The sequence below is a fragment of the Mesocricetus auratus genome, unplaced genomic scaffold (genome assembly GCF_017639785.1).
Source record: "Mesocricetus auratus isolate SY011 unplaced genomic scaffold, BCM_Maur_2.0 Super-Scaffold_100008, whole genome shotgun sequence".
Classification (NCBI taxonomy): Eukaryota; Metazoa; Chordata; class Mammalia; order Rodentia; family Cricetidae; genus Mesocricetus; species Mesocricetus auratus.
The window spans coordinates 10,841,408-10,913,496 of NW_024429192.1; the positions used below are offsets into that span (position 1 = coordinate 10,841,408).

Sequence of the window (72,089 nt, forward strand, 5' to 3'; positions counted from 1 at the left end):
GTGGGTCTGAGAAGTCACAAAGGTCACAAGGTCAAAGAGGTAACAGCAAACTAAGTACTAGTTTTGATGCCATTGCAATGGATGAGGCTTTTACATAAAGAAAGATGCTGGGATGATTTTAGAAGAGAAAGAGAATTATCTGATTCGTATTTCTCTCCCTCTTTCCTCGCTCTTGCTTTCTCTCCCTCTCCCCTTCTTTCCCCTCTTTCCTGCTGCTCCAGTCTCCAGAGGCCGGTCTCTCCTTTCCCTTTCCCCTTTTTATGATCCCTTTCCCTAATTAAAAAAAAACTCTGTTTGAACCCTGTCCCATGTCATCTTTCTCTTGCACACCACTTTTCTTAAACTACAACACTAGGATACCACATATGATGGCCAAGGGTGCCGAGAAGTCAAGGCACAGCATCCTGCTGACTGTAAAACCTCCATCTTTTAGAAATGTGTGGAAGGAGGCTAGAGAACAGAGATTCCTATTCCTGGAGCCAAATAGCTGCCTATTAGCATTTGGGAATCTATTCTGATCAGAAATAGCACATTGCATTTCGTATACATTATTCCAAAGTAAACTTACATTTCAGTATTACATAGCAACAAGTTGTCAAATGAATGAGTCTGTACACTAGCAGAATATTCTTTTTCATTGTTTTTTTTGTCTTGTCTTAGGAAATCAATTGATGGTAGAGTTGCATCACTGGATAGGATTTGCTTAAACTTTAAGGAACATCTTGTTTGACTACTAAACTACTGAACAACCCACAAACATATATATCCTCACTTTATGCACTAAAGAAAACAAAAGCTAAAATTCTGTGGCAGATCTCAGCAAACTCAATGTCTTAGTGTTTATGGAGCCCAACTTTCAACCCAGATGTCTCATCACCAGAGTTCAGGAATATAGTGGCCAAGTGAAGCCCCCCTCATGAGTGTACTATAAAAAACCCTCCTGAATTGGCAAAATCATAACACAATGGTAATTCAAGCACTATCAATGACAACCATGTCTTCATATATCTAAAAGTACTTGTATGTCAAATGATTAACCTGGTCAGTTTTCTGTAAGGTGAGGAGATTCCTTGTACTTACACACAAACTTAATAAAATGTAACATACTAATTTTGCAAAGAAAAAACCCACAGCATTTTAATTAGCACTACTACAGTTAAGCCCCAAAGCTTCTTAACGTTGCATGGAGTAATTTATATATCTATCTTCTCTCTCATCATAACTCACAGTTGGCTTTCAAGATAGAATGCCACACTTAAACAACCCTCCTGCCAAAGTCTTGAAAAGAATATTGTGATGCATGCACAGTATTCCCCTGTTTTTATTTCAATAGGCATGTGGGAATCTACCAAATATTTTCTTTAAGAAAGACGCTTTTGATATGCAACCGTTTCCCTCAACATATTAGATTCTTGATTTAATGCCTAGAGTAGTAACCCGGAGAGGAAAATAAAAAGCAGAGAGAAAGTTGGTTCATTCTAATGCAGAGTTAAGCATGTCAAAGTAGCACTAGCTTTACAAGACATAAAAAATGATTGTAAAACTCATTCTGTCATTCTCTTAAAATGTGCAACTCAGCAATATCTTTTTAAATTTCTCAAATATAGCATGTTATGGAGTTTTAGTATCACACAGAAGAAATTACATCATCTAATCCTTCCTCTCAGATTCTTACTTCCATACTTACGAATTCAAAGTTCCCAACTTTCAAAACTGAATTATTTTCAAATGCAGCTGTCAAAGATTATGTGCAAACTCCTGTAAAGTCAGCTTATATTGGTGCATGTTGGCAACCTGAATTGACAGAAATAATATAACACATTTGGGGATTTACAGTGTAAAACATACTCTGGATTCTAGAGTTGCACACAGGCAAAATAAATTTCTAAACTCTAGTTTGCTGAAGCTGTAGCTGTTTAATGATGCTATATACAAGTTATATTTGTTTTCCAAATCAAATGCAAAAGTATAATGAGGACTAAAGGAACTTTTAATGATGAGACTCCACTGTCAAAACAAATCACGTGTGTTTTAAGCAGATGTAATGAGTAAGGCAAGTGAGCATGTACAAATCATATAACATCATTGGAATGCCTGGATCATGAGATCTTCATGGAACCACATGTTCAGTGTGTTCAACAACATGGTAGCATAGTAAAGATCACAGAGGTAACACGTAAAGTTAGGAAATGTCACAATCAGAAAGAACAGAATAATAAGTCCCTTCAGGAGGACATATGGGAAAGGAAAGCCTTAATTTCTCAGCCCCTAGAAAGAGATGTTGACTGGAAATGCAGTACGAGTAACTGAATTATGAATTAGATAACACTCCATGGCTTTCTATAAACTACAGGAAAATCAATTTGGAGCTTCCGCTAAATAATGAGCAATAGAGACTTGAATATTGGTAAATGTTTTTAAAGATGCACTGAGTTAGTAATTATAGACATATTTACCAAGATAAGATTTAGCTATTATTTCAGTCATTTTTGTCTCCATTATATGAATTTATAAGCTATTTGAGGCATGAGGAGAAACTTGAGTGTGCAAACATAAGGAACTTTGGCATCTAAAATCCAAGTTTGATGGCTCTTGAGGTGGGAGACAGAAAAACTGAATAAATGACCTTCCTCAGCAGGTGCATGAGAAAAAATATTGAGCACATATATATATTGAGAGTAATTGTTGACATGATGTATTCTTAGTGCCTTGTCAGAAAAGCAAAGCACAAAGCACATATAAATATGCATAAAATGTTTACTGACTAATGGCATTCTAAAGGAAGTAATATGTCGTCTTTTCTTATAGAAATAATCTTATTTTTCTTCTTAAAATTATAAACATATATTAAAGCTAATTAATTACACCAACTTTTTAGTGTAAGCATATAAGTACCTGAACTATTACAGAGTTATTTTACTGGATAATGACAGGTTCTGAGAAGACTGAAATAAAATGACTCAGTTGTATGCTAGCTCCTAAGTTTTGTTCCTGACATTATCATGGATATTATAAATCTACTCATCTGTTATCTTTTGTTAGAAGTTTTGCTCAGTCCCTTGACTTATCATATAACATAGAAACTCAATATAATCTTGAGGTAGAGTTTCTCTCATCTAGTAAATTATTCCATGGCAGAGAAAAAATTCAAGTAATAATCATTACCATATCTCTGGGGAAAACAGGAAGATTGACACCATGGACTCAGCTCGAAGGAAATTGATTTATACAAACTAAAATAACTCTTTTCAAACATCCATCTTTTATGTTGTATTATTTAGCAAGCCATTACAGTAGCACCACAAGTCTGACCTTGTAAATATCTGAATTCAGACCACGCACTAACAGTACCACGTGACCAGGACTTAACTTGTCACTGTGGGAATGGATAGCTCCTTAAGTGGCACCTGGTGTCACTCAAAAATTCTGGTCTGTAGTTTGTTTTTCAGCATATTGAAATGTTGTGTTCATTAAAACACAAATGAAGGATATGATGCTAATTTTAGGAAACTTTAATTTAGAAGTAGTGTTCCTTCTGGTATGCTGTAAGATTATATTAAATTAAGGCGCAATTAAAACCAGAAAGGCCATTAAAATAATAAGAAAGAAACCTGAGAAAGTCTGAAATCATAAAACTAATTTGAAGCTTCATAGAAAATAACTTCCTTATAATTCTTGAGGCGAGAGAAATATGTTTTTAGAATAAATCCCATGGTTTGGTACAGATGAAGACCAAGTGGATTTAAGATATGGCAATATTCAGAACAGCCACTCTTTACTTATGTCTAAAATAAGAAAGACAGAATACAAACACATGTTCCCCCAGATAGTGATGAGTGGTGGGTTATATGAACAATAGCTGGCCAGATGCTTTAGTGTACAGGGAGACTTAAGAGATGCAGAAAATATTCTGAGATATATCAGTAGGCCACATGAGAAATCTAAATGGAATATAAGTAATATAGGAATAAATATAGATATAACAATATGCATAATAATGCAGATACACAATTTTAATGGCATATATGTACATATATATTATCATGAATGATCTATGTTATTTAACAACAAAATACTCAAAGATCTCTCCTGTGTGCAAGATTCATATATTATGCCTTGATACCCTGTGAATAACTGAAAAAGGGGGCCGTATTTGATAATTTCTTTTCAGTTTGATGGCTGATCATTTCCTTGCAATATACATGATTTAAAATTATTTCCCCTTAGTTTCTTAATCTGAGATCATCTTTTATGAATCCTGACCTAAGACTCAAAGAAAAGTAGAAGCTCAAGGAAAGAAAACTATGTTGTCTACTTTCCATCACTCATGTTTTGATATCAATATACTTCACAAACAAGTATTTGGGAAATAATCTCATCAGGCAGGCAGGTAAGTGTGAGATTGTGAATGAAGAATTTTCTGGTCTTAAGAATGCTCTCTGTGCGGGTGGCTCCTGTAGTGGTGGATGGATGTTGTCTTGGAGACAGACTGATCAGATAGAAAATCTGACCTGTCCTTCTTTTCCTCTTTGAAGAATTTCTTAATCTCTGTGCTTGTTTTTAATCTGTGAAATTCAATCCAAGTCTTCGCCTGTCCTATAGATATCCCCAGAGAAACCACAGAATCAGACTCTGCTCCTCGTCTTTGTGGTAATGGCAGCTAAGAATCCAAGTTTCAAAGACAACGTGTGACCAGTGAGTGTTAATTATCAATCTAAAGGGATCTAGAATCATCTGGGAAATGAGCCTTGTGGAATGCTTTGTGGAGATTGTCTTGATTGCATTAACTGAGGCAGAAATGTCTTCCCACAGTGGGTGGCACCCTCACTGACTGGGATGCTGGACTATGTAATGGGAGACAGGTAGCCGAGCAACCAACAGCACTGCTTCCTATTCCTGACTGTGGATATGATGAGACTAACTGCTTCAGCTTTCTGCCACCTTGGTTCACAGTGTGATGGACCTTACGCTTGAACTCTGACCTAGAATACACGCTTCGCCTTAAGCCATTTCCATCGGATTTTTTCTCACTGCAAAAAGCAAAGAAACTAAGGCATTCTAAATTTCACTGGCAGTGCAACCTTTTGACTGTCTCTCCTATGCCATTTGTTTTATCTCATTTGTTAACACATCTAACCAATAGTATAGATACAAGATGCTCTGAGAATGTGGAACTTCTGAAAAATGAATTCTTATTTTTTAATTAATGTATTTTAATTGATTTTTATTTAAATTAAAAACAATCTATTCTACATACCAACCCTAGTTCCCTCTCCTTCCTGTCCTCCCACTCCCCCCATCATCTCCACATTCCACTCCCCAATCCACTCCTCAGGGAGAGTGAGGCCTCCCATGGGGGATCAACAAAGTCTGTGACATCATTTGGGCCAGTACCAAGGCCCTCCCATGTGTATCTAGGCTGAGAGAGTATCCCTCCATAGGGAATGACCTCCAAAAAGCCCATTCATGCACTAGGGATAAACAATGCTTCCACTGCCAGAGGCCCCATAGACTGCCCAAGCACCCCAACTGTAACCCATGTTCAGGGGGCCTGGTTTGGTCTTAGGCATTCATTTAGGTGTAAGTATTTCCTGACTAAAATATTGATATAGTTATATAAAGAAAAAACAGGCTAGTGAGATGGCACAGTGGACAGCGCAGTTGTCTTACAAGAGTAAGGACCACCATTCAGATCCCCCTGCCACCTGGAAGGCAGAAACAGTAGTTGCCCAAGCAAGGTGAATGAGTTCCAGGTTCACTTGAGAGATCCTGCCTTTGTGGGTGTATATGTACCCACATAATATGAACATGTGTAAACACTCATCCATATGTTACATTCACATACTTGCACATACACAAAAGAAAAGTACTATGTATTTGAAATTCAACTTTAATTAAACACTCTATATTTTTTACCTGAAAAATTTCTGCCCCTTTTGCAAACTGTGTCAAAGATTTATTTGAAAATTGCTGCATATTATTTTTAAAGTTTTATATATATACGTATATAATTTATGCTGTAGCTATAAATTTTGTTAGGAAAACTAAACTGGATAAGAATGAATCTAAATTATACAAAAATTAAAGTTCCATTTATTTACTGAAATCTAGCAAATAGGGTATTCTGCTCCCCACCAATGAAAATAGTTCGAAATATTAACCAAACCAGAACATTTTAAATTGACCTTTCAAAAATAATTGATGGTGGAAACTGATTTTATTTTCCCTGAGTCCATGTGCTGCCTTAGCCAAATTATTTTATTTGATGTCTGACTGATATTTCTCACATGGGAGCATGATAGGGTTTGATAGCAGAGTGTGTGTGCCAAGCATTCAACAACAGGGAGACAATTCTGCCAAGGAAATAACATTTCTCACAGTCCTGTAGAACTTGCACCAATTTTCTCCAAAATGACTCCATTTTGAAAGCTTATATACATGCGTAGCTATAATAAATAGGAATTACTCCTGTAGATCTTCAGGTACACAATTAAGTTATTGGAAGAACTTGTTGGAAATTGATGCTATAAACAGAAAATCTGTTTATCCCACAGCAACTGCCTTGGAGAGGAGAGGCAGAAGTTAAGTAGTCTTGGAAGGCACTGCCCTCCAAGACAAGGAGGAAATCACATGAATGCTATATTTCTTGGGTGTGTTCACACAGCCTCAATAAAATGCTTTATTCAAGTTATTTTGGCAGCACTCACACTACAGCAAAACACAAGTGTAGGCCCAAGTGAGTGGGTAGTTTTGGAATACTGTATTGAAGTCAAAAAATGTATTATATTGGGGTCATAGAAATGGAAAGACTCAGACATGCAAAGCTTCCTGAGAACTCAAGATAATTTTTAATTTTATGAATTATACTTTCCATGAAAAATATTCTTGGGTTCTCCAAAGCTTTTGAGTGGTTAGCTCCAACTATGGGTAAATGTGACTGAAGGATAATAATTTATGTCTCTATAGAAAACAAAAGTGCGTGTAAATGATTTGAAAACATCCTCGTAAACATCAGAGTAAGTTAGACTCTTTTTAAAATCACTTAACATTGAATTCTATATTAAGTAAAAGCAGTCATTAAAAAAGAAAGGGTGTAGATTTGGAGGGTGGAGAGGTGGGGGGATCTGGGAGGAGTTAAGGGAGGGGGAAACAATCTCAACATATATTATGAAAAAAACATAGTTTTAATTAAAAAATTAAAAATGAGTGCACTTGCTTGTTCACACATTCAGACAGAGAGAGACACAGACACAAAACACCTATCCATGCCAAAGCATCATGAAAATTGTCAGGACTCAGGTTCAGTGTCACCAGACCCTGAGCTGAAGTACCAGGAGTCAAAGTCATAATTACTCACGAGCTTTAGAGTGCAAAAAGAGGCACAGACAGAGATGAGCTGAAGATCTCAGTGGGAAATGTTTGATATTTGCAAAGAAAGCGGCAGACCCACAAATAATTCAAGAGCGAGCAGGGGCAGAGACAGGAAGGAAAGAGTGAGTCCCATGCTTTCCTGAGAGGCTGGTCTTCTATCTGTGTATACTAGTTTCTTCTCCACTCCCATGAAGCAAAGCCATGTAAAACACAGAGGTCAGCCTGATCTACAGAGCAAGTTCCAGGGCATCCTTCTAAACTACACAGAGAAACCCTGTCTTAAAAAAATAAAAGTATCTTGATTTATACTTTCCTCTTTTTTATTACTACAAAACTTCAGAAATTTTTTATTGTGTCATAGCATGCTTTATAGAGCACCATGAATCCATATTCTTGAACCATGCACGTTAGATTTTCTACAAAGTAAACTTTCATTTATTACTTTTGATGTTAAGAGTTTTACCTTTGTAAACAAATGGATGAACCTTTTTTGCATGTCAGTCTAGGATGTTCTTTGTGTCTAAGGCATTATAATGACAAACAATTGGTCGCTATTAATGGCAGAAACAACAAGATAAAGTCAGTAGGTGCCTCCATTTCCAATAATGTTTGTCTGTCTGGTCATATGTTTTAAAGTCACTTAACGTTTCCCTTAGAAAAGATATGAATAAGAGGAAAATTAAAAATGGCCTGCAATTGCCCTCATTGGAATGTCCGTACTTTTGACAGTAATCTTTGGAGCTGATATTCCCTTTGGTCACTTGTCAAATGGGACGCACATGTTTCAAATTAGTATTAGGACATTTAAAGAGGCACAGGGTTCACTCTGTTCATTTCCTACCTTCCTTCTTCCTTCCTACCTTCTTTTCATCCTGCCTTTCATCCTTCCTTCCCCCTCCCTCTTCTTTCTTCCTTCCTTTCTTCCTTCTTCCTTCCTTCCTTTCATCCTTCCTTCCTTTCCTATACCACCCTTGTTTCACTAGTTTCCCTGTTTTGTAGCTCCTAATGACCTCTTAATCCCCTCCCTCTATGACTAAAGCTGATGGATCGATCCCTCAGGAAATAAAGACTTACTGTAAAATCAGTGCTGGAATTAGAACTCCCCAGGGGCCTAAGGAAAGATCACATTTGCACACAGAATGAATAGTGTCAGATTCCATGTCTATTACAAAGATTGATATTAAAATGAAAGAACATGGAAAGTATGAAGGAGGAGATACATGGCCAAATAATAAGGTGAGATTTCGTTCCCAAATTCCTTTGCTTTATGTCAAGAGAAGAACTTGATAATTTCGTCCCAAATTCCTTTGATTTTTGTCAAGAGAAGAACTTGATACAATCTACTTTACCTGTGACTAGAGACTTAAATGTATTTTAAATGAAAAATGCTTCAGTAAAAAGAAAGTATAGGGTGGAGAATGGTTACATATCAGTACTGTGAGCTCTAGGGAGTCAGAGCAGAATTTGGCACTGCAACTTGCTTCATTTAACACACTAAAAAACAACACCAGCTGGGGGTCTCCAAATACCAATAAATATACTAAGATCAAATTCAGTAGTTGAAAATTCTGAACTCAGAGGAATCAAATTGTTCAATGATTGTACCATGAAGGGAGTGCCATTAACATGAAATAACAGTACAAAGAAGCAAGAGGTGTGTGAGTTTTACAGAAATTACGATCCAAATCCAAAATTTACATAGTTTCATTTACAAAGGTAAGGCCAATTCAGTCATTTATGTTAAATCAGTATCCATGAACACATGTACATTTCTTGACTAATGAGATTTTTATCATAGTTTGTCAAATTTGGCCTTCAAAGCTGCTTAAAATGGAAAAATGCTGTATAATTTCAAAGACTTGGCAATCGTGAAATAACACCACTCCACACTTCTCTTCAAAGCCCATTCCAGAAGTCGTTAAAACAAATTAGGCCTGAGCACCCTACTCCTGTACTTTACTTTAAAACTTGCTCTAAAATTTACCAATGAAACACTGAACAGGTCGTACACGACAAAGATTTTAGTCATTTCAGATTCAGGTGCTGAATGCCAAGACTATTCCTAGAGAGCCTCTGCTCTTCCGATTACACTGGAAAGTTTTTCCTATAGCATCAGAGGACGGGGGCAGCAGCTGCAACAGCTCTGGCAGCTGCAACAACTGTGTAGAGAAACTCACCAGAAAGACAATGCAAAGGCAAACAGTTAAACATCAACAATCTCTCTCTTTGGGACATATCATATCTAGGGCACCACCAGAAGCTGCCATCCAAATTTAGGGTAGGTCTTCCCATTCCAATTAACCTAATCAGAAAACCCCTCAGAGGCCTGTCACTCACAGAGATTTGTCTCGTGTGCAATTCTAGATACTGTCCAGTAGACAATAAAATTAATCATCACTGCTACTCTGTGGTTGTTCTCTTCAACACTAGCAGTGTATTTTAGCAGGTCACATTCAAGATTAACGCTGATGAAGAACTGAACCTGTGTTAAATGCAGTCTGTCAGGTTCATGAGCTCCATGGAGACTCATTCCAGTATCCACAGCATCGATTTCAAATGCAGTAACTCCACACTTGACAATACTGTAAGTTGAACAACACTGTTTTTGTACTACAGGGACACTGGTTTCTAATGAATCGTAGTGACACTGCAAAAGCTCATACACAGTAAGAGTAGACTCATTAAAACCCAAGTTGATTCCTACACATTTTCTAAGTCTTTCATTTCTTTTTTTTCCTCAATATATGTTTTTATTTAAATTAGAAATGTGAATGTTTCACATGTCAGTCCCAGCTACCTCTCCCACCCCTCCTTCCTTGTCCCTCCCCACAACCACTTCCTTCAAATTCGTCTTTCTCAGTTTTGGAAGGATACATCACCTTTATCAATAAATATGTTAATGTTGCAGAAAGTATCCTTACTTACACTATTTTGCCACATGTAAATTGGGACAGTTGAAACGTAGAACACAGAAATACTCTTTTCAAGGTACATATCGTATCTGTAATCATGTCCTTGGAGTTCATTGACTACAAGGTTAGCTGGATTGATAAGATTCCATTTCAGTGAGAGATGATGCTCAAAACAGAAGGTGAAAAGCAATTAAGGAAAATGCCCTCAAAATATCGGCCTCCAGACCATACAAATATGCACACACACACACACACACACACACACACACACACACACACACACACACACATAATGTATTTGCAACACAAATGTAAATGAATACACAAAAGTCTGTGATTTGTCAATTTTTTGCAGCAAAATTATTGGGAACTAATTGCTCCCCCAAACGAATAGTCAGCATCCTCATTGTTCTAAGCTGCTCTGGAAGATCTCAAATACATAGAAGTGAGATCATCACAGAGAAAGAAGGAAATAAATGGATTACTGTATCCAGAGCATTTCTAAATTTCCTTAGAAAAACACATCAAAAATACAGCTTTCAACTCCAGAGCTTTGGTCACTCATCTTTCTTTGTCTCTTTCCTAGACTGTGAAACTCACTTTGCCCAAAGTTACAAATCCCAATTTGTTTCTAAGTTAGTTCCTGAGGGTGACGTGGCCAAAACAAAGTTGTAAAGGGCTATGTTCATCTTCTCCACCCAGGGAGGAGTCCTTCTTTAGCCTTCACCATGACTGGTCACAGGAAGAGAGGCTGAGTTTCCGTTCCTTTCTTTCCTGTTTCCAGTTTGCAGTTTTGTATTGTTTTGTTTTGTTTTGGGGGCAGGGTGGGGTGGTAGCATTCATCATTACCCAGACTGAAGAGATGACAAGAGAGCGTATGGTCTGTCCTGAGCATTCACTGTGAAGTAAGAGTGGTTTTCTTCTGACTGAAACAAAATAACATCCTGATAATTTCCTTCAGCTCTTTGTCCGTCCTGTAAAATATTTTACAAATGGTTCATAGCTGCTACCCTGAAACTTTTGCCAAAACAATTTAATATTCCATGGTGATTGATCGATGTCTATATACAAATTGTTTCTACTTAACCATGGATCAAATAGTAAGTTTGTGTGCAGAGTGTGAATACCAATTGGATCAAAAATCTCTCCAATGAACAAGAAAGGCTGTCCTACATGCTTGCTACTGAGTCACTCACAGTTCGATAAGTTTATGTCATAAACTAACACAGCTAAACGTTATACCATACTGAGAATAATCAAACATTTTTCTATTCACAGGATACTAAAACTTCTGAATTTTATCTGTAAATGTGTACAAACAAATTGTTGCATTTTTTATTTCAGGATGACCCCGTGTTTGCAGAATATACAATTGTCACCATCAGTGGCAAAACCCATTGCTTTAAAATCATGCTGAAGTTAGTTTTAGTTCTATCAGTTTTATCTGCATGCTGTTTGGTCCACACATCAACCTATAATGTATAATGCTGCACCTTGTTTAAGGATAAACTAAATTTCTAAATTTTTATGAATCTACTTCTTCAGTGACTAGCTAACTATGAGTGTTAATTCACAACTTACAGTGTATGTAAAAAGATGTATAAAATTATTGCCACATTGAGGCTTACAATGAGCTGTGTTTAACTCCGTTATTTTTGTGTGATTTTTACTCTCTTCTTTGAGTTTCATGCATGTACATAGTGCATTCTGACTACTCTCATGCCCACCCTTTCTTAGTCATGCCCCCCACACACACTTACCCCTCTCCTCCATAAAAGTTTCTTCATCACCCATGTCTTTTTGTCTGGTCTTCTGACCCACGGAGTTCAACCAGGATGCTCTGTGTGACTGCATTTCACACTATCCATTGGAACCTAATGGACTCACCTCTGACAACACACTGAAGTCCATGACTGCATCTTCCCCAATATCCACCAATAGTCAGTTGCTCAGCAGGTGGGGTATTGCCCTCCTCATTCCTTGACTAAATGATAAAAATCCCAGTCTTGTGCAGGTCTGTTGCAGGAAACCACAATTAATTCAACTGTTTAATCTTTTTAATATTGAAAAATTTAGAAAGCCCATAAAGGTATTTTTATCATTACACTTTCTGGTTGGTTTTTTTAGTTTATTAATGAGGCTTATTTTTTTTTCTCCAAAATGAAGTGAAGGTGGTATTTCCATGATATTGATTTTTTTGCCTCAGTAACTATTAAAAAGTCTGTATTTGAACAGAATATGTTTATGTTAGAATTATTAAGAAATGCTAAGCTGATTGTGTTTCAAATACCTTAACACCACGATTTTCAATAATTCAAAACAGAACCTACGCCTTGTGAAAGGTATAGAATTTATTTATGAGCTGGGTGTTGGTGGCTCATGCCTTTAATACCAGCACTCGGGAGGCTGAGGCAGGCAGATCTCTGTGAGTTCGAGGACATCCTCTTCTACAGAGCGAGTTCCAGGAGAGCCTCAAAGCAATACAGAGAAGCCCTGTCTCGAAAAACAAACAAAAAAAAGAAATTATTTATGAGCACATATTTTTTTATTAAATGTCCATGGAGCGTCTGCATTGGTCATTGTAGTTACAGCTTTCCTCAAGTGAAGGGTTGAGGATGAATTAAGATCACCTACAGGAGCTCCTAAGCTTTTGGATGGGCTTCCCTGAATCACATCCATTATGAAAGATTTAACCATGCACTATCCGAAATGAGGAGATCAAGGTCTTCTAAGACATCAATAGTGGGTCAAGTTACTGCCAAATATTACTGAGTGCTCATCAGTCAGGCAGAAATAAACTGTATCTCTTTATTTGTGGAAGATCGCTTTGGTATACATCCCCTCACTGGTCCAAGCTCACTGCCCTCACCTCTTGTTGTTTTAGCACTGTCTTATTTCCTTCATCAGTCCCATCAGGAACAAAAAGATGTGATGTTGACAGGGCTGAGTGGGAAGTCTTATGAAAAGATACAAGTGAGACCCACACATTACTTATATTGGCATTGCTACGAATTCTGTTCTCTAGATACTGGGATGCTAGGTTCACAAGTGGAAAGATGCACACCTTTCTAATCATGTGTCCTGGAACCTGCTACAGACGCATGGAAGAGGCATGAGCTCACAGGACATGAATCTGTGCCCTTGGTCTTCCAAAATTCCTAAAGTGCCCGAGAGAAGCCACTTGCCTGGATACAGAATTTTAAAAAAATAATCTCTTTTTCATGATGTATGAATTTTAAAATACAACGTTTGATCAAATAATAAACAAAAATGAATATACATGTGATAGCTTGAATAAAAAAATCTCAATTTGGTTTCAAGGAACTATTTTAAGAGATGACAAGCTAGATTCCTACTTGCCATCCAACAGGAGTAAATGTCAGCCACCCTTTGGAAGATACCAGGTAATAGAAATAAGGAGATCTTCGGTTGAGTAATAAGTCAACCTTAAGGAAATCTTTCTATTTCAATTAAATATATATCAAGTCCTATGACAAAGATGCCAGGAAATATAATTAATAAATCCTTAAGAAAGTTACTCTGACTAGATACCATACAGTGAAAGCGTGCTCCATCTTCTAACAGCCTACTTCCTATTGCCAATACTTTTAATAATTTACAGGATAGTTGACTAATTAGATTTCTTTATTAGCTCTTAAATATACTATAGTAGAGATTGCAACTGAGTATAAAATTTTAATTAGCCAATTTGCCTGCTAGTCAAAAGATAAATACTTCCAGCTGTATGAAATAAATAATAACATTCTGCTTTGAAATTCTCTGTATTTGGTGGATACAAAAGCATTATATAACATTCTTAATCTTAATATTGATAATCTTGGTTTTACAAAAGTAAGCTGTGTATTTCTTTAAATAGAAAACAATTCACCCAACAGAGTATTCCTGTTTTATAAAGGAATAGATGTACCCCCACACATTTGACAGGTGGTAGTTACTCTTAGACGTGACTGAATTAGCCACAGCTGCTTTCAATAGAATACGGCCCACATGCTCAGTAAAAAGGAAGATTAGCTTTCATCATATAGTCATGTTGGGTAATAATATTTAAGGAGCCATGTTAATGCAAGCTAACTCCATTTGTTTCTGGTGCACTAAAAATTCAACTCAGAAAATATGCAGCACATGTGAAAGACCTATGAATTATGAGCTGGACCACATGACACTGAAAAAGGAAGACTATTTCATGGAACAGGAAAATGTTCTACAAATCCTAATAGTTCTTCTAATTGCTTTATGTCCTTTGTATAATCACATGGGAACCTGATCATTAACTCCTACTTGATTCAGATATCTCTCTGTTTCATTGTAAGGTCTGGAGATCCTCGTTGGAAACTCGGAGACAGGTGTAAACCAGTAGTATCCACAGTGATTGGTGGAAACGTGTGCTTTTGGCATGGGCTTTACATTTTCTCCCATTGTTTCCCAAGCATTCATAATTATCTCAACTATTAGTTTTGTTTAATCAGAAAGTATTTGGAGAATTATTATTTTCACATGTGCTATTTTACAATGAAAACATTAGTTCTATGTTTATAAGGAAAAATGCTACAAATCTACAAAGTACAGACAGTGTTCGGTCACCCTTACAAATATCACTATGGAATTAACATAGAGCAGATGGAGCATGGTTTTACTTGAGTCACCAGAAAGGAAAAATTAGACACATTTTTAAGAAGATTAACCTACATTAAAATGGGAGTTTGTCTGATCCACAAATTTCCAATTGAGCCAAAGACCCAGAACAGTAAAGGGGCACAAAATCTAACAAAGAGAAGCCTATTAAATTTCACTGTAAAATAGTGTTGCATTGATAAGCAAACAAACAGTAATGAATCTGAGTGGAAATGAACACCTACTTCTCAAGAAGTCAAAATACATTATATCTCCTTTCAGAAGCTTCTAGGCTGCTGGGCAGTTGTAAGCCTTCAGTGGTACCCATAGCTCCTATTGTGACATCTGGGAGCCTGCAAGCAGAAGTATTATCAAGTGTCCTATATCAATAAATTAATCAAAGCACAATGTTTCCAAAGCTTTGCTGGAAGTCCTAGAGTTGATACTGTTTACTGCCACAGTATAAATCTAACAATAACAAACACTAAATGCTAACATAAGTAGTTTGTTCTCATAGAAAACATTATCTGATTCTGGTGGATGCTTGAGGAGAAACTAAATGTGGCCTTATCTGTGGTGAATCGCTTCAGCTCTGAACTTTCTCACACAATTATGCTTATTATGCTAGCAATGCAGGAAGTGAACTCCAAATCTCAGAACAATCTCCAAGTCTATATTTTAACTTTGATACTATTTATTCATCCTGGAAATGTAAGTAAAGCTTTCCGATCTATTTACTTAAACAGGAATCAAGACCACAGAATTCTGGATCCTTTTTTTCTCACCCATGTAGAACCATATATAAAAAGGTACACATACATAAATACCCACACTCTTTCTGGATTCTGTTCTCTTCCAAGGATACTGTTCCAAATATTTTGTTAATATCAGTTTTTAAAATTAAGAGAATAAAATCTTCTAGGTATTTATGCTTGATGAGAATTCTATAAATATTCTGTACAATTAAAGTAAAAAGATCTTTGTATCATAAAGCACATGTACACACACTCAGTAATCAACATACATTGAGAGTATGCACTTCAATATTTTTAGGAAGAAAAATTACAAAAAAGAAGTAAATTTGACTTTTAGCTTCCAAGTTGTATGCCAAAAATTAGACAAAAAAAGGCACAAAAACAAAACACCAAGTCCATTTCAGAGATAGGAAATCTTTTACCAATTTGTGTTTCAAGACTGTGTAAGTATTTCCTACCACTCCCATAGCCTGCTATTCCATTCATGCAACACATAAAAAGGTCCATTCAGACTTAGGGATTTAATGGAGCTGGTGTAGATCTTATTTATAAACTTGATGGAGGCCCCCTGATGTGTGAAACAGATGTACTGCTCTTTACTTTATATACCGATATCCAAAATGGTTGAGTGACGAGTGTTTCTCTATTTTCTTCAGGAAGCAAGTGGGAAACTGAGATGAAGTTTAAGGCATATGGATAGAATTTGTGTTATGAACGATAAAACAAAGTGAGAACATTGAGGAATTTTGTTAACAAATTTCTCATAATGCTTTTCCAATGTGTACTGTAGTGAGGGGACTCAAAATCACCAAAGGTTATAGAAATTCTACACTTTCTCCATGAGAAAGCATTAAAATACCAGGAGATTTTCAGTTGCATTAAAACTCAGTCCAGAATAAAGCGAAAACAAGCAAACCAAACAGTCTGTGTTTAATACAGAAAAAAAAGAAAGAGAGGCTGGTACTCAGTGAACACCTGAAATCATGAAAGTCAGTGTTAGTAGCCCATATAATTAGTTGTCTATCCCTTTATAAAAAGTATGAGAAAATCAATTAATCCACATGATATCGTGTGCCTGAGTGACAGGCCATGCTATTAAAAGGTCAGTAGGGACGAAGATTCTGCTTCAGTTAGTATGGTGTGGTCACGTAGTCCATGAAAACTCAAGCTCTACACTAGCGACACCTCTGTTTGTAGGACAATAGAAAGGATGTTCTGAGTAAAAGCAAGGTTCCTGGTCTTCTTGGCTCTGTGTCAGGTTCACAGAATAAGGAAGTTGCTGGCGTCTCAGTTTCTTTTGCAGTTATGGACTCCCAATGATCTTCAGACTTCTTGCTAGATACTGTTTTTAAAGATTCCACCACCTTCTAGCAGACCAAGCTGATAGCTCACTGGGCAATGTGAGATGCTCTTATCCAAACTGCAATGCCAATCATGAGACGAATCTTCCCTCTCAGAAAATCCACTGGAGGTGATCGCTGGAAGAACAGTACAACCAGAGGGTTTAGATCTTAGAACTAATGAGTCATGTAATCTAATATAGGCCCTTTCCACAAGGTTTTAGAATTCTTAGTTATACAATGGATCTCAGTACCATAAACATGTATGTGTGTGTGTGCTTGCATGCTCATGTGTGTGTGTGTGTGTGTGTATGCGTGTGTGTGTGTGTGTGGTACATGTACACATATATGTTTTTGTTATGTATAGAGAGTCCATAGAAGAGTTGCTTGTTTTTCTCTGCCTTATTTCCTTGAGAAAGAAACTCTCCGTGAACTAGGGCTATACCACCACTTCAGACAGACTGCTCAGTAAGCAATTCTTTATCATTCTCTTGTCTCCACCTCCATAATGTTGAAGCTGTGTGAGCCCCTCCCACATCTGTGGCTGGATGTTTATAGAACATTCTTATGCACAGTGCAGTATGTCATTGGTGGTATGATAGTGAGCATGTCTCTATCCCAAGTCTTAATTTTCATGTAATGTCATTTTACTGCCCAAGGTCCTGTCAGAAAACCACACTACATTTAAATTCCATGCCTACTTTAGCCTGTCTTATCTGTGATGATTTCTTGGTGGGCACTTTTAATAAAATGGTTACTCATTAAGTAAAGACAGAATTTTGTAAACTTTTTTCAATTAAATGTGATTAAACCAAGTTAAGCTGCAGCTGTGTGCAGTTTATGTGAAAAACATGTTTACAGGAGAAGGATGTATCATGAATATCATTAAATGGGAAATCTGACAGCTAAACTGCAGGCTCTGATAATGTTTAAGAAAAGTTGATATCAATGAAGTTTAAAACTACCCAGAATGTGCTCCAAGGCATGATCGTGTCTTGAGTATGTGTTTAATAGCATCCTCGTTTTAAATCATCTCAATCACCCAAAGAGCCCACAAGAGAATTCAACTAGGGAACAAAATGATTCTAAGATGGTTTTCCTTAGTAGATCTGCAATACAATGCACACATGTTCACACAATGATAGATAGATAGATAGATATGCTTTGTCTGCAAGATACTCAAGCACAAATACTAGCACATAGGAATGTGCACACACACCCTTGAACACACTCTCACACACACACACACACGTATTCTGGAGTACTATGCTCTGGGTATTTAGATCTTTAGCCAGTGGCCAAAAGTACTATTTTCTTCATAGAGTGAAAGATTTTCACTTTTTTATGTTGTTTTGACCCCTCACCCTCCTTTAACATCTGCAAGGTTACTTCTCAACTCCAGAATAAGCAAAATAAAAAATAAATAAGTAAGTAAATGACTGAATAAACCACCTTTTCTTGAAGCACAGGACAACATTCTCAGCTAATTACTCTGACTATTCTAGAAGGCTGTGTCACTAATTACTGGTGCTGGAATATGAGTCCCTGGGGCCTTCATTATGACCTACAGAAACTTAGAAAATGCTACAGATGTGTTTCATAAAAATATTCTTAAGGATTCAGCTGTTATTGTATGGTAGAGATCAGAATGTTAATCTCTGTGAGCTTAAAGAAATACCTTATAAAATGTTCCTCAGGAGACTATCCATGCTTCTATCAGGTAACAGATTCCTCCTTCACTCCTAAAATGGTTGCTATCATCACAGAGTACCATGAAGAGATTCCCTACCTCTTGGACAGAAGCAAATCTATGGCTCAGTGAAAAATGCATTGGTCAAATTCATTGAAAAAAATGTATCAGTTGAGTGTGTTAAGGTATACAAATGTTGGGATGAAAACAGTTCAAACATTCTTTACAGGATACATAGAAATGGTGTGAGGTAAGAAAAGGAAGACGTACCTAGAATCAGTAACAGAAAGATATCAGTAATTCTCTCACGTTGTGACCTAGGACAGATATCAGGTGTTGGATGGAGGACATGGGTCAGATCAAGAAGCTCAGATCCCGAAAAGAAGTGCTGGTGGGCTAGTGGGAGACAATGGTCCATTAGAAGCTGCTGGCACCAGGTTAGAACCATAACCAAGACAAAAGATGTCACCAAGGCAGTACAGAACACCACCTCAGTTTTAGGTAAAGAGCAACTATTTGAAATGAAAGTCTCATGTTTGAGTTTGGTACTTCACAGCAGTCAAAAGTTATGACCTCTTAGCTAAAATTGAGCAAATGTTCTCCTTGAGGTCACTAGTTTATGCATCCAATGGAAGTAGAAAACAGATGTGATAACGTAGGTAATTCCAAAGTTAGTTGAGTATGAGTTAAGTCTTACCTGGGGAAAATTAGTCCACACATAAGCTTAATAAAATGACTATTAATATTACTAATAAAATTAAAGTATGAAAATGGAGAGAAGTGTGACTATGAGAAGGGACTGAATTATGGTCTGTCCTCTGGTAAGCATGCTGCAAGGTATTGATATAGTTTTAAAAGACTTTCTAAAAGTGCTTATGTGCTAAATATTTACAACCCTTAAATGCTTGTTCCTGAGATGACCCCCTTTTTTAAAAAAGGATATACAGTTAATTCCAATTCTCTAAGAGGAAGCTTTATTTACAAAACAACTTATTTATTGCATATTGGCATTTAACCACACATGCTTGGTTCTTAAAGGCTTTTTTTTTCTCTTATGGTACTTAGATGTTAAAATTCCTGTTCTGAGACATCGCAGAATATTTCTGATCTCTGATGATGCATTTGAGCTAATAATGTACAAACAAACCCAAGTTAAAATAATCTTTATGTTTTTATATGTATTTCTCAAACTTTTCTACATAAGAAACCCATAGCTTTTATGGCATACCTTTCATTTTTTATATTTTCTGACAGTTCTATAAGCATACAAACAGGGAAAATGCAATTTGTTAAATGTAGAAAGAACACAATTGATGTCAGGGATTAACCTCAAGAAGTGAGTTCCAACTACTTAACAGTCCAATCAACTTTCCCTAGGCCAAATTCAATTCTTGTAGTTTAAAAAGCAAGTTTTGGTTTGCATTTCCCTGATGGCTAAGGATGCTGAACACTTTCTTAAGTGTCTCTTGGCCATTTTAGCCTCCTCTATTGAGAATTCTCTATTTAGTTCTGTACCCCACTTTTTAATTGGATCCTTTGGTGTTTTGGAGACTTGCTTCTTGAATTCTTTGTAAATTTAGGAGATTAGCCCTCTGTTAGATGTGGGGTTAGTGAATATCTTTTCCCATTCTGTGGCCTGCCTTTTTATCTTGTTGACTGTGTCCTTTGCCTTACAGCTTTTTAGTTTCAGAAGGTCCCATTTGTTAATTGTCGATGTCAGTGTCTGTGCCACTGGTGTTATGTTCAGGAAGTGGTCTCATGTACCAACTCGTTGAAGAGTATTTGGGTGTGCCAGTCTGAACATGCATGTAAGCTTGCCTTTAGGGACATGTCCTTCCTGTAGACAATGGTTCTATTCTTTCTATTCTCCCTGGGTTACTCTTACAAGCCAATAGCTTTGCATGTCATGCTTGGTTTATGGGGCTCTTCACAGGACTTTCTCTGAGCTATTGGACCTTTCAGAACAGAAATGTCTGCTTACCTGCACTCTTTCTCTTCCTGGAAGACCCAGACGTAGCAAGTGATTCCCTTCACAGGATACAACACCTGTCTCTCTGCAGCACAGACACATTTTGCTCTGTGACTTAACATAGTGCTCCTGGGAGGACTGGCCTGAAGATGAGACTTTGACAGAAAAAATTCTCCCTTTGCATCTGCCTCCTCATAGACTCTCTGACTGGTCTCTTGTAGCACTTTTGTATCTGTGCTGACTTCTTGAAGTCCAAATTCAGTAACCACAAGCACTTAAGAGCTCTTCAAATAAGAAAGAGCAAGATCACTTATGAAGGTCAGCTCAGGTGCTGTTGATAATCAACCATGAATGATAACAATACCCCATAATTTAAGAACACAAGAGATGTGCAGCCATCAAGATGACTCAAACGGTAAAGGTGCTTGCAGCTTGAAGACTTGAATTCAATCCCCAGAATGCACATGGTAGGAGAAACCTTCATCTTGCTGTCCGCAGATCACAACACATGTGTGGCTTCAGGATGTGCATGTTCACCAATGAACACACAGAATACTAAATAAATAAATGTTAAAAAATGCTTAAAAATGAAAAAGACAGTTGATAGTAATTTTAGGGAATCCTCTCTTACAAAAATAAGTAATAACTTCATACCTAGTTTAGTGTAAAGTGACATTCAACTTATACAAGTTTCCTGAGTTAGTATTAATTTTCCCCACCAGGTTGAATTTCATAATTACATTTTACGAATAATTTATAAAAATCAAAGACAATATATGAATCATCTGTAAAAGGCTGGAATGAGAATATTGAAATTATAGAAAACATAAGCTATATGCTTAAATATTATTATAGAATAACAAATGACAGCCTCTGCCATGAGTATACATACTGGAAGGTTGTATTTCCTGGCTCAGTCAGAGCAAGCCATCAAGATTTAAAATAAGGAATGACTCTGAAAATTGTTCACATGTATCTTTCTCACTAAAATATGGTAAATAGAGACTGGGAAGATGTTTCATAGTGTAAAGTACTTGAGATCTTAACACACATAAAGAGGATTTGAGTTCAACCCCAAACATCTGCATAAAGTAGTCAAGTGTGGCAGGCCACACCATAATCCCATAGCAGTAGGACAACCCATAGTGCTTGCTGGCCAGAGGGTCTTACTGAATGTGGGCCTCCAGGTTCAGTGAGACAAACCAAGGTGTCTCAAAAAAAAAAAAGAAAGGAAGAAAGAAAGAAAGAAAGAAAAGAAAAGAAATACTGAAGTAGTAACTAGCTTCCACATGCATGAACCCAGGGGCATATCATAGACACATATATTTGTAAAGAAAGAAAAAATAGTGTAAAATGCTGTTCACATACTCTGAGGCATTTACCAGCAGCAAGAAAAGAGTTTTCTTATCCTGGGATATTAAACTTGTCTTAGAAGTGATTAAGAATAAGGCAGTCTAGTGAGAAATGGCTGTTCTTACTTTAAAATAATGGTTTCTCCATATCCCCCTTGCTGAGTAAGGGCAACTGGGTTGAGGAGGGGATTTTCTTGTTAACTCATATACTCCAAACCATGTCACTGTAAATAAATCACTTGGGGATCTGGCTGGATATGCTAGGTCTCTGAGGGAGAACTAAACACAAACAGGTACATTGCCCTAGACCTGTGCAAAGAAATCTTCTGTGTACACTAGAGTTGTAGATATTATTGTCCCACTTCTCAAATGATAAAATTGAGGTTGAGAGGTAATGAAATAAATGACAGGTGTTAGCTCAAGTGCATCTGTGTCCTTGATGTCTTCTCAAGGTTAGTGCTGTAGAAAACCCATCAGGATAGAAAACTTGGTTCTACACAAACAAATAAACTATTTTTTGATGAAATTTAAACAATTTTATGTAGACTTCACAGTCTGATCATATTCTTTTATCTGAATTGCTTATAAGTAAGGCCACAAAGAAAGGAGCACAAAAGGCTGTGTGCTCCAAAGAGCTTCTACACCCTTGAAGGGCTGAAAAGGGAACAATGTCTCTGCCAGACTGCTGGACAGGAATCAGTTCCACTTTAATACCAAGATTTAGAATGGAGTTAGAAGGCCAGTTAGATAGTTCAGAGTTAGTCTGGTTCTCAGCACCCACCTGGGAATGCTCACAATTTTTTGTTCATCTCTAACAGACCTGGTATTCTTTTTGGACCTCTGGGATCCTTGCAATTAACACACACACACACACACACACACACACACGCACGCACACACACACACACACACACACACCCAGTTTTTGAAAAGTGTTTTCCTTGCATTATGTTTATATTGGAGTGAGTGCTTGAATTTTAGTTCAAAGTCACATGAAACAGGTTCTAAGTATTATTCTGAACAGAACCACTTAGTTAACTTAAACTTGTTAGAGAATGAAGAATAATAAGAAGTCCATTGGAGCTGTGTTCCCATAGATTGAACCTGTCATAGAGCAAAATATTCAAAAAGAAAATCGTTTTTGTACTAAATTTGGACAAATGTTTCTTTTTCCACATTTCCCTAAACAATATTCTATAGAATGATTTACACAGAATTTACATTGTGGTAGGAACATAATTAGACATAATCCAGTGATGACTTGAAGTATTAAGAAGAATAAGAGTAGACAATTTTACATAGAATGTTGACCTTGAATGTATTTGGGCGTGGAGGATATTAGAATCAATTTTTTACAGATACCAGAATATGTGTTTATGTATGTGTTTTATAAGTTCATATATAATATATACTTATTTGTATGTATGAATGTATGCATTCAAAATTACAAGCATGCAAATCAACCAACAGTTCAGACAAAAACAAGCATATAGATTAGGTGTCCAAAGAGAGGTACCCCTTACCTATGCTTAATATAGAACAGACAAATTAAGTAGAGGGCTGGTGGAGACTACACATCAGAGAAAACACTGAGACTGAATGTCAAATAGTCTTTGTTTCTGTTTGGGAAGGGCTAGGTGCATTTCAATTTTACAACAGCATTTTTAGTATAATATTGGGCATCTTTGGTGTAGTAATCTCATATGTGCCCACAGTCCCCCAAGCTTATCCTCTTTCAACAGCGTAGTTTTTTTCCTTCTGTTAGTGAAGTTCAGAAATGAGAACTGGCAAAGTTCAACAAGTAGAATATGTGCTGAAAATTTGTTTCCTTGAAGTTACCAGAAATTTACATTGCTCAAATAAGGAGACTAAGGAAATAGATGTGCAATGTGTGATTTTTGTCAACTTTACAATTCTAGTTATACATTGGAAGAGGGAATCTTAATTGAGACAATACCCTCATTAGATTGACGTGTAAGCAAGTCTGTGCTATGTTGCCTTGACTTATGACTGATGCGGGAGGGCCCAGCTCACTGTGGTCAATGCCACAGCTTACTCTGCTTCTGGCTGCATAAGAAAGCAGGCTGAAAAAGTCAAGTGTGGCAAGCCAGCAAGCGGCATTCTTTCATGGTTGCCGTTCAGTACCTGCCTCTAGGTTTCTGTCCTGAGTTCTTGCCCTGATCTCTCTCAGGAGTGGACTGTTGCCTGCATGTATAAGATGAAATGAACCCTATTCTTCCTAAGCTGAATTTAGTCGTGGTGTTTAATTGCAGTGACAGAAGTCCTAACTGAACCACGATACTGCCCATATTATTCTATGATTCTAAATAAACATGAGCTGTGATGTTAAGAATCATTGTGGTGATTCTGCAGCCAAACTTAATGTGAAACAGAAGCATGGCAAGGTGGCAAGAAGGCTTGGTGGTAAAGGCATTTGTCAGCACACATGATGCCCTGAGTTTAATCACCAGAACTCGTGTGGTAGAAGAAAAGAACCTATTCCCATAAATTATCCACTGATCTCCACACAGGTACACAGTAAGTAAATAACAGAATGAGTACAGCTGGGCGGTGGTGGCGCATGCCTTTAATCCCAGCACTCCGGAGGCAGAAGCAGGTGGATCTCTGTGAGTTCGAGGCTGGGCTGGACCGATAGCCTCCAAAACAATACAGAGAAACCCTGTCTCGTAAAAAAAAAAAAAAAGAAAAGAATGAGTACAAATGTACATTAATTGATTCACCAATAACCAACCATGAAAAACAAGAATGGTGTAAGAAAACTAAGATATTATTTAGCTATGGGCCTGCTTCTTTACCTAGACTAACAGGATCCTTACTTTCCACTTTTGTCTAGTTTTAATTTCCAAAGATATCTAAGTCTTTACTCTTCTGATTATACCATACTCACTTTATTTTTACCTATTTTCACTATGAATTTAAAATATCTGGTGTTGGAAACTATACCAGTATTTTTAATGCCTAGCTCTTAAACATGAGTTGATACCTGTGACATAAAGGAATTAGGATATCCACTAAGCATGACTTACAGGGCCATATTGACTAGAATGTGCAGATATTCTACAAGCTAGAACTCCAATGTAGGTTTGCTGACTAACTTACTCAGTTCATGGAGACTCAGGATGGGTTTCTTGTCTCAGGTGGTATATGTTACACTAGCTAATCTATAGATATTTGTCAGTTTTGTAGCTGTCCATATGGTCTTAGTGTCGTAATGGCATCATAGTTATAGTTAAGCTAGAAACTACCTGAGTTTCCTTTATCCTAACTGTATACTATTTGTGAAAATATCACTAAAGAAAATGTGTTTTATGGACATCCTAAGAACAGAATATACTCAAACAGTCGAGACTTCTTCCCTATGCCCAAGGAATATCTCCAATGTGATATTGAGGTGCTATGTGATTGGAGCTCTTTAGGCATACAACACAATTTCAGGTTCACAGCATAAGATTATCCAGAGAGGACGTGCAAGTCTGTATCTTTGGATATAAATCAGAAAACACAAATATAAATGTTAAAACTTACAAAATAATGAACCATCTCAGAGAACGTAGCCTTGAGTTCCAATAGCCATGAAATATCAACTCAGATATCGAGGTGAAGTCCATTTCAGTTTGAGCCTTACATTCCTTCCTTGCAGACTACATATGCATTCTTTGTTATTTGTGCTCCACAGTTATTTTCCTTCAGACTGAATTAAGCACTAATGGAAGTAAAGGAAAAGTCCCCCACCCTCATGTCTTTTGCCAGAGAAGGGGCTCACACTCCCTGTCAATGAACTCCTAAGTAAATAAATCATGTTGAGTTGAGCCCTTGGATTTCTACAAACATTTCCAAAATACAGCTATCAACCTGTCACTGGTGTGGAGGCAAGTAGCCCTTGCTATCTGGCAAGTGTTTAAGAATGCTTGCTGAATTAGTTTTACTACCAGTGTATCTCATGGGAGGATCATGGGTTAATGAGAAAAAGCTTTATTGGCAGGGCATTTCTGAGATATTCCACTGCATACTACCTAAGTTTATGTTGTGTTGGAGATGTCTAATGTGGTTTTAAAATCCATTATTCAGGAATGGAGGGAGAAAAGTCTACATCTTTTATGTGCCAGGCTGTGAAAGAAAGTGATCATTGAACAAAACACAAGCAGGCTTTGTCTGAGGTAAGTTTCACATAAAATTCTGGATACTGGAATTTGGAATTGTTTTGGGTCTGGGCCAGACACCAACAAGCCCTGGGGTGACAAGAGACAATAAAGAGGGCCAAGCACTGTGAGAGCTCAGTAAGTTTCATGCATGCTTCCCACCTAAGCGAATCCCATCTAAAGCACTGTGAATCTAAACACATGGCCATCCCTTCGTCTCCAAACAACTTAAATAACATTTATATTTACTGAACAGAAAATAATTCTAGCCTAATATGACTTAAACTGCATTTCACAAAGAAGAATACTAAGCTGGAAAGCCAAACATTACAGCCAAGGAAATTGAACTGAAACCTTCCCACTATGATTATGTTATCACAAATTGTGTAGGCATTAAATTAGTCTGGACATTTTGAGCAACTGATTGATGTTTCTTAAACAAATTCTCTCATTCATTTATTAGTTTCTTTTTAAATTCATTCAACAAGTTATGTATGTGAATACAGAAATAATCCTGAAGATCAGATGATTTATAATCTGATGTATTTTATGTACTTTAAGGTAGTGTCCTCAATGTGCTTTGTAAAACTCAAAAATATAGTCAGGCTTCAGATTTTATATACCGAATAACTCTAGCCTAGGACAAAAGAGTTACCATGAAAGAACACATACATTCCATGGAAATTCTTATTGCAGTTTTATTTTGCCAAATATTTGGAAGCTGTAATTGTTTCTTCTGATCTTGATTTTCAGTTGATACTGCAAATGTCTGCGGTAAAGAAGAAAGGTCAAAGAAAGGATCACTATTAAATAAAGGTTTATAGTCTATGCACATCAGATATTCTTGTTTTTCCTAAATTGCAAATGCACAACTCACACTGGGCTTCCTTCTGTTCTGTAGCAGCCTCTCAGACCTCCAGCATCTAACTAATCTGTATTTTAACTTCACACAGTCAAGTCCAGTCTCAACTCATAGCTCCTCTGCTGTCTTAAAGCCATCCTAATTCTTCTGTATTAAATAAAACATCATTGTATATCTGCTCTGCTCCTTCGATATTTATTAATATTTATTGTCATTTGTGTAACTTAAAACCAAGTTTTCTCCCTCAGTTACACTTTCCCTGTATCTTTCAGGTGCATCAATAGGAGTCACAAATCCTCTGGCATGATGTCCCAAGTCATTTCTGTTCTTGTTTAGAACAAGTGCTGGAGCATCCCGGCACAGAAAACCATGTACTGCACACACTCACCCCGTGCTCACTGACCGACGTGTTCTGTGTGCTAAAGAAGTATTTCATTGTCCCCAAAACTCCACTCCATTTTTAAGTTGGTACTGTGTTGTGCATATTAATAATTGGGAGAAAAATACTATTTAAAAATTTTTGTTTTGAAGATCTGAAATAAAAGTATGTTTCCCAATCTATATGAGTCATGATCTCAGCAATCTTGAGGAGTTATTAGTATATGAGTCCCCCCATGTTTTGTTTTAATTCCCCATATGCATTTTACACATTTTAGTGTTACTCTAAACTTTCATTGTAGCTACCAGTAATTTATTTGTGGCTCATTGAAGCAGGTTTAACAGGCAGCACCTCTCAGAGGTTTTAGCCGCATCAAGTTTCTTCCCTCATGAATGGGCTAGTGTCCTTGTTTCAAAGTCAAATCAGTATAAAAGGAGATAGACTCTTTCTCTTTCCCTCATCCCCTCTTCTCTTTCTTTTTCTTCCTCTTCCTGTCTTCTGCTTCCTCTCCCTCCCTCCCACTCCCTGGACCTTACTCTTCCTCCTTCCCCGTCTTCCCTCTTTCCCTTCCTCCATCTTCCACAGCGTCATGCAGTAAAGAAGCCAGCCCCATGTTCTGGAAGATGCTGACACTTGATACTGGATCCTGGATTTCTTAGCCTCCAAAGCTCTGAGTGAACAGGTTAGTATATGACACAGATGGACAGCCTATGATATCTTATTACAGCAGAAGAGACCGAGATGTTCCATTTTAAATTCACTTAGTTCCAGGATATTTTCTATTTCTCTTCTGAAATTTCATCTAACTCGTGGGATTACTCAGAAGAATGATTCCAGATATTTTCTTAATATTTAAATGTTTGTCAATGTTTTTATTGATTGATTTTATTTTAATTTTACTGTGTCCGGGGAAACAAGATTTTAAGTTCACAGAATCAAATTCGTCGATGCTTGTACATTCACAGAGACTTGTTTATGGCCTGTAGTATAGCCTATTTTGGTCAATTTGGAATGTTCATTTGAGACAAGCAGGTATTCTAAACACAATTCTCAATTAATTTAATCAAGATGAACCATTAGTGTGCTAAGTATCTTAACATTTCAAAGTAGTTAATACTCTCACTGTTACAGAGGAGTGAGCCTCAATTTGCCTAAAAGTGGAAACAGTTCATTGCTTTCCTGCTGCTTTGCTTAAAGGCAAGAACTCATTGGAAACAACATCAGAGTTCTTGTAACTTAGATTAAAAATGAGAGACAGAAAAGGAGAGACAGAGACAGAGAGACAGAAATAGGATAGAAAGTCTGAAGTGGTGGAATATTTGCCCAATTACTCTTTTCCCTTAATGCCATGTTCTATGTGGGATTTCAGTAGACATCGAACCCAAAGATAAACACTGAACTGAACCCATGGAACTCGGTGACAGAGAGAGAGGAGCGATGAGCAAATTGGCAAAGAATGGGCTGGCAAAACCAGCAGAGACAGCTGATCTGAACAACAGGAGTTCTTTGACGCCAGACCAACAGCTGGGAGGCCAGCATGAGACTGATCCAGACCCCCTGAGTGTGAGAGTCAGTGAGGAGGCCTGGGAAACCTATGGGGCCCTGGGCAGTAGATCGGTGTTTATCCCTGGCTTACAAACGGACTTCGTGTGTCCATAACACAAAGAGGGATGATCTCTCAGCCTGGTCTCTTAGGGGAGTGCCTGGACCCTGCCCTGAGTGAAATGACAGATCTGGATATCCCCTGTGTGGAAGGAAGCAGGGATAGCTTGGGAGGCTGGGGGGGATGGTGGGAAGGTGCGGGAGGAGGGGAGGATGAGGGAACTGGGATTGACTTGTGAAGCAAGCTATTTAAAATTAAAGTAATAAAAAAATAAAAATAAATAAATAAATAAACAGCTCTTAAGAATTTACATTGTTAGTCAGGTGGCGGCGGCACACGACTTTTATCCCAGCACTTGGGGGAGAGAGGCAGTTGGATCTCTACAAGTTCAAGGCCAACCTGGTCTACAAAGTGAGTTCCAGGACAGCCAGGACTACCCAGAGAAACACTGTCTTAAAAAAAAAACAAAAATAATTTAATCAAAAAATCAGCAGAGTATGCATAACCATATAATCATTTATTTTTTTAAATCAGTGAAAACAATACAATTTTTTTCATGTTTCCTAATAATGAGTTCAAGATGTCTTAACCACACATTAACAGAAATGTTACAAGTTCAGGGTTGTCAGTGGGACAGCAGGCATCCACACTCAAAGTATGTTTTCCTTCAAGAACCCTCCAAATGCTGAGATTTTTCTCCACCCTTCATGAACCTCACCAAGGAATGAGTCATTGTGGGTGGGGAGTGTGGCTAGTGTTCTCTGTGAGCCCACCAATGTATTCTTGGCAGTCACTTGCATCTACTGGCACAAAAAGGTCGTCACTTTATATTTCTTGCCGCAAAGGAATGGGTCTTCCTGAAAATACTGTAGAGATGTGAAAAGTCTTGCAAATGTATAAAGCGGTTTTGATGTTTCTCTTTTTTATGTGAATAGCAGGGATTTGTCAGTAATGAGTATCTTCTCAGAAACCAGAATTATTCTTTAAGATACTAACCCAAACATTCACGTTTTAAGGTAATTAATCATATTTTATATCTCGTCAACCCAATTAATTACCCATAAGGGGCAGAGGCACTTTCTTGAAAGTGCTAGAAAAGGAAACTTACAACATGGCCCTCCCCTGACCTTCCTCACTCTTTTGTTAATTCGAAATAATGTCAGTGATTAGCCCTGTCTCATCCGTGACGACAAATGATGAAGCTATGATAAGAACAGCATTTCTATATTTGCTTAATTCACACTTGGAAGTCTGTTTAAGCACTGGGTCATGTAAGTATACTTCATGTCATTGATAAATCGACTAAATATGAAATTCCAGGTTGTTCCCTTAAAAGAGTTTTTATAGGTTTCTATAAAACCTGTTAGATATTTACATTATGTTCATTTAATGGCTTCTGGAGCCTTGAGTGGAATGAAAGAAAATTAATTATTATCAATTTTGATTATTTTGAGGGTTGGATAATAATTTTATTTGTTTCTAATAAAACGTTGGCATAAATCATTGTACACAAAGATCACGAGACACGGTAACATGTGTTTTTTTTTTTTTTTATCTCACTACTGATTTCCTTTCAGGCCACGGATTTGTATGTTGCCCTTTTAGTAGAATGCTTTCCGCCATGCAGGAAGAAGCCCTGGAGCAGCTCCTTAAAAGTCAGGTGTGATGGCTCATGCATCACAGTCCTTATACTCACGTATCTCCTCTCTTCAGCTTCTGGCTACTCTCAGAGGGAGTTAGTGCCCTTTAAGACAGTTTGAATGAAGAACGGTTTCAGAAGAGACTAAACTTACTGTGTTCACTTTACTGCAGTTGTATATTAGGCATTCATTTTCACCCTCACCATAAAATAAATAACAAGTAACTGTCATTTTAACATTTCAAAACATTTGTATTTTAAAATGTATTATATATTCTCTGTGTGTGTGTGTGTGTGTGTGTGTGTGTGTGTGTGTGTGTGTGTGTGAGGAGCACTGTTTTGGCAGTTACAGAATCAAAGGATAACCTCATGTGTAGGTCCTCACCATCCACATGCTCCAGTTCAGGGTCCCTTGCTCACCATTGCTATGCCACGCTAATTTTTACAGCTTCTGTGGGTTCTCCTGCCTTAATCTCTCACCTCCTTTCAAGAGCATCCTCAGCAGTATAGAAGCCAGCCAAGCATCCATCTTTAATTTGACTTTTGGAATTCAAGTTTGCCACCAATGCTTATGTAGCAAATGCTTTATCTGCGGAGCCATCTTTCCAGTCTCCAGACAGTTATAATTTTAACATAAAACTCCTCCTTCACTATTGCACAGAGACCATAGCAAAGTTGAAACTGATAGTAACTTATTTCCCTTCTATAAAGAGAAACATTTGTCGGAAGTCTGATTTCACATTTTTGCAAGCAATAAAAAAATCAAGCTTATAGTCAGGAATTTTAAGTTATATGAAGAACAAATTTTTGTTAGTATAAGATGAAGAAACTTCAGAAGTCATAGTGTGGTGCCTGGCTTCTTGAGCTCTGAGGAGCAGCAGTGGCATTGAAATACTGGCCTCTTGGGTCACATAGCTTACAGCCACCCCCACTACCTTACTCATTACGTGAAAAAGAGACATTCCTGTGGTTTTGGGATAATGTCTTAGTTGAGCTGATCCACGATGGGCCATATTTCTTTATATCCACAGTGTGTTCGCTCTTTACAGAGCTCCGACAGGCTGGTTTGCAGACTGCTAGAAACTTGGGCCAATGGGACTTATAAAAGTGGCTGCTCTTAATGGCCACTTCCAAGAGAGCTTCAGGCCATTAAAATTCACCCATTGTGTTTTACTAGGCACATAGCCAGGCAGTTCCAAAGCCAGTGTAGCATCAAAACCCAGGAACTAGGTAATGCATTAAGCAATTTGCCTTGTTTCTCATTTTGATCCAACCTGGAATTTATAGACAAATTTTAAAGAAACCACTAATCAGAAAATTAATTTCAGGGCCATCTTTTTTATGCATGATAATTTACTAGTCTGGGATTTATTCAAAAGCTACTTTTTGTAGCTATATAATAGGGTATTTGTCTGTCTGTCTGCTTATATCTGTGTATCTCTGTGTGTATGTGTGTGTGTTGTGTGATATGACTGAACAGTGGTATGTCTATCTCTAAGTACCAGATCAAATAAACTGTAAGGTTTTCTAAGGCTCTGGAAGAATATGCAATAGATCCTTGTGGTAATAGCCCATACAATAGAAAACAGATGACCCATGTGGCTGTCTTCTGTGTTTACATGGACAACAATTTGTGGAAAATGTTTAAGCTTTCTGTGATAACTGAGAAGCTGTACCATTCCACGCCCATTTAAACTTCACCACACTTCCCTCTACACAATGCTGTTTTAGTGACTGGAGGAAAGCTAGAATTCAACAGAGGAAGCTGAATAGTGTGTGTATCTTGTTTTAGTTGGGTGGTCTTACATACCTCCTTATCTTGCTTATATACTGTTTAGTGTTAGCAGAGTCTTAGTCTAGCAGATGAAGGGACTAAAATGCTACCCAAGACTTTTCTGAATTCAGCAGTAAGTATCTTAAGTCTTATAGTAAGGATAACTAAATATTTTTTAAAAGAACATTTTAATAAACACTCTAGGCTCCCTGGGCCACACGTATCATATAAATACTTTGTTTCTTTTGTACAGTCTTTAAAGACTGTACGTCATGCTCACCTCACGACTTTCCTCTGCTCTGTTGCCTCTACCCTGATGTCCTTGTCACAGTTCTAAAAAGCAGTGTACCAAATTACCTTTGGAATAAAACCACTGAAACCATAAGCAAAATTCAATCTTTCTTGTTTAGTCTGCTCTTACCAGGCATTTTGTCATAGTAATAGGAAAAAAAGCTGGCATGTTTTAAAAGAAATGATGTGGGTTTTTCCTCCTCTTACCATCAAATGAAATAGTGATTGGTATGAAAACAGAGAGCATCAACAAGTATACACTTACGACGTATGGAACTATGTGTATTGTTGAGGGTTAACAAATAAAGGACTCATTATTTTCTTCTGTTTCTTAAATTTATTCTTTTTATTGGGGATTGGTAAGAGTGGTTGCCTTTCTTGAAGAGCAAGGTTTTCAAAAGCAAAAAAAAAAACGTATTTTCTTTGTTTGCTTGTGACATTTGGTTTCTTTCTATCATTGTTGGGAAGGGTTTGCTACTGTGGCTCTCTGAATCCTGTATTCTTTTCAAGTAAGGACGTTAGTGGGAGCACTAAATTTCTTACATATGTAAAGGAAAATTTAATTTGTCCTCCTTTTGGAATTAGTAGTAGGTTTTGATTTCAGAAGGATTTATCGGATTTTTTTAAATTAGTTGTCAATCTACTAATGCAAAGTTTTGGTAGGTATTTTTCTTATTCCTACTTTTAATCTAACTTCTATCCATTTCGTATATATAATGCAATGCATTGTGACCATTGTCACCATTTTATCGGACTCCCACTTCTACTGACTTCCTCCTTGTTTTTCTCTTTTTACTCCTAATATTGGTAATATGATTCTCCCAGTCACCATTTTTCTCATATGATGCTCAGTTTTGAGGAAACCTCAGTATAAAACTAAAAATAAAAAGCATAACATCCCAGACACATTGGGAAGCAGCTACCTAGAGGAAAAAGTTGACTCTGACACAGGCTCTGGTTTTCTAGGCAGGTTAAAAGCTTATATGTTGCCTCATGTTTCCCTTTCTTGAAAAATGATTGCCCACAAGGAAATAATAAAGGCTGAAAGATAGCTCAGCTGATAATGGCCAACCCAGATGGCCTGAGTTCAACCCCTGGAACACACATGTTAGAAGGAGAGAAGCAACTCCAACAAATGTCCTTTGACATTACAACTTCACTATGAAACATACATGCCAACACACACAGACAAATGTCACATGTGCACACACATACATATATATGCAAAAATATATATAATTGATAATATATGCAAAAGATATAAAATGTCTCCTTCATGACTATTGCTCTCCATAAGAGAAAAACCTTACAAACTATCAAGCATCAGTGATTCCTATAGATTTTAGAACCTGGGTCTCTCAGGCATCAGCATTACATCACTAAATTCTCAGTAGGATTACTTTTTTATCTTTCTAATCCATTCTTCTGATACTCTTAGCTTTATTTTATTGCATTATGAAGGGAATCAAAATTCAGGAATGCTGATGCTTAGTACATTTGTGGGCAGCTCTTGGAGGAAGTTTCTTGTAACTTCTCTGTTTTAAATGTGATCCAGCTTCCTGCTGGGCCTCACAGACCTTTGGCAGTGCACTGTGATCAAAGAAACAAGTTCAGATGTAACCTCCATTGCACTCAGTGTGTGTACATGCATGTCCAGAAAAGAAGCATACAGACTCAACTCTACCTGTGCTAGATATATGTGAACACCCTGGGTACAGGTGTATACATATCTTCAGGCATATCCACATGCAGAGAAACACACACACAACAGAGAAGCCTATCAGTAGACAGAATTGTGTGGGCTCTTGTAAGTGCCCAGACATTTCAACTTTTTAAAATTGTGTAACACTTTCCTTACCCTTGGCCTTTTCTCTGTAAAATATATAACATCAGCCCTAATTGGACAAGCACACAGGATACAGGACTTCTGAATATTCTCTATACTTCTTATGTTCAGGCATAGTCTAATCTTCTGTTTGGATTTGAGCAATTGTAGAAAGTAAACCTTCAAAGCAAAGATCACGTGTTTGTAAATCCTTGAAGAAAGAAAAGCAGAATATCTCTGGGGATAAGGATCATGTACTCACAGCTCAAAAAGGAAATCTGTCCATGTAAGTATAGAGAATTATACCTGATCTTTGATCTTTAATTTTTTTTGTTTTTCTGACACTGCCAATTATAATGGTTAATTTTCTGTGTCAGTTGCAGAGATGAAGATAGACCAGATAGCTGACAATATCTTCTTTCCTGGCTGTATTTGTTAGGGTGATGCCAGAAGAGATTGGCATTTGATTTACCACACTGAGTTAAGAAGCCTTACCTTCACCAATATGGATTCTCATCTACAAATCCACTGCAAACTGAAGAGAAGAATAGGGAGAAAGAAAACTTCCTGCTCCTGCTGCTCTGTTTATTCTTCTCTGCCTTCAGATGTTGGCGTGCACAATTCACAGGCCTTGATCGTAGACTGCATCATCACACCAGCTCTCTGGATCTCTAGTTTGCAGGTGTAAATCATAGAACCTAACGGTTCTCCAGAACTATTTGTTATAACTGGAGAATTCTGACTATAAGGCAATGAAAAAATAAGCAAATCAACACGGTTTTACATAGAATAACAGATCTTCACAATTGCTACTGGGAAGTTATAGGAGTATGTAAGCAATGTTGTAGACCTTCAGAAAATCAAGGTCCAAGAGCCAGATGATAGTGGTGCGTGCATGCCAGTGTGATTCTCACAGCATGGGTCAAGAGAATCACATGAACACAGGATCAGATTCAGGATAGAAATAGAATGTTAAAGGAGACCCTTTGCAAGAGGCGTGTTCTCATAGGGAGGTCATCACCGCAGGAAACGGGATCTTCTTCATCTCTCTCCAGAAGAGAAGAGGAAACACAAGAAAAAGCGCCTGGTGTAGACATCCAATTCCTACTCTATGGATGTGAAGTGCCCAGGATGCTATAAATTCACCATGGTCTTTAGCCATGCGCAAACGGCGGCCTTGTGTGTTGGCTGCTCCACTGTCCTCTGTCAACCTACAGGTGGAAAAGCAAGGCTGACAGAAGGATGCTCCTTCAGGAGGAAGCAGCACTGAAAAGCACCTGATTCAAGATTAGTGGGAACCATCCCAATAAACACATTTTGGATTTTAAAAAAGAAAGAAATAGAATGTTGACTGAATAAGTGTATGAGAGGATATTAGAGATGCTGCCTGGTTCTTGGCCCAACATAACATCATCACATTTGTAAGGAAAGGAAACCCTGTACTATAAAGCACCAAATTTGAGAGTGGTGACCCATGAGCTCAAATTTAGACTTATTTGGGTTTCCAGGTCCCAGAGGAGGAGCTGGGAGACTGCAGAAGGTTTTATTCCTTTCATGTATCTGATCATGTAAGCTCCCTCATGTCAGATGTACATAAATGTTTAAGCATTATCTGAATAATTTGCTAATAAACTTCTGAGAAGAGGTAAGATGAAGATGACCCATGGAGAGAGAGGAGAAGAGCATAGCTCCAAATGTTGGTTCGTCCAAGACTGAGTAGGATACAGGAGTCCCCACTGCAGAGGACCGGCTGGGAGCCCGAACAAGGGTGCATTTATTCAGTGGGACATACCACCCTTACTGTTAGTTAAATATTTGACTGTGAGTATGTGTCCATTTCAGTAAAATGAAATTTACCTAGCAGTGGATACAGTGGTAAAAAGAGATTGGAAGAGAGAGAGAGAGAGAGAGAGAGAGAGAGAGAGAGGGAGAGAGGGAGGGAGAGAGAGAGAGAGTTTGTGTGGAGAGAGAGGGGGTAATAAGTGTTTGATTTGCCAGATAAGTCTGTTTCCACCACTTTCCTCTATCTTGTTGCCTTTACTCTTTATGCTAAACAGCACTGCCGGAATATCTCTCTCTGCCCTTTGCCTGGTACTAAAGTTCCAGCGATCTTCAGATGTGCCAATTAAAATGCCACCAATCCTGTACATTATTATCTATTTCCTCTTAGAATATTCATATATTTTAGAAAATGCAACATTGTAGCTAACTTACTGTTCTTTTTACATAAAAGAAAATTCTATAAGATAAAAGCTAAGAGACAAATAACAAACCTTGAAGCCATTGTTCTTGAAATGGAAGATGTTTCTTCTTAGGTGAGGAAATAGAAGCACATTATCTTCCCTTTATTGTTAAGATTTTTTTTGGTGGTGTTGCTGTTAAACATATGCATAGATATTCAATAAAACTTCTCTTGTAAGAGAAAACCACATTTAAATTTTGTGGTCTTTCTCTTCAACCGTGATTAAAAAACAAACAAACAAACAAACAAACACAGAGCAAATGTCTGCACAAACAAAAGACAAGACACCACAAAGAACAAGGGAAAATTCTCTCTGTATGCTCTCTCTTTCTTTCTCTCTCTCTCCCTCTTTCTCTTTCTCTCCCTCTCTCTCTAACTTGCTCTCTCCCTCTCTCTCTCCTCTCTCCCTCCCCCCTCTCTCTTTCTCTCTCTCTCTTACACACACACACACACACACACACACACACACACACACACACACAAGCAATGACACAGAGCAAAGCACTTATAAGCACAGCTAGGAAGGTTTAAATGCACCTAGTGGCTCAGCCATATGTGATGGTTCTGTTTCTACTGTAACGTAATCCTAGTTTTAAGCCCATAAGCTCATGTCACTTGGATGACTAATATGTCTTTGACTAGACTTCACCTCCTTCACCTCTTTCATGCATAATAAGGAACGTGTGGGAATTGATTCAGAATGTGTTTTCTCTACACACAGCAAAGAAAAGGGGGGCATGTTGAAAAGACAATTATATCTTCCTTGTGTCTGTAGTCACAGAGAAGAGCAACAAAGGACATTGAAGTCTATAGGCAACTATCACTGTCTGAGGGAGCCAGCCTCCAGCAGCAACAGAGCTAGAAGGGAAATGCAGAGTCAGCATGTGCTAGACTTTTTTTTACCTGAGGGGATTAAGAGAAAAAGACACTCACACTCTCTTGATGGCTTCCTTATTCTCTGTTCTTCTGTGTTCTTTATTCTCTTGTCTTATCTCTATCCCAAAATGTCCCTTCTGTCTCTAGATATCTTCCTTCACCTTCCAACTCTCTTGATCTTCTCCTCCTAACTCTCTCATTCTCGATGTTCTCCTTCTCTCTCATTAGTGATGTTTTCCTTGTAAATCTCTCATTCTTGATGTTTTCCTTCTAGCTCATTTTAACTCTCTCATTCCTGGTGTTTTCTTTCTAGGCCATTTTAACTCCCTCTACCTATATCTCTAATATTTCCCTTAAAGACTGGGGGACTGGTCACTACAACATGATTAAAAACTTCAACTAATACAGGTGAAAAACAAATTATCCCAAGAACCCACATAGATTCATACCCAAGCAACTTGGTATAAATTAACCATGTAGACAAACAGGGTTATAATCCTCAATCAGATCTTTTGCTGGCAGGCTGTGTTTTGCAGTTGCAAAGAAAGTAATAAATTACTTTATCACTTATCTTAAAAGGCTATCTGTAAGAAATTTTAAAGGAATCACAGAACTAAACTTTTGTACATGAAAAAGAGTCATTTCTACTTTAAATCTTTATAGGTCATACCCATCATCAATAGTCTGTTGTTGTTGTTGTTGTTGTTTTAATCAGGAGATTGAGGGCAGAAATGGGTATGTAGTGACAAACCTCCTCATTTTAGCAGCCATGACAGGCTAACATGTGCTTGCATGACCTTGCCGTTCCTGTCCTGGTCACTAAGGTCAGATGCCCTCCTTGTGGCAAGGAACCATTCAGAAGTTAGCTGGCAGGGCTGTGGTTTACAACTCTGGGTGTGCTTTACAGTGCACAACAGTGACATGCAGAACATAGCAACCGCCCTGGGAGGGCCTTGGGCCATAACAACCAGTTGACCAATCAACACAGGGCACGTCACCCAAACCTGGAAGCAAACCAATCCTGAGACTGTTTCATACCCCTAGACACTCCCCTAGGCTGCCCTTTAAGATCCCGGCCTCAAGGTTGCTTGGGGTCTTTCTCCTGCCATCTGCCATGGTGGTGGGGTGAAGGACCCGAGCTAATGGGGTTAGCTCGTTAAACATCTACAATAAAAGACCCTTTGCTTTTGCATCAAAATGGGCCTCTTGGTGATTTGGGGGTTCAGAATTTGGGCACAACAGGTATAAGGAATTGATCATCACCTTTCATCAACAAAGTATGTCACCTAATAACAATTATGCAACTTTGTATTTTTGACCTCAGCTATGTGTCCTTGTGAACTTTAGAGAAAGATGGCAGCAGGAAACATGTAAAGGCTGACACCTGCTGCTCCTTTGACACAGTCACCTGCAAGCAACAGTTGTCTAAATGGACTTAAGGTCCACTCAATACAATCAGAAGGAATTCATGCCTGTCACAATAAACCTTTCCAATTTTCCTAAGTCAGTATGATCCTAAATGCTAAATCTCTCTCTCTCTCTCTCTCTCTCTCTCTCTCTCTCTCTCTCTCTCTCTCTCTCTCTCTCTCTCTCTCTCTCTCTCTCTTTCTCTCTCTCTCTGTCATCCTTATACTTACTCCTCATCAAAAAAGCTTATTTTGGCCAGGCAAATAGAGGTTATTACAGATACCCACCACTGGTTACAAAGTGGAGAGAGACTCAACAGCTATGGTTGCTCACTGCCAATCGCTGCATCTACAATACAACCTCTGTATGTAAGTCTCAGGGAACAACATACAATATGGGTCCCAATAACAAGCACCAGAGGACAAGGAAACCTGATGATGATGTTGTCATTAATTGGTTTATGTTTACTTAAAAATATATAATAGCATGTATAAGTCTATGGAAATATATAATTTATATATATGACAAGGCAAGCTGCACCTGTAAAATCTCAACAGTATGGATGCCTAAGCAAGCCCCAAACAATGGCAATACCAGTTGGCATGCGACTGTAGATCAGGGAAATCCCAAAGGTGAAGTTTATAGACAATAAATGAACACAGAGAGAGGGAGACTCAGAGTCCTCCAGGAAACCCCTCCATAGATTATCCAGTCCTTACTCAGCTGTAAGTTCATATACATATGTACAACAATAAATGAGTGAATAGGTTACACATGTGTGTGTATCTATATGTATAAAAGTCATAATTGAAGAAGTGGAGGTCAAGAATTTCAGAGAGAGACAGTGGAAATAGAAGGAATTGGATGAGAGCAATAGAGGGTGGATACAATGTAAATATATTACTCATGTTTGAAATTAATAAAAAAATTAATTTAAGAAATCTATACATTCAGAAATGTCATTTTTAAGTAACTTCTGTAATCAAAAGAACATGTAAGAAAAGTTAACATTTTAGCTCAAGGCAAAACACTAGAGGATCATGTGGCAGAAGAAAAAGAGCAAAATATAAACATAACATTTGCAGATAAGTCTTGAGTGAATGATTTGCTAAAATTTCAGCAGACAGGTGCTCTGCCTAAGATAAGGTGCAATTATTCTTTCTAGGCACTGAAAAATGAATTTTCTCTTGATCAAGATGATAGGGGTATATTGAATTTCACACTGAAAGAGAGACTCTTTGAGACAAATCCATGCTGGTTAAACACAATGAAACGAACATGAAAAAAAAAAAAACAACTTGACTAATCTTAGATAGGAATTCATCTTTCTTCTTTGTATTTACTACATTAGTTACAAGAGGATCGAAGATGGAACCTGGAATTGTTCTCGTTTCTGGGAAGGAAATTCTTTATCAGTCTTACTAAATAGTTCTAATATTAAGAAGCTTCTGTTTGGAAATTTTATATATCTAATTTTCAGTGCTTATGTCAGTTAAGAATTAATATTTTATGAAACTGACATATATTATACAGTATAAGCTAATGTATAATGAATTAGTGATTTCAAGTTGGAAAAACTAGGACTCTGGAATGTTTAAGAATGGTAAATGAACACATCTAGAATGATGTTCTGTTTTTCCTTATTATGCCACTGGTATGTAAGAGAATATAAGAGACTAAATATAAAGAATACATACATAATAATTGTATTTGTCTAAGACCACGTTGTTGATATAGTTAATTATATTTTACTTTACATTATTTTTATTAGTAGTAGTATTAATTTTGTTTTATTTGGAGATAGTGCCATACTGATCTGCCCAGGGTGGCCTGGAACTTGCTGTGTAGTCTAGGCTGGCCCTGATCACAAGAATTCTAGTAGAGAGGGAACAGGACAAAAAAATCTCCTACCCTAACCTCCAAGTTCTGGGATTATGAGTATAAGCAAATATACCTGGCTTAGTCTTCATTAAACAAATTGCCTTTTTTAAAAAATTCTGAATAACAAGAAGTACACATACACAAAATAATTTACCATGTGTATATTATTGTTATCTAAAAAAATAAAGTCATACTTGATTTTAAACCACATCAGCTGGGTTAGTTATTGAAAATGATTTTGCTTTGTTTTGTCTTGTTCACAGAAATGCTTTTATTTTTATCTTTGTCTATCATCTATCTACCATATATAATCTATCATCTATAATCCATCGTGTATCTTTCTATCATGTGTTTATAATCCATCTGTTTGCTGTGTATTAGTATGTGTGAATGAGTACTCACACGTGGGTGAACAACATATTTGTGTGTGCACATATTGCGTACATGTGCATGTCAAGGGCAGGGTTAATGGTCAGTGCCTTCTTCAATCACATTTCACTATGTTTATTGAGGCAGGATCTCCCACTGAACTCAGTCTGATAAATATGGCTAGTTTTCCAAGTGATGGGATTACAGGTAGGTGCCACACCTAAGGAACTTATAGTAGTATTTGGGAACTCTGCATCCTACTCTGTAAATGGAGGTTTCTCTCCCATCTTCCAGTTCTCAAATAAACACTCAGAGACTTAATATTATTTATAATCGTTTGGCCAATGGCTCAGGCATATTACTGACTAGCTCTCACAATTAAATTAGCCCATGTTTACTAATCTGTGTATTTATTACCACATGGCCATGGCTTACCGGTAATGCTCTGACATCTTACATCGGGGGCTACCTGGCATCTCTCTGACTCCACCTTCTTTCTCCTATCTCTGTTTGGAATTCCAACCTAGCTATATTCTGCCTTCCCACAGGCCAAAGCAGCTTCTTTATTAATCAATGCCAAAAAGCATACAGAGGGGCATCCAACATTATTACTCATCACGCTTACACAAATACTCTATTCGTTGAGCCATACCCTCTGCTGAGAGTAACATTGAACAATCCACAATTTACCTAAATTGTGACATCAAAGAATAGTATCACAATCATCAGAAAGTACAACTAAGTATTGCTTATTTTTCTAGTTATATGGTGGTATGGTGCTGAATTTTCTTTACATGCTTGAATACAAACAGAAAATTAACAAAGTAGATGCAACAGCAAGTGAGGCTTCTGGTTCTCTTCAATTAAATTCGTTAACAAGTTCTTCAAATATATAATATATCTCTTTTCATTGTTATTTTTGAAGAGTAGTTTTCATGAGAACACATGACTTGATTCAGTTTATATTTGTGACACTGCTTTCAAATAAGGAAACTTGCATACCTCAACCCCCTAGTTTCAATTTTTTTTTGCATGCTCAATATTGATTCAACTTTTATGAACAAAAATACCATACAGGCCTTAGAAAGTAATAAAAGAGTAAAGAATTTAGAAACAGCTTTTCTTATGTAAATAACTAAAATTATTTACTGTTGAATCCTAACAATAAATGGAAATTGCCTGTGTGGGGTGGCGCTGTTCTGTTTTGGTGAATGGAACAAAGCTAAGGTGATATCAGGTGTTGCTCCATAAGTATCAGGTCTGGTGTAGGAGTTTTCTTTAACGGATAGTGTCTGTAGCTAATACACATTGCCTTTAGCTGTGTGTATTCATGGGGAAAAGTAGAAGGAGTTGAAAATTCAGCATGGAAATAAGAAATATGAAGTAGGTGTAGCAGTTAAAAATCAGGTATATTTCAGTGGTTTGTTTTCCTCCTTCCTTCCTTCCTTCCTTTTTTTCTCTCTTCTTTCCTTCCTTTCTTTCTTCCTTCCTTCCTTCCTTTCTTTTTTATTTTGTACTTACAAATGAGTGATTTAGGTTCCCTTTCATCTGACTGCAGAGTGATTTATCAGCCCACTTGGCATGTCACCTCAGTTTGGACAGCTTTCATCAGAGTAGCTGCGATGTTATCATCTGCAGCTGGTAAGTGAAATGCTAAAACCCCAAATCCTAGCCAGTGAAATCTGCACTTAGTGATGTTATGAAATATGTCAGTGGCCACACCACCCAAACAAATACCCAGAATTCTTTCCATTTTTAAGAAAATTTCTTAAAGTTTAAGCATCCCAAGGATATGATTTTGAATTAAAAGGCCTGAAATTCTTAAACAATTCTTGTTAATTTATTACAGGAGACATCAGAGACAAAAGTGTGACATTGACTGTCTTTTAGGAATTTTAATAAAAAGACAGACAACAAGAAGACATAAAGAAATAAAAATTAAAAGAATGTATTCACTAAAAGTTGACCAAACTTAATTTCTAGAAATGACTCAGTGTTGTAATTATAATACTTTAACTTAGTTATATTTAAAATTATAAAGCTACAGACTTTAAAAAATATGAATACACACTCTCACAGAAAGTTCCCTAATCCTCTCGCTTTATAGTCTTTCTGTACTGTCTTCCAAAGTGTTCCCTGATCCTTAGATTCAGGTTTTGTTTGCAGAAGTAGCAGTTAAGACTACGGTCCATAATACTCCATTTTGATTGGTTGTGGTTTTCTGTAGTGGTTTGCCCCTATTACAAAGATATTGTTAATTGATGAGGAGAAAGGACTATATTTATCCGTGGCTATGAGGATGAATTTTTAGACTGTTGTTAGGGTTTATGCTGGTTTAATAAAGTGGTGTTAGTAGGTTCTCCTACAAATTCTGAAAATTCCCTAGCACTGGAGTGTTGGTTAAGTTTTCAGTACCGAGTATTATTATCCTTCTGTTCAGTAGGTCTTAAATACAATTAGGGAGATGTTGGTTACCATCAGGATATGTGTGCTATTGCTGCAGCCTTAGGATTAGTAATGTGTGTGTGTGTGTGTGTGTGTTTTGTGTGTACATATATATGTGTAACAAAAATAATTTAAAAAAGAGATAATGAATTTGAAAGAGAGCAAGAAGTGGGAGGATTTGGAGGTAAGAAAGAGAAGGGGCAAATAATGTAATTATAATCTCAAGAAATAAAAAAACTGTATGAAAAATACTATTTCTGATCCCCAGCTTTCCCGAGATATTTCCATTTGTCTACCAGCTTAACTTCATGTCCTTCCTCTCTCTGCCTAAAGACAAACAGAATAAAAATAAAAATTGAAGTGACTGTAAAAAGCCACTAAGACAAAAGCAAAGCAAAACAGAACAGGAAGCACGTGTGTTGTGAAATGCTGCTTCACCGATGTAGAGACTCAATACAATTGTTTATGCTGTGGAATATTACTTTAACAACACAAAGCTGTGCTCATTTTACTTCTGCTGCGTTTGTTTGACAATGTAAAGATGCATTGCCTTGCCTGCCTAAAGCAATGATTGATCTAATAAAAAGCTGAATGGCCAATATTTAGGCAGTAGCGGGATAGAAGGGGAAGAGAAAATAAGCATGTGGAGGACTGTATAGTCAGAGAGAAGAAGAGAGATCAAGGGAGTGTGGGGGGGGGATACCGAGGGCCAGTTATCCAGGCAGCCACCAATCATGCAGACACGGAAGAAACAGGGAAGGCATCACCTACATGTGATAGAAAGGTAAAAAGATCCGAGGCAAAATGTAGATGAAGAGAAACAGTTTAAATTGAGTTGTAAGAGCCAGTGGGACACGCAGAAGATACGGTAGAGCATTCGTAACTAATAAGTCTCTGTGTCATGATTTGGGAGCTGGCCTCTGAGAAAGCCTGCTACGCAGAGAGAGTCTCCCAGACACAGCAGGACTGAGGCACGCATAAACTCACAGATTGTGGCAACGCACGCTTGACCTACACAATCCAAGAAGACAGACAAGGTACGCACTATCTATCACTGAAAGGGGGAAGTAGACATGGGGTACCTCTCCTAACCAAAAAGCTTACCTGTAGTTAAATCCCTCTGTCAAAAGGAAATTCATTTTTCTCAATGAAGTCTCACTGGGTATATCAACCACAGACCAGTAAAGGCTCCATGCCCAGGAGTATCTGACCAACATAAAACTGATACAGTGGTACTTTTGTGAATTTATTGTTTAGTTTCTGCCTTCTTTGGGTGTTTTTGCTTTATTGGACTTTTCCCTCAGCTTTCAAGCATAATTGGGATCACAGGTGGAAATACATTCACCCTACTGAAATTAGAACTTTATTTCTCTTCTTTTCTAGCATTTATTTTATCAAAGCTCAAGATGATATTTTAATGGAAGGCTGCCCCCACCCCTACAGTCAAGGCTTATGTGTTTGAACACTCCCTCCCCAGAGGATCATGAGCTTCTGGGAGCTGGAGTTGGGTCACAGGAATTAGGTCACCACAATGTTATTCTTGACTCTTCCTATCACATTCTTGATGCTCCCTGGCCCTGCAGCCATGTGAGAAGCCTGCTTGTCTGGCTCACAGTCAATCCTGTCACCATGGGTGGACCTTCTTGTCCAATCCTGTCACCATGGGTGGATGTTCTGGTATGTCTGTGCCTTCCCAGGCCTGATGAAGTATGCCTTTTAAAACAGTGAATTAAAGTGCATCTTTCCTCTCTTGTTTCTGTCAAGGCATTTTGTTCAAAACAATGAAAAAAATTAAGGTAATTAGTACATTATATTTTATAAATTCTTTTGACTTAATATTAAGGGATAAAATACAATTAAGCTTTTGGAGATAGATAAGTATCCTATTTTGAAAATGTTTTAACTATCAGTGTTGAGTTACATAGACAAAGTAAAAAGAAGTACTCAACTTACTTAAAGAATAATGAATGTAGAAGAAATACTCATTGTCTATAATACTTCATAATTCCATACTTGTAATTAATCACATTTAATATGTCATTAAAATACTATGCCTCTCGGTTACTACTTGAAGTCTTTATTGATTTGATTTTGCTTATTTAATGTAGTATTTGTAAGAAATAGTCCAAAAAAATGAAAATTAATCTTAAATGTATCTTAATTATATTGAATCAAATGCTGGTAAACTTTTTCAAATATCCTCTTTAACAAATTTAAATAAAACTTGGCATGTGTACTCAAGCTTCGAGAACACAAAGTCTTGTGGAGTATTGGCTATAATTTCAATAACTATACAATATGGATTATTGCTTGAGTGGATATCTTTATAATACAATTAATTTCTTCTTAATACCATGTCAATATATGCTTGAGTCATGTCATGTCAAGATTCACCTCTATACACAAACACACACACACACACTCAATATCTTTCCCATTGCCTTCATACTCCAGGCTTCAGGGAGTAAGACAGGAGAACGGTACTGTTCACTGCAGAGTTCACCTTCATCAATAGTGCATGTGGAGCTTGTCATCCAGCTTTTAAGATCTTCAGTTTTCCCAGCTATGAGATGCAGCTGAGAAATGTTCTTAACTATCTCACACAGCTGTCAAGTGAAATAAAAAGCATTTTATTGCTCACTTAGCCCATGCTTCAATTTTGCTCTCCAAAAAGCAGTAACTTGTACTCATAAAATCACTCTATGGAGCCAGTCCTGTGACTAAAATTCTGCAATTATTATTTAATAGGAATATTAGGCTGGAGTTTTTACATTTCTCTCATTATTTTCCCAAATTGGACTCTTTTTAAAAGGAAATGTCTAATATTGTTGGTGTAGTTAACAGTGTCAGTCCTCCTAGATTACTGTGTTCTTGGTCAGATGCTTGCCAGTAGAAAATCATGACAAAGATATTTCATGGGTGGGAACCGTGAGAAACTACTTCAGTATCAACTTTTCACTTTTGGCTTGTCTTTTTCATAGTTCCTTTTATTTATTTAATTAGGTTTCAAAATCAATAATATTTCTACTGAATAATCAGGAGAGCAATTGTTTCTTTTAATAAAAACCATGGACTGACTATTGAGGCTGCTACCCCTACACAATGCTTAGTATTTCAGTTTTAAAATGTCCTTTGATATCAAGGTAAATAAACATGGTGTTCCTTACTACCCTTCATTAGTCCCATACATATTTTATTTAGCAGACAGTCAATAAAACATTTCAAACAAAAAACAGTTTGTATATAGATAAACAGTACTACCCTTGTAACCTGGAAATAGAATTTTTGTTTCAACATGAGGAAAAAGTATTTTAAACTCTAGTAAAAAGCTCAATTATTTTTTTACGTAAATTCCATTCAAAATAACAGGGTTGCAGATGAGAATTTATATAGTGTTAGAAAAGCTAACAACTTTCCTCTCTATGTGGGAGAAGGCCATGAGAAGATGTTCTCATGTGTTTGTGTTCTTATAAACTCCAGTTACATACATTAACACAGATTCCAGGACAGCACAAATTTTCCATCAAACTTCTCATGTAGAGGCAAGGTGTCTTCTCAGTGATAATTTTCAGTACAAAGAAGGGTACTTAAAAGAATTATGTATTCTTAAGGAAAACAATAATGTGTGACTTTTCCCAAAGGGTAAATACAGAACATTTCAAACACAAAAACTGAATTTCATCCTAAAAGTAAATACCTTCCCAAAGTTAATATTTTCTTTTAACTTAGTACAGTTTTTCTTTGCTCCTAAGTATAAATCAATAGTTAACTGCACTTACATGATAATACTTAATTTTATATCTCATATTTATTTAAAATCACAAGCACTCAGGATCCATGTCCCATTTTATAATGCTGAGTGTAAATATATAATAAAATCTAATGTTCCTTACTATCATAAATTGTAACCAGAAGAACCTAGTACAAAAAAATACCTGGAGTTGTCCTTGTCAGTCAAGTCAGATGTTTGAGTTACTTAAATATTGTGGATATCCTGGGGTTTAATTCCCATTCAGTCCCATTTTTTAGAGCAGCAATGGCAGAATATAGCAGTTTACAACCTCAAAAACTTAGCTATGTGGGTCAGAGAAAATCCAAAAGTCATGAATAACATCCTAACCAGGCCAAAATTCATACCCGATGAAGCCAAATGAAAAAAATACAAGTCCTTCAGTGGAAACTTCTGCACTAACTCTATTGTTAAACACAAACTTAAGGGTGTGGACATCCATTATTTTATTAACTGTTATGCATTAAATTTAAAATTAATTAATGTTGAAATATAATACACAAACTCCTGCATTACGTGTATTTTGGAAAGAAGGGAATACCTTCAACACGCATTCATATCAAACTATTTTAAACACAAGAATGTTTTATTTTTGCAGTCTGAAGAAATATTTAATATTCCATTATCTGGTATCTACTTAAAATTTTTAAAACTTCAACTTTTTATTTGTCTCTGGATAAATGGATGCTTTATACTACTTGTGTTCTGAGCACTATACTTGAGATGCAAAAGTATTAAAGAAGATGGGATTCAAACCATGAGTAGTGAATCATGTCAGTAGAAGTATGAATCCTGTAGAAGAGTCAAATGAAGGGGAATCAATCCAAAGTTTTCCATCCCTAGGTGTGACTGAAGCAAGGGAGGGTGTAATTGACTAAAAGTTACACCCTTGGAAGGTCCATAGTCAAAGCTTGCAGAAGAGAAACAAGACTAGATGAAGAGGTACCATAGCATCAATTCATCTTACTGTGAAAGTAGGGAACACAAACTTATTTCATTTACCTTAGTGCCCATTGCATGAAGCAAACAGCAGTTGTTAGGAAATCATGACTGTGAAGACAAACCTGCCTTCATAGATCTTAACCTTTTAGAAAAGCAGGGGGACCCTTTCCTCAAATTGTTGCTGACAATTATGTCAACATAAAGAAGTAGGAGTGGTGGTGCACACCTTTAATCCCAGCGTCTGGGAGGCAGAGGCAGGCCTGGTTTACAGGACAGACTCCAAATCTACAGAGAAACCCTGGTTCAAAAAACAAAAAACAAAACAATGAAAATTTAGGACTAAACATATGAGTTTATAAATTTTCATGTAACAAATCCATTGGAGATACTAAATGTATATGTGTGTGTGTGTGTGTGTGTGTGTGTGTGTACATTCATGTATGTATATGTGTTGGAAAGTGATGAGAGATTTTACAGGTATGTAGATTTAATCAATGCAGATAGATGTCCTATAATCATATAGCAGGCCATAAAGATATATGCTGCAGATGGAACGGATGGAAAGATGAGTCACTGGTTAAGTGCACCTGCTCTTCTTTCAGAGGATCAAGGTTCAGTTCCAAGTACCCAAAATGTAATCAATTAGGTGACCCACATATTTTCATTACAGAGAAGTTTTTTGATGAAAGTGGGGAGAAGAAAATTTTCCTGGTAGGATTGTGTAAAGCTAATTAAACTCAATGATTTGCTTCTAAAACAGGTATGCATATTATTAAGATTAATGCATACTGAATGAAAGGATAAGTATAATCATTAAGTCTCCAAGAGGATTATGGGACACTTGAATAGACTTACCACCAAAGCAAAGGCAACAAAAAGTTATGGCACAGGAAAGAGCCAATAATCAATTAGAGGTGAGAGACAGACAGCAGTTAGAGCACATGCTGCTCTTGAAGAGAACCTGAACTCAGTTCGCTCTGCCCATGTCAGGTAACCTAACACCCTCCGTAACTCCAGATGCATGGGACTCTCTGGGCCGCTACATACACACACACACACACACACACACACACACACACACACACACACTCACACTCACACACACACTCACACTCATGCACACACACTTACTCACAAACGCCTAATGGGAATTTTAAGAAAGAAAGAAAGACAAAGCAATGATACTCTAAGTGAAAATTACAGAACTGAAGGACTAACTCGGTGCTGGACTGCTTACCCATCATGCACCTGGTCCTGATTGTAATTCCAGTACTATGGAAGAAAATGGATAAACACTGTCCCCACATGGGAAAGAAGAAGGCGTGGAAGGGAAGTGAGAGTCCAGCTTGCCCTGCCACATTTTAGGAGACACATCTGTAGAGAGAGAAGCTCAAGCCTTCAGTACTACATAATGCTGAATGTTTTGGAGAATCACACAAGCTAGAGGAGCCGATAGGCTAACTGCTTGTCTTCAATGCTCCCTCTGCTCCTCTAAACCTATTCACCCATTCTCATCCCAGATCTGTAAAAGACTACCTATTTCAGCCTCGCCTTTCTCTCTGCTCCCCCAGTCCCTGTGGAGGAAAACTTCTTTCCAACCTTTCTACCAACTCATCACTTTGTCTCAGCACTAAACTCCAACAAGCAATCCTTGGGGATCCACAAGCCACACTGGCCAGGCAAGGAGGTAACTTTACCTCTCTCCTCTCATCCAAATACAGTCTCATTCCAGCCTTGTAGCAGAACGCCTGCTGCAGTCTGCCCTGCTGCTATGACTTCCATCTTTAAAGGATCACAGAGACCTAATCCTCCTACCTTCCTTCACCCTGCTCATCCCATCATCCCAGCCACCAAAACCATCAGGCATTCCTTGGGAACCCACAGACCCCTGCAGCGAGGGAATGCACTATCCTATGTGTGGGTCTTCACCTCCCCCTCCTCTGCTCCAAACCCAATTCCTCAGTCTCTGTAGTAGACCACCTGTTGTGGCTCTCCTCTCCTTTCTGGCCCCACCTTCTGTGGATCCCCATGCAAATCTTCTCCAACCATCCTCCCCTCATCCTGTGATCCCAGCCTCCAACTCCAGCAGGTATATTTTTTAATTCTGTGGTGGTTTGAATGAGAATGGCCCCCAGAGGAGTATAGGTTTAAATTCATGTTCTCCAGTGAAACTGTTTGGGAAGGATTCAGATGTGTGGCCTTGTTGAAGGAGGTGTATCACTTAGAAAAGTGTTTGAAGTTTCAAAAGCCCATGCCATTCCCAAGGAGCTCTCTTTGCCTCTTGCTTGAGATCAAGATGTAAGTTCCAATGAGATGACTGGTTTTCCTGCCATCATACTTCCTACCATGATCATCACTGACTTTAACTCCCTAATACCATAAGTCCCAAATTAAATGTTTATGTATAATACATAAATTTTAGAGGAAACACAAACATGCAAACTGTAGCAATTAGTATAAAATTTAGTGAAAGCATGAGAATACAAACAATTATTTTTGTATTATGAGAGATTTGTTCCAAATTCATACATTCATTTTTTACATAGTTACTAAATTTTCATGTTACTTACATTTTTTAGACAAAGGTTTATTTATATAAATTAAATTTGTGTAATCTTGTATGAATTACTTATATAACTATCTTATACCTGTGTACTATGATTAAGTTTAACTTACAAATTAAGTTCAGTAAGATGTTAATAACAATACCTATTGTTGAAGCAGAACAATTATGACCATAGACTTGTCTTAGGGTTTCTATTGCTGTGAAGAGACCCCATGACCACAGCAACTCTTATAAAGGAAAACATTTCATTGTAGTTGCTCGCTTACATTTCAGAGATTTAGTCCATTATGGTGGGACATGGTGGCATGTGAGTAGACATGGTGCTTGAGAAGGAGATGTTAGTTCTTATAGCTTGATCCAAAGGCAACAGGAAGTGAACTGGAACCTCAAAGCCCACCCCCATAGTGACACACCTCCTCCAACAAAACCCCCCCTCGTAGTGACACACTTCCTCCAACAAAACCCACCCCCATAGTGACATACTTCCTCCAACAAAACCCACCCCCATAGTGACATACTTCCTCCAACAAAACCCACCCTCATAGTGACACACTACTTCCAACAAGGGCACACCTATTCCAACAAAGCCACACTTCCTGATAGTGTCATTCCCTAAGAGCTTAGGAGGGCCAATTATATTCAAACTGTAATGAAATCACCAGCATCACTTGTTTTGTGTATTGGGGGGATCACTAGTTAGTAAAATGATAACATGGACACAAATGCTGAGATGCTGCGAGAGCCAATACGGTATTTCTCACAGCTACTATAAATAAAACAGAGACACCATACCCAGATGAATTTGCTACACAAGCAATTAACAACCTGGGCTAGAGAAAAACAAACAGCAGGAGATTTGATTAGGCTACTCAGAATAGGACATGGTTTAAAATTTACACAATACTACTTTGTGGAATTTTCCATTTAGTGTCTCAATTTGAGGTATATCAGTCCAGTTTTTATTATTATAATAAAATGCCACAGTTTGGAAGCGTGAAGTCCAAGATTGCCCAGTCCCATGTGTTTGAACTGTAAAGAGGGTCCTATGGTAAATCCTCTCACAGCAACAGCAAGCATGGGAGGAATTGATTCTACATAAAATGGGGATGGAGTAGTGTCACATATCCCATTCCAAGGACAAATTTCTTTTTGTCCTAAAGACCTTTAATTCATTTTCCACTCCTTAAAGATTTGACACTACTTTCTAATACTATCAATTCAAGCAGCAAGCTTCCAACATACAGATCCTTAGGTACAAACTGCATCTAAACCACAAAATTCAGTTAGCAGTGGGTACCTTACATACAGAAAACCAAATTTTAGATAAGGGAGGTGGTAATGCGGCTTAATTTCTTTTTGAGAATACAAATACTTTATTGCGTGTTTCAGTAATCCATTGCCTTTTTATTTCTTTATACACACACACACACACACACATATACATATATTATTTAACTTTTTATGCATGTCACTTTCAGCTCCCTCTCCCTCCTCTCCTCCCTCACCCCCCAATCCTTCCAACCCCTCACCTTCACACCATTCCCCTCTGCTCCCCAGGGAGGGCAAGGGCATCTATGAGAGATTTTCAGAGTCTGTCACATCATCCCCGGAAGGGCCCAGGTTCTTCCCCATGTGTCCAGGCTGAGAAAGCAGGTTCCCAGAGTCCTTCTGTATGCCAGTAATAAATACTGCTCCACTCTCCTAGGACTCACAGATTGTCAAGACCTCCTCTCTGTAACCCAGGTTCTGTAGGAGGGTGTCTGGATCAGTCACATGCTGGCCTCTCAGTCATCAGTCTGGGGTTCATGTGTTCTCCCTTGTTTAGGTCAGCTGCTTCTTCAGGTTTTGTCAGCCTGATCTTGATTCCTTTGTTCATCACTCCTCTTTGCAACTGGGTTCCAGGAGTTCAATTCAGTTCACAGCTGTGGGTGTCTGCCTCTGCCTTCATCAGCCACTGGATGAGAGTTCTAGGATGGAATATAAGGTAGTCATCATTCTCATTATCATGGGAGGGCATTTATGGTAGCTTTAATGTCAGTTGGTGTCATTCTTGTAGATATGTGAAGATCTCACTAGTGCCAGATCTGTCCTCCAACTTATACTGGCTCCCTCTATTATGGTATCTCCCATCCTTTTCTCCTCTATTCTTACTCTGGCTCAACCTTCCTGTTCTCCCATGTCCTCGTCTCCCCTCCTCTTTTCTCCCTCTCTTTCTTCCATCTCCTTCTACTCTCCCCTTCAAATTTACAGGCAAATGGATGGTACTGGAAGAAACCATCCTGAGTGAAGTAACCCAGTCACAAAAAGACAAGCATGGTATGCACTCACTCACATATGGATTTTAGACATGGAGCAGGACATTGTCAGCCCACAATCCCACCGCCAGAGAGTCTGGGATGCAGGGAGGACCCTAAGAGAGATATGCATGGTAACCCAGAGAAGGGTTAGAGGATCTGATCTCCTAATTGGATTGGGGAGTGGGGGAGAAGTGGCTTAATTTTAATCCCATAGAATATTTACCTATGAAGACATCTCTGTAGAGAGAAGCCTTTTCCTTGCCAGCCGCTTGGGTTTTTAACCACCAGTCGCCTGGGCTCTGCCGTGTTGTAGTCCCCAAATAACATACAAGACGATGTATTAATTATGAAGCTGTTGACCTTGCTTGTTTCTTGCTGGCTAGCTCTGACTTAAGTATTTACTCCATAATTGTTAATCTTAAGTATTTCTCTTACTGGAGAAAGGTGTCCAGACATCTTACTTCTCTGGTGGGCTACACGATGACTCCCTGTGTTTCTGCTACCCAGAGTACTCCTGGACTCCTGGATCCACCTATTTTGCTTCCCTATTGGCCAACAGTGCTTTATTAACGTATACACCGGACTTCCCCATCACATCTCCCTGGAGTGGTTCTGGAGCCTGAAATAGACAGGCTAAAGTGAAAAAAATAAAGAAAGAAAGAAAATAACAAATGCATTTAACCAACTAGAGGTTTATAAGATATGATGGATTTTAATGATGTTACAGCTTTGGTGTGGAATTAGAAACCTTCAATTTGACTGTGAGACTATTTTTACTTTATTTAACAAAGGATTAAATTTGTGTCCTAGTATAAAAACTGGCTGAAAAACACTTGGGGAGAGAAGCCTACCAACAGAAGCATTTTTGAAAGAACATCAACACTTAAAACTTTTCAGAAATAATTTTCTGTTGTTGAGTATTTACCCACGAACCTGCTGCAAGGGAGAGACACAAGGGCAATGATGTAATTGGGATGGGCAGGGACCAGAGAGCACTGATGGAGAAAGAATTCAGGCCACAAGAATTCAACAACATGTTTGAAAATGAATTTAAAAGTAAAGGTCTGTGTTATGTTGAAACTTTTGCCAGTGACCAGGTTATAATATACAAATGAAAGATGATACAATGAAGTGTGGATTCCGGTTTTCCTCTTGCTAGCTAATGGAGCATTTTGTTTCCAAGCAGCTGCGATTTGAGTACATAAACAAGTTGAAAAATGAGCTAAGTCAGAAAGGCAGAATACTTTGCTTCCTGCTGCTTGTTAGTTTAGGACTGTTGAAGACATATTCACAACATATTAGGGGAAAGCACACGTATGTTGTTTTATGAAGATATATATGTATGTATGTATGTATGTATGTATGTATTTAAAGCACACATACATGGGCAGATGGATGTATGAATAGATAGATGAGGATAGATGGTAGAGAATAGATATACCAGAAATGAATGAAGTTTCAAAGGTCTCCATCTAACAGAAGAAATTCAGCTTTTATGCAAAAGAACCATGCTCCCACCCACTACATGCATGTGGGAGTTATTTCTCTTTGGAAACAGCTACTACTCTTTCTGTGCGGGAGAGCGTTCAGAATCCTGTTAAATCAGATTCCTTAGGAAAAAGACTGTGCTGAAATTCAGGGAAGAAAACTGTTGCCACGGTTCAGACTCTGGGGTATCTTGGGAGGAGACTGGGTGTGATTGAATACTTTTGGCTATGGTTTTTAGTACACAGACGCTCACAACTGAAACTGGGCCAATCATAGCAGTTCCCTGCCCACATATGCAATCATGGCATCTTGAAGTTTAATTTGATGGTTTGGCTGTGTGCTTATAATGAAAATACACAAGTTTTTGTTTTCAAGATGAAGAAATTTTAGTGACCAGGTGGCTATTTCCAAGCTGCCAGTTATCTCTGAAATATAATATCACCTTTTCATAGTGATATATTTCATATAATTCAGCTAGGACTCACAGTTCCTGATCAATCAATATTTCTACTTGAAGAGATGAAAGTTACAATCTCATTGAAGAGTCTCTCATCAAAGTTCTAACTTTTTGCTAATTCAAACCAAGCACAATCTTCCATTTAAGAAATCCACTGTGGTCACCATCTCAGAATTTGCTCTGATGCAAAACATCTTACAGTCATAACCAGTCCAAATCTGAATGCATGACATGTCCCTCCTTTACAGACATAACCAGTCCAAATCAGAGTGCATGACATGTTCCTCCTTTACAGACATAAGCAGTCCAAATCAGAGTGCATGACATGTTCCTCCCGATGATGATATCCAGAGGCCTCCTGTTCTGCTCCTACATGATATCCCATATTCGGGACATACTTGTGGGATTCAAGAAAGCAATGGACAGGTTACCGGTGAGCCTCAAAGCCTTTGTAATCTGTGAGGAAAAACCTGCTTGCAAGTTTTTATAGAAAAAAATAGACAACCACGTGTGTGTGTGCTTAAATGAAACAGATGTGTTATTTTCCTGGTTATGGCTGTTAATGTCTGAAATATTTGTATCGAATTAAAATTCTTATGCTTAAACTTGATCCCCCAGGTCAGGCTATTAAGTGGTGAGGCCTTTGAAAGTTGACTACTTCACAGGAAAGCAGCTCTCCTGAGGGGTGGGGAATGTTTGATGTGGTTTGGCTGTGGTTTCAGTGAGTCCTCTGAAAAGTCTGTGTGGCTGATGATCAGTCAACTTTACGGTAGTGTTAAGATGAGGGAGACTTTTTACCGGATGGGTCCTTGTGAAAGGTAATGGGAAAGCTGACAATCCTAGAGAGTGACTAATAAACAATCAACCTTTAAATAAGACGGGCTTGAACTACATCAGTCAAATAAAGCACAGCAGTTTTTTGTTTGCTTGTTTTGATTTAGCAAATTTTGTTTAAAAAAATGAAAGGCTGCATCCAAATACATTTTTTCAAAGCTCATTTTGTGAAACTGCCTTCTAAACAATGATGTTTGCATCTACAGATTTGCCCTTGTCCCAACCTTGGCTACAGAAGCTTTGTCTTACAAAAGATGAAGATTAATGCAGAGGCACATTACTGGTCAAAGTACTGAGAAAGGGACAGTGACTGCTCAGCTGTGATGGGATATCCACACCCCAAGGCTCAGGGAACACTTCGGCATAGGGAGCATGAGATCCAATCATTAGCTAAGGAAATATTGGGAGTTGATTGCTGCTGGGAGAACAAGATTCACCTTTTCTTTAGTATGGCCTTTGGAGGGTTCCATATGCCACAGTGGATGAACCTACGGCCATGGACATAAGGGTAGCACTCACTGGATTTAATTCGTAAATATGTAAATAAACAATTCTATAAGGAGTACAGAGTTGGGAAGGAGATAAGATGTGGGATTCTGAGCAGTTATGGGGAGCATAAATTGATGGACTTTGATGGTCCCCCGTGGAGGGCCTCACTATCCTTGGGGAGTGGGAAGGGCTAGGGGGGCTGTTGGGAGGCATGGGAAGCTGAGAGGGTGAGGAAATGGGGGATTGATATGTTAAATAAGATTGTTTCTGCAATAAAACATATATTGTAGACTTACATAAAATTTTGAAGAATAAAATTTAAAAATAAAGAAGCTGGATATATTATAAATGCATGAAATATATACAAATAGCTTATTACCACAGGAGTGGCTAGCTACGAAAAGGGCAAGTCTAACCCTAGACAATCCTGGCCTCCTGAGTTTATTATGTAATCTCTTTTGTGTGTCTTCTCAACATTGCTTCTATCTGCCATAATTCCTTCAATGGAGATAGACTGTTGCCATTTTTACAAAGCACCCAGACTCTTGTGTTTTACTGTATCAACAAGACATGTATGTTGTGAGAACTCATTCATCTAATATCCTTTGGCATACTATTCCATTATGAAGTGGTCTCAGTAGCTACGTATGAAGGGATAACTCGGAGCAGAAGCTTGTTTGCTATCTCTTGGGTGGTAGTACAGATCGGATCACAGCTTCCAGTGCCTCTGGGCAGAAGACCATGGCAGTTCTCTACCATATTTGTTATTCATGAGTGACTTCCCAATAAATACCAGATTTCCCTTCACTCTATTACAATCATCCACTACAAACATATACAGTCTTCATGAAAGGCTTTAAGGAGCCTGTTTCCTCATTTGGCTTAGACAACAAAGCTAAAACTCCCCATTAATCAAAAAGAGAATCCATGACCAATTTTACACCCAATATGCAAGACACTAATCTTCAGTAAACTAGCCTCCAGAATGGGAGGGAATTCACATCCATTACTACTAAATGACTCAGTCTGTTATTTTGTGACAGCGACAAGAAGGCATCAAGGAGGTAGCTGTCAGGGGACCCATTATTCTCGTATTGTGACCTCCAGAATCTAAAACCTGAAGACCTGCTTTCAGGCAGGTTTCCTGCTTCTCACTTATCCAGTCCAACTTCTCCTATCAGGGATAATACCTTCCTGTTTGATCCACCCTTGTTTTCCCTATGTGGTTGATGAAGAAAAATACAGAAGCTAGGATAGAGCCTGAGAAATAGAAGAACCCAGGGCAGTGAATTCTTCACAAAGTTTTAGACAATAGGAGATGCTATCTTCTATCAGAACGAATGAATGGACTTATTCTTGTTGTCATGGGGATCAACATTTACAAGTTCACATCCCCAACTCTATTCATCCAAGCTCTATCTTACAATCCTTCTGTATCAGGGTCAGGGTTCCATTACAAATCTCCCTCAAATATAAGTGGAGATTTCTGGCTCTTACTGTGAAATCATGACTATCATGTTGCACATATTCAGATGAAGAAAAGAGGAGTTCCCCCCCATCCAACAATGTGAGATGAACTCTCACCCTAAACTCTTGTGGGGAGGGTCTAGGCCCTGCCCTGGATGAAATGACAGACTATGGACACCCCCATGGAGGGCCTCACCCTCCCTAGGGAAATGAGGGGATAATGAGGGAGGTTGGGGGGAGAGCACAGGAGGAGGGGAAGGAAAGGGAGAGGGACCTGGAACTGACTTGTGAACCAACCATGTTTCTAATCTAAATTTAAACATAAAAATAAAAAATTTAATAAAAACAAATAAATAAATGCATGAAATCTTTAATAGTGGGTATGAATTAAAAAAAAAGAAAAGAGGAGTCCCTTTAAATGAAACAAATATCTTTCTGTTTTCACACCTATTCTTTTTTCCTTTAGAGAACAAGTCAGAATTAACCAGCTCCACAGACTTGATAATATACTGCATACATTTCAATTAAAGTGATATTACAAAGGCCATGTTTTGCCTCTTCATTCATGTTACAACCCATATCAAATGATAGGAAGTAAGTAGCTGGTAACCTAGGTAGACTTTTGCATTTTGTAAACAATACCTACCCTACTTGGGAACGAGTTTTATCTTACCTAGTGGATGAGGGAGAGGATTGTCAGCTTTTAATGTGTCCCAGAACTGTGTCTTTCTACGAAGTGTTTGGGCTATAATGCAAGTAATTCTACCTCTAATCAAGTTACTTTGCAGATCCCATGGAGCAGGAGGTATTTGGGGTAGATAAAAACATTGTATTTACTCTCTGAAAAAGTAGAGATAAGAGCACAGTACAAATATAGGAAGTAAAACAAAGCTTTATTAAAAAATAAACCAACAAAATTTGCCATCATTTGAAATTCAGTTTTCTATATACTATTTAGATACATGAGAGGTAAAGGATCAAAACATGAATTCCAGTGTGATGAGGTGTCCATTAACATCACCATGCCATCCAACGTACCAAACATAATTAAGATCTGACACAGTGTTATCTGTTACGCAGTGGATATTGCATTGAAATTTGACCTAACAAATTCTAGAGGATACAATTATCCAAGATGATGTTCACCCAAATAAATTTTTGTGACATCCATCTTTATCTCCTGTACATACCTTTTTTTTTTTTATTTTATTTTCCAGTTTAAATTTAGATAAGAATCAAGGTTGCTTCACAAGTCAGTTCCAGGTCCCTCTCCCATTCCCTCCCTTCCTCCCGTGCCCTCCCCTCCCCCCCCCCGTTATCCTCTCATTTCTCCAGGGAGGGTGAGGCCCTCCATGGGGGTGTCCATAGTGTGTCATTTCATATAGGGCAGGGCCTAGACCCTTTCCCAAGAGTTCTGGGCGAGAGTGCACCTCACATTGTTCTATTGGAGTCCAAAGTCCGTGTGTATACTTGGGATGGGTACTGATCTGCTGCCCAAGGCTCAATAGATTCCCTAGGCCTCTTCACTGACACCCAGATTCAGGGGGGTCTTGATCAGTCCCATGCTGGCTTCCCAGGCTAATGCCTGGGATTCAAGAGTTAACCTTTGTCTGGTCAGCTGTTTCTGGGGGTTAAACCAGCCCAGTCTTAATCCCTTTGATCATCAGTCCTCCCTCTCTGTTACTGGCTTTCTTGAGTTCAGCTCAGTTCTTAACCAAGGGAGTCTGCCTCTTCTTCGATCAGCCACTAAATAACCTGTACATACCTTTTAAGGTTTCCTATATTAGGTAACAAATAAGAATTAAGAGGAATAAAAGAAACTTTGACCATGACTCATAATGTCTCAACTCAACCTGTTACCATGAGTCAAAATATGAACTACCAAAGGTTAAAAATGAACAAAATAGAGGATTTAGGGATTCTTCCTGAAAGATATTTGAGCCTGGATTGATTGCTTTGGCAATATTTTGTTTAGCACCAGAATGCAGTTTTATTTCATTCCAACAACTCCTCAAAGACACAAGAGGTAATTCTTCACCTAGATATTGTAGTGCATGGTGTTGCATGATTTTACTTCTATACACAGTGTATATTTAGAAATAAGAGCTATGGCAAGGTATGTATCATGACTCTAATAGCAAGTGTTTTGTTTTGGAGACCAATGAGTACAAGAAAGAGCAGGCCCTTATACCTTCATTTTAAGTAGCCAATTGGGAGAAGGATATTTCTCTACCCAAAAGTTGTATTTTCTCCTGAAATAGAAATATTGCTGTATAGATGTAGAAGAGACAATGAGTACTTTTCTCTCCGGAGTAATGCTTTAATTTAAAAGAAAATCAATTACTTCTACTTGGCTATTTTCAAGTCCTGATTCTTGTGCCTCTTGAGTCAGGATAGATACAATGGGAAACCTATGGAGAATGGTAGTAAACAGAAGTTCCCTCAACCTTGGAGACACTAGCATGAACACAGCCTTCAGAGATACTCTTACTTTATGATATATGACCTCCTTATATTGTAAACAGTAATCTACTCTCTATATATATGAGATTGCTACAGATTAAGTGAGTTTAAACAACATAGAGTCACTTAATTGGTAGCAATTGCATTCCGTAGCAACAAGGAAGAAATAGAAAGTCCATATAAGAGCCAAATCCACACTGTGGTTTGAGGAAGGAAGAGGGTTTTAAAAAGGTACTTTGGAGAATTCAGCTTCTAAAGAGCCAAGGAAAGGCAGCAAAGAAAATATGCTGTTAATAGCTTCATAAATTAACCCAAGTATTAACACACACACTTCAAATTCAGATTCACGTGGAAGGAAAGAGTTGGGGGCAAAAGCAATTTAGTTACTCTTTGTGTGAGCTTCTTTTACAAACCTTGGGAGCATTTCCTTTTCATGGCCACAAGAAATCACACTAAAAATACTCAAAATGAAGATCAATTTTTTGAAAGATGGAAGAAAAGATTCTAGATAATAATAATTACATGGAAAGAAAGTCAGGTCAAATTTTATAAAACAAATCTGGGAACAACTGGGAAAGCACTTTCAGGGTATCACGAACTATGCTATGAACTTTCTAGTTGGAAAAGCACTAGAAGGGCAGGTTACCCCAAGGGCAGCCAAATGGGTTCTTGGTGCACTGTGTCCTTGCCCAGGACTATATTTAAACACACCCTCTCTGAAGTTAATGTCACAAGTCTGTGGTTGTAGCTGTGACATTAAGGTTTGCTAGTCCTAACTTAGAATGCCATGTCAAAGGAAACTAAGGACACCAAACATTTCTCAATCTCATATGTTCTTGTTTCCCTCAAGTTGAGTGCAAAATTTTCATGATTTTCTGCCAAGACAAGACTCATGCATATAGTTTGGGCATCTGAAGTTTAAAAAAAAATCCTAGAAAAGCCAAAGAAAAAACATAAGCCAACCTCACAGTTTTCCCCAGTCATTTGTGAATTTGCCTGGGGGAAAGTGAGGATCAGCCAGGCAGGCAGAGATTGGGAAAATGGTTTTGGTAAGAGCCTCAAAAGAGAACCAGAGAGCCTTTTCCTTAAGACTCACATTTTCTCATTGATGATTTGAATTTTCTTGAACAAAAGAGAATTTTAACTAAGACCCCCCCCACACACCTGCTCCAGAGGATAGGGTCACATCACAAAGAGGAGATTAAGCACCACGGATATGTTACAGACGAAGGAGTTTTAGAATGGGAGCTACTTAGGTGTAAGGCTCTACAAAGTCTGTCTCTCAACGATGCTTCTCACAGCCTGACCTCAGGATACTCTACCCATTTGACATCCTGGTTTGAGAGTTCTTGCCTCAGCAAGTGAGATGGTTAATCTCAATTGTCATTTTGACAGGACTTGGAATCACCATGAAAACAAGCACAAGTCAGAAAGCAAGTGGTTTTCTAGGCTAATGAGGTGGGAAGACCTGCTCTAAACGTAAGTGGTTCCATCCCATGAGCCAGAGTCCTGGACGGTATGAAAAGGAGAAGGCTAGATGATCATGAAGCATAACAGTCACCACTGTCTGCAACCTGGTTCTGAATGTCACGAGACCAAGTGTCTTAAACCCTTGTTGCCAGGACTTCTCGGCCATGATGGAGTATACTTTGGAAGTATAAGCCAAAATAAACCCTTTCTTCCCTAAGTGGCTTTAGTTAGAGTACTTTTATCACAACAACAGGAAAATATAAACCAATATAAATGTTAACTATCTGCTTTTGTTAATTAAATTTTATTTAAATTAAAAACATACCAATCACAGTTCCTTGTCCTCCCATTCCCCTACCTCCCCATCTCACCCCACACCCACTCCTCAGGAAAGGTGAGGCCTTCCATGGGGGATATTCGAAGTCTGTCACATAATTTGGGACAGGGCATAGGCTCTCCCCTGTGTATCTAAGCTAAGAGAGTATCCCTTCACAGGGAATGGGCTCCCAAAGCCCTTTCATGCACTAGGGATAAATACTAGTTCCATTGCCAGAGCCCCCATACATTGCCCAAGCCCTCCAACTGACACCCACATTCAGTGGGCCTGGGTCAGTCTTATGCTGGCTCCCCAGCTGTCAGACTGGTGTGCATAAGCTCCCACGTGCTCAGGTCATTTGTTTCGGTGGGTTTCCCCAGCCTGGTCTTGACCCCTTTGCTAAACATTCCTCCCTCTCTACAACTGGATTCCAGGAGTTTGTCTCAGTGCTTAGCTTCTCAAATATAAATAATCACCTCTTTCAATATATTGTCTGGTATTATAGTTAGTAGTCATATGTGGCCAAAGAACCCTTGAAATGTACCTGGTCCAAATAGAGATGTACAAGAGGTGGAAACGTTATTTTTCAATAAAATAAGGAAAATGTCTTAAATATTATATATTCCTTATGAATGGAAATAAAGTTATTTTGTACATGTTAAGTAAGTAAAAACCAATAAATTCAAACTTACTAATTCTTTCTCATACTTATAAGGTTTTAACAGAAAGTTTGAAGCTTATCATGTCTCCTGTTCATGGCTCTGTTCATATTTATATCCCACCTGATTTCAGTGATCCGGATTTTTCACCTTCTTTATATAACTTAGAAAAGTTTTCTAATATTACTAATGTTTGCTGGATCTCTTTCTCTCTTGTCCTTTCTGGGAATCACAACACCTAAAATGCTTAAAACACACAAGAAAAAGTCCGTGTAATAAATGGAAATTGAAACATAGGAAATACATTTTTAAAGAAATTATGTATAGTTCAAGTTATACTATTAGGTAACATTGAACATTCCTAAAGTGGCCTGGAATTATGTTTTGCAGACTCAACACCCAATATTACCTAACCTCTTTTTAAAATCATATGAAACATTACCAATGTCATTAAGCTACCTAAAAGGGGGATGGTATGCTTATACTATACTCAGGGCAGAAGAATTTTATGGTTACACTTACTGTTAGTAGTCAGGCATCTGTAGTGGCCTGTCTTTGGGGTTCTGACAAGATACATGCTCAGCTGCAGCCACTAAGAGCACCACCTGTGCCCGGTCACTACTTTCCCTTTTAAAGGGCCCTGCCCACTTCCCATGCTTCTCTCTCTATTTCTTTCTCTCCCTCACTCTGTTTCCCCCTGTCCTTTTCTCCCAGTACCCCCTTCTTTTCTCCTGATGCTCCCATCCCCAGAGACCAGTCTTTCCCTCCCTTTCCCCCTTTTTATGATCCCTTTCCCTAGTGAAAGAACCGTCTGCTTGAACCTTGTTGCCTGACGCGTCTTTCTCTCTTGCACCGCTTTTCTTAAATTACAACACCAAGAAATACCCATTGAAATGGTAAAACAAAACAAACAATGAAAACCATATTTTCTATGCTGATAATTTCTGCCAAGAGGACATCCTTAGTATTTGGTCTTGTAGGCTCCAGATGATCTCAAAATGAGACAGAGTCTGCCATCCCTCAGGGTTGCTTACAAGAAATAGATACAAACTTGATGTCAATAAAGCACTGTTGGGACAATAGGAATCTAGATAGGTGGGACTAGAAGTCCAGGAGGACTCTGGGAAGGAGAAACACAGAGAGTCAAGATGTAACGCCATGGGGTAGGAAGCCCAGAACTATTCTCCGGTAAGAGAAATACTTAGATTAACAATTATGGGGTAATTACTTAAGTCAGAGCTAGCCAGTAAGAAACAAGCAAGGCCAACAGCTTCATAATTAATATAGCCTCCTATGTGTTTATTTGGGACTGATGTGGCTCTAGAACCAGGCTTGCGGAAAGGCTTCTCTCAAGGAAAAGGCTTCCCTTGACACAAACTACTGCCGAATATGCCATGTGCCTTGACTACAAGACATAGAAAAATAAAACATGAACTGAGCTGGGAATGTTCCGTGTTGCTTAGGATTCGTGTTGTTGTAAGTTGATGTTGGCTGATGGAAGAGAGAAGACTTCAATGATCTTACTCAGGTATGAGCTCATGGATGAGAATACCAACTTCGTGACAGGCAAAAAGTGACCCACCTGTGCAATACTGGCATGAATGAGGTGAGGGTCATTAACCAACTACTCTGATACTCTGATTCGGCTTGTGGTGCACTCCTCAATAGGGAATCCATACATGGTACTGTAATTCCAGCCCAAAGTCCAGGTCTGGTGACGTCATGGCTACAAAGGGGGAACTTACTAGACTTGTGTAGCTGAATGATATAATTTTAGATTGCCTTCTAAATATTTATGTTTATACCCATGGACCCATAAAACTCACAGAAACCTGTTTGTCATAGCTAGGTTTCTATTGCTTGATAAGCATAATGACCAAATGCAGCTTGAGAAAGACAGGACTTATTTCGTCTTGAATCTTACAAACCACTACTAAGAGGCTCAAGGAACCAAGAGGCAGGAACTAAAATGGAGACTCTAGGGGAACACTGCTTATTGGTTTATTTCTTACGGCTTGTTCAGCTGGCTTTATTATATATAACCAGCACCACTTGCTCACAAGCGGTCCCATCCATGGTGCACTGGGACTTCCCACATCAATCTTTAATCAGGAAAATGCTTCACAGAATTTTCTAGAGACAATTTCATGGAGATATGTTCTCAACTGAGGTTCCTCTTTGCAGATAACTCTAGCTTATGTCAAGCTGAATCAAACCAACATAAACAAACAAAAACAAACAAAAAACATTACAATAGCAAAGTCAAGAAAGCGACAACAAAAAAAACCCCACATAGACCTATTAAAAAGACGTAAATGTTCTTTAAAATCTTTCACTAAAATCTGCGTTAGTGGAGTGGCAAGAAGGACCTGTGCTGTTAAGTGCTTAGTACACCTGATGGGCTTATTTCAATATCCAGGCCCCACATGGTGGAAGGAGGGAGCGAACTAAAGCAAATTGTCCTCTTTCTTCGGCATATGCGCCGCGAACCACACATGTGTTTGTATGCTCATAAATAGTGAGATAGCCACCCAGCCTGCATCTGTAGCGCTGACCATGCCCTATTGGGCGTGGTCAAAGTGAGGATGGGGAGTGAGTTTAGGTCTGGGATCTGGCAAGTGGCTCTCTTGCCTTTGGTCGGTTCACAGGGAGCAGCCTCTGTGGATCCTTAGACCGGGAACCTGTGGCGGCCATCAACCTCTTGTGTAAGTGACTTCTCTCTGAAATAAATTGTATTTAGTATCTGAACCTAGTCCTGCGAATCCTTATCCGTGCCTCCTCCACACTCATACACATATGAGTGCACTTATGCATACACACACACAGACACACACACACAATAATAAATACAATAATAATTAAAACTTTGAAAAAGCATAACTGTATTATGTAAAACAGTCCCTGTAGTGAGATATCCACCCCGCCCATACCTGTATCACTGACCACGCCCAAAAAATTAATTAACATGTTTGCTAATAAATGTCTCAAATTCCTAGAATTCAGTTTTGCATGAAGGTTGTAAATAAATTATTTTAATTAATTAATTATTAATGGAAAAGTTAGCCTAAGGTTTTGAATAAAGGTTTTGTCTTCTGGCAGTTGACAAGTGCAGAGTATATAAGGTGAAATCAAGTTAGACTCTCACATGTTTGTGTAACCTCTCTCAGGTCAGTGAAACAGGGTTTACCAAATCACTATTCCAGACGCTTAGTTGTATTCCAATAAATTGAAAAGGTACATGTGTTTATTAAGAACTGCTTATTTAAGAGATAACCACATAAGACAAACCAAGTGTTTGGCAGCTTTCAGTACATTTGGTTACTGAAATCAAGTGCTTGAAACATCAAGATCATTTCTTTTTTTCAGGAAAATACAAATTCCTACGATGTTGGCAACCTACCCATTTCAGTGCTCCTCACATCCAGGCTGGAGTTATTACTTTGTAATTGCATTTGGTTTATTATGATGCTTATTAAGACTTGACTTAAGCTTCAGTAAATTTCTCATTGGAGAAACTGAATTTAAAGAGAAGGGTAGGTTTTTGGGAAACACTACTTTCACAGCTTGATAGTGAACCAGACCTTTGCCTGCATCATCCACACATAAAACTTTGGAATTTCATCCTACTGTTTTTACCTCCTACACTTTTTTCTGTTTTTCAAATGACTCCCCTCCCTCCCTTCACTCTTGCTGTTTTTCTTCTTACTGCTTGTTCCGTTTAACGGACTTGTTAACATGTAGTAGTGAGTGCAGTGCAAAGCTCCAAAGCAAACAGGTTACAGAAGAATTGGGATGAAAGGCAAGGGAATTCACATTTCCTGCCAGGTCTCTGATGGATTTCAACAGCAGCTGGAGTAACCAGCCAGCTCTTCTACAAGCCACTCTGAGGCCACCACCCTGTTCATCTCCATACAAGCATAGCTGGAAATTGTTAAGAAATGACCAAGTATTTAAAAAAAACACACTAGTCTTTGAACAGCATCAAAATAAGTTTCTTTTCTTTGTAAAAACCATTTATCCCACTCACTATTTTCCTCTTGACCTAAAGATGGCCACTCCTAAGGCCTGATTTAGAAACACCTTCAGCCTTCAACATTAGGGAAAATTGCAATAAAAACATCATCTAAGAAAAAATTGCCATTTCCAGACACTATTACATTGTAAAAGGAATTATTCTGGGTAGTAATGTGGGAAGTCCTTCTGTATGCTCAAATATGTGTAACTTTTATTGGTTGGTGAATAAAGTTGCTTTGGCCTCTGGCAGAGCAGAATATAGCTAAGCAGGAAAGCCAAACTAAAATACAGGGAAAAGGAAAGTCTAGTCAAGTGAGATGCCATCCAGCCACCCAAGGAACAGCATGCCAATGCCCCATGGCCACGTGACAACCCTTAGATTAATAGAAATGTGTTAATTTAACTGTAAGAACTAGCTGATTCATCGGCTAAACAATTACAATTAATATTAAGCCTCTAAGTGATTATTTATATGGGAGGGCAGGACTGGCCAGTGGGACAGGAATGTTCCAACTATAGAGTGGTATTATTTCATCTTGCTTGTCTCATTAGAAAGATTAAATTTTGATCCTCATGAAGTAATAACACTCCTTTCCTATGCTTGGTGCTTAACAAAAGAGTTTTTATATTATGAAGATATCACAGATATACATTTAGAAAATTAGTTGCTTTTTTAATAGATTAATTGGATTAATACTTTATACCATTGACCTGGGTAGATGTTGGTAATATATAAATAAACAAACCAGGGAATAATCTTGGCTTCAGTATGTATATGTGTTACCTAAGGAGATTAACAATGACTATGATAGCTGTTGAACAATATTAAAGGCTGGAAACAAAAAATACAGTGGGGAATCTAAAGTCTTCAGAAAGAGAAGTAAGTCATAATTTTAAAAATTACACTAGAACAGCAAAATCAGGCATCATTAAAACAAAGACCTAAAATAGAAAATGTTTCAAAAAGTATTCTTCCTAAACACATGTTCTCTGAAAAGGTTGGTAAGAATGAGCTATTGCAAGTAATTCTGATAGGACTCAAGTCCATGTTTTCAAAAAAAATTTACCTTCTTGGATGTAGAGACCATGGGGTGAGCTGATGCTCAATGGGAGCGTGTATTCTCAAATAGTTCAGAACGTGGCCTGTCACCTCACCTTCTCGCAGACAGAAGAGAATTCTGGGGGTCCCAGGATGGTCCCAGTACATATTTTACATTTTCTTCTTTCTGAGAAAGCATTGTTTTTAATCACTATTTTCCCAAGTGCTTCGTAGATCTAGTGTGTGTGTGTGTGTGTGTGTGTGTGTGTGTGTGTGTCTGTGTCTGTGTGTCTCTTTGTGTCTGTGACTATCTGTGTGTGTCATGTGTGCTTGTGTATTTTGCATGTGCATGCATGTGCATATGCTGGCCAGCGGTTGATGCTGAATATCTTTCTCATAGACATCCACCTTGGCTTCTAAGATAAGATTTCTCACTGGACTGACTGGAGTGCACAAGTTGGTTGTACTGGATAACAAACAAGGTCCAGGGATTTGTCTGTCACTGCCTCCAGACCCCCCAGTGTGGAGGTTTACAAACCCATTCTTCCTGCTTAGCTTTTTCTTGGGTGTTTGTGATCAGAACTCTGTCTCTTATGCTTAGATGCTTACAAAGCAAGCACCTTACTGACTGGGCCGTCTTTCATCCTTCTATTTATTTTTTTAACTGACATTTTAAGTATTGTCCATATCAATAGACTTTTATGTAATATTTGATGCAAGTTTTTTTTTTTTTGGTTTTTACGAGACAGGCTTTCTCTGTATTGTTTTGGAGGCCATCGGTCCAGCCCGGCCTCAGACTCACAGAGATCCGCCTGCCTCTGCCTCCCGAGTGCTGGGATTAAAGGCGTGCGCTACCACCGCCCGCCCGGCTAGGTACGAATTCTTAATAAGATTATAGGTGCCTGTCATTTCAAACAACTACCATGTTTCCATGGTGACAACATTTTTGATAAATATAAACTACATAATTGAATCTACTCTTAACTGAAGGTTTAATAACATAGCTAAATGTTTTTTTACTTGTCACTTTGCCTCATTTCCTTTATCTGTGTTATTTTTTGTTATTTTATCGAGTGATAAAACATATTACATAAGATAAAAAAGAAAATTTTTCTTTCAATATGAACAATATTCTCTTTCATTTGGAATAACAATTTGTCTACCTATATCCAAGTCTCAAACAGTCTAATTCCTTTTAATAAGTAACTAAAGTTTCAAATTCCTATGTGGATTTTCTTCTCTCTAAGCCTGAATGACTACTACATGAAAATGATGCAGGAATTCAAACTAATGTCTTATAAACATCAAAGTCCACTCTATAATCCATGATATCAAGGATGTGTTCCACAGACCTTAATGCACATTGCTTTATTTATTCCATGAAAATCAGGAGCAATCACGAGATCCTTCTCTTGATGTCTTACAAATGGAGATCATAAACTTGTGAATTTTTCAGTGTTAAATCCTATAAAGAGGGAAGGAGAGTTTTTGAAGTACAATCTGTGAATTTTATGTTTCTCCACTTAACCTCACCAAGAAACTCTGTGCCCAGTATACTTGCAGATATCCTATAAACTAGTTTTCTGTAGAGAACACTTTGAAGACATTACTTGAATTCCAAATCCAATCAACTCTCCATTTCACTACAGATACCCTTAAAAAGTTATGATTAAACTGTATTTAAAACAGCATATAAAGTCAGGCTACCAAACTTTAATCTTATTTCTTTCTGGAGCTTTAGGTGAAGGACACAGTTAAAAGGATTAATTCAGAAATGCCCATATTGAAGTATAGTTAGCTATTTTTATCCCAAACATATTAAATTCTCTAATTTGGTTCAGAAGTCACTGGTTCTTGTATATTTAATTTGTGAAGAGTTTCTTTTTAATCTATCTTCTCAATGTTACATCCCTGTTTCCTTAAGCATTAAAACCACATGTTGTGGCTGGCAGCCAGCGCTAATGTGCATCTTTACAAATACATAAAAGATGGCAAGGAGACCACAGTAAATAAATGCTGCAATCTAATAGCAAGTTCATAGGGAAACGTGAGCACTCATGCCTCACTCACAGAATCTCCATGGCCAAACGTTACATTCATCCAGAATTACTCACGTTGTGGTATGCCCAGCCTTCAAATTATTACTGTTGCTACTTCATAACTGTAGTTCTGCTATTAGGACTTGTAAATGTGTTTTATGATGATCTCAGGATATCCCTGTGAAGGGGTCAATCAATCTTTCAGAGGGCTGAGAAGCACTGTTTTAGAGCAACTGACACATATTCCTTCCTTTTGATCGTCTTCTGTTTCTGGTAAGCAGTTTATCAACTAGGCTAGGGCAAGTTTTCAAAGTTAGTGTCTTGTTACTAATTTCCTGGAAACAAAGGTTGTTTTAATTTAAATGTTGAGAAGTAAAGTTTTTTGATACTAGTCACAAAAATATACTCAGACATGAAACTCACCCACATCCTGACAACAAAACTCAGAGAAAATAAAACTTAAAAATGGTTAAGTGTGGTCACCAAATCCCTGCTGTGGAGCTTCACAGACAATCGCCAAAGTGCTGGTTCATTTTGAAAATAGTAACAGCATGTTCTTTTTTTTTTATTCTTTGATTGTTGTTTTGTTTGATTTGTTTTAATCTCTTCTCAGTTTAACTCTGTACATAGTGTCACAGCTCATTCGGGTATCTTCAGTTGTGACAGCCCATACTTCGTTTCTCCACATTAAAACCTGCAAGATAAAGTTGCCTGCTGTACATGCTCTTGTGTGTTTTTGGTTGGGGTTCTAATTTGTGTGTCTTTTTCCTTCTGAGCAAGTATTTACCGAGTGCTTTCACCGAACTAAGTACTTAGCTTGGGTTGTTTTATTCATCCTAGCAATGCTCTGAAGTGGGAACTCATTATGGGGAGCATGAAGAGCTGAGGTGTCACGGAATCCGTCCTCAGTGGCAGAACCAAGGCTGACCAGGCGGCAATCCAGAATCTTCTTCTTCCCACTGCTCTCAAGATCGTGTTCAGTCTTAATCCTGCTCATTCCTTTCCTCTCAGTTGTTCCCTGGATGCCCAAGGAGCCCTCACTCACAGCGGTGTCGATTCCCCCACTGCCGGTCAGTCTTGTTGATTCCAGGGTTTAAGCTGCTGCTGGGGCTGTTGCAGCCACCACAGCAGCCGTCACTGCCTGAGCCTGCAATGTGGAAAGAATGCTTTCCCTCTGAGTAAGTCCAGGTCTGTACTTAAGACTGCCCACATTCCCCACATGTCCCTCTGAGTAATGCGGCGTCTTCCATTTCACAATCACCACTCTTACCCGGGGGAGAAAAAAAGTGAAGCAAATTTAAAAAACAACAAATAGCATGACCAACCCGCTGGTCATCATCAACTTCTGAAAGGGAACATCATAAAGGTAACTGTTTTTCAGCACTTGGCATGAGCCACCATTGTATGCAGTCTTCACAGGTTACACGGACACACGCTGACACACAAGGCTTTTACACGGGCACTCAAAATCAGAACCGAAGTCCTTAGGATCACACATCAAGCCCTTTACCCGATGGTTAGCCCTGAAAATGTACATAAAGTAACAATATAAGGACAGGTCAGGTTATATTTGAGAAAAATACATATGTATGTGCATATACATATATGCGTGAAATTGAATTTGAAAGAGAAAAGAGTGTTACATGGGAGGGTTTGGAGGAAGGAAAAACAAAGGAGAAATTATGCAATTATTTAACAGTCTTAAAATTAAAGAGATACTTTTTAAATGCAAAATAAAACTTTTTAAATGTTCACTAATAAGCCACTGAAATCATCCTAAGAAATGACTGGTTGACTGCAAAACGCATTCAAAGCTAAAAAAAATCATTAGTCACCTATATAAAGAACTACTGCCCTGAAGTTATTTCAAAGCTTACAGAATCTGTGTTCCTTAGACAAATTTAACTGATCTTCCTGAGAAGTAAGCTGGATACTTTTAATATGGTCAAGCCAAAACTTGACAATTAACCTTCCTGATTCAGCAT

At 38.1% G+C, this 72,089-nt stretch overlaps 1 long non-coding RNA gene and 1 pseudogene across 1 annotated transcript; one reads left to right on the forward strand and one right to left on the reverse strand.

Moving 5' to 3' along the window:
• The first annotated feature begins 30,646 nt into the window (after positions 1-30,646).
• Positions 30,647-35,877, forward strand: LOC101835767 (annotated as a pseudogene).
• A 33,537-nt stretch (positions 35,878-69,414) lies between these two features.
• Positions 69,415-71,263, reverse strand: LOC121141757. Its single transcript, XR_005878692.1, has 2 exons — positions 70,180-71,263; positions 69,415-69,530 (listed from the first exon to the last, which is right to left on the reverse strand). It is a non-coding gene; the product is annotated as an uncharacterized LOC121141757 (long non-coding RNA).
• Between the last annotated feature and the right edge of the window lie 826 nt (positions 71,264-72,089).